The following is a 72,089-nucleotide window of genomic DNA, read 5'->3' on the forward strand; positions in this document are numbered from 1 at the left end:
ACGACCCAACCATGAACCCTGAAAAATCTCAGTGCTTTAAGTCCGCCCTTATATCTTTAAAGAGTTTTGTAGTTGTTTTCATATAAATTTTACATATGTAAGCAATCTAACAGCTAGCTATTTAGGGAATTGTGCCATTATTTTGAATGGAGGAGTTTTAAATTTTATTTCTTTCTAGATTTTGTTAACAGTGGGTAGAAATACTGATGAAAGGCACATCATTATGTGACTGATGTCATTGTGGATTAGTTTAACTCTTCTGAATATCTATTTGGGAAAAAAAAAACTTTTTAAAAGTAATTTACCACCAAGGGAGTTTGTGACAGAGACAAAAGTCTCTTTTGTGCCAGTATAAAGCTGTACCCTTTGTGGAAATAAAATTTGGGGATGAGAAATCATTAGGGAGACTCTTCCGTCCAGGTCTTCCTACGGCCTCTCCCGTCTTGGGACTTTTTTTGCCTCCCCACAATGCTGTTTCACCCTTCCCTGGATTCTCCCACGTTGGAGAGCCGGAGAGCCTTCCTTCTGAGTCTTTCAGGCAATGCTAGCTCCAGGACAACATCCAGCTTTGGAGTGGAGTCGGGATTCGGGTCTCATTTCCCAATCCGAAAAGATACAGAATATAACATTTTACCCCCACGCCCCACACTTAGACGGGACTGTAATGCTTTCTGGAATGAAAAGGAAGGGCTGGAGTTTAGCAGGCCTTCATGGGGCCCAGCAGGATTCTCCACTGCAGAGGGAGCTCCCAAAGGTGAGGAGGCGGCCTTCCAGGCCCCTGGTGATCCCAGACCTTCTGGAGTCATCCCAGCTGGCCCTCCCACTGGAGACCACCCCAGACTCTGGCCTGATGGAGGGCCCAAGCCGGGCCACCTGCCCCAAATCGCTTTACTCCATTCTGTGCTGCGGCCCCACTTCTTTTATTCCTTTTTGAACCTGGACCTTCTGTCTTAGAATCAACACTGCATGGTGGTTCTTTCTCAGCTGCACCTCCCAGGCCAGCTCCAAGAAAAGAAGGCCTGGAGGACCCTGCTGGGAATTCGCCTCAGAGCCAGCCTCAGCGAGAAGGCAGCCTCACTTTAGGAGGCCCTGGAGGAGGGAAGGGTTTGGGGGATGAATGCTTCCTCACCACACCTGGAGGGCAGAGTCTGGAGGAGGCCCTGCGGCCTGGGCTCCAGCTGGCCCAACCCCAGCTTCTCCCCTGGAGCCGGGAAGTGCGGAGAAAAAAAGATAAGTGACCCCACTGATGCTACAGCAGTGACATGGGAGGTCCCTGGGTAGGCGGTGGGGAGCAGCTTCATCTGGAAGGGATGGGAATGCCGGGAAGCAAAGCAGGAGGGAGGGCAAGCCAGGCACAAGCACTGCCAGTGCAAAGGCAGAGTGACAGGAGATGGAGGGATGGGTGTGAGAGAAGGCCAGGTGGGTGGGTGGGAGGGAGCAGGAGGCTGTGAAGAGAGGTGGGACAAAGAGAAGTTCCCCAGAGAGCCGGCTGTCTGGCTCACCCAGGCCTGCCAGGTTCCTGTAGTTCCCCAGCATCGCGTTCCTAACCCGGGCAGGCAGCCCCACTCCACGGCCGCAGCTCCGCACCTCCGCGATTCCTGAAGAGCCCAAAGGCCAGCTCTGCCCCGACCACCCCTCCCGGAGGATCCCGGCCCTTCCGGGGTCCGAGGCCCCTTCGGTTCCCGTGTCTAAGGCGGGATCCTGGGGCCAAAGCTGCCCACAAGGTAGAGCAAGAACTAATTATCCCCATTTCGCTGACAAGGAAACTGATCCAGGAGGGGCTGGTCAGCACAAGCTGGGCCACCGCACCGGGGACTATCGGAGCCGAGCTCCCGCCCCCAGCGACCGCCGCAGGGTTCCTTCTGCGGGAGATCACCCATTCTCCACCGCGGCTCCACGTCCCCGAAAGGTACCCCGCCGGGCTTTGGGGCCTCTCCTTTGCGCCGGGGCGGCTTCTGGGGAGAGCCTTGGGCCGGGGCTTCGCTCTTTGGTCCCGTCAGCCCTCGCTGGCGCGCTGAAACAGGACTCCAGACATTTCCTGCCTAGACATTCTGGGAAGCAGCCCCCGGGGCTCTCCTCCTCCTCTCTCTCCCTCCCGTCTCCTGGCCGTCTGCTGCCCCCTTCGGGCCGGGGCGGGGGCCGTCCAGTCCGTCCTCCTGACACGCCCCCTTTCTTAAATCAGCAAACACTGACTAAGCGCCTCAGAGGGAGTGGGGGTGGGGGGGCAGGGCCTGGAGGAGTCCAAGGCCTGGGCGAGAGCAGCCCTGCCCCCAGGGGGGCCCAGGCTCGCGGGGACGAGGCGCCAACCACTCCACCCACACAGACGAGGCAGGACCCAAGAAGGAAGGACCCGGGAGGGGCTCTGGGCCTCTGGGCGGCTCTGTGTGACCCTGGGCAAGTTTCTTGCCCCCACCTGCCTCAGTTTCCTCCTTTGTAAAATGAGGGTGATAAAAACAAGGGCTTCCCAGGTGTTTACTATTGTGGTCGTTATTATTGTTTATTATCACATTATTTACATTATAATATATATTATATTATTACAATTATAGATATTGTTATTACCTGCTAGGGCCATCCTTCCTTCAGGGCAACAAATGACCTGGGATAGCAGGCTGGAAAATGCTCACGTGGGCACATACATTTACATGCACACAGGGAAACACGCGTGTACATACATACATATAGTCTTTAAGTCTGACTTTCCATCTTAGCAGCAATTCTGTGTGTTGGTTCAAGGCACAAGGACAGAAAGGGCTAGGTCATGGGGTTTCAGTGACTTGCCCAGGGTCACCCAGCTAAGCCGTGCCCGAGGCCAGATTGGGAGCCAGGACCCCACCCCACCCCCATCTCTGGGCCTAAACCTCTGTCCCCTGAGCGCCCCCAGGCTCCCCTGACGTGGGAGAGGAGTTGTGGCTAAGGTGGCCAGGAAGGGGAGAGTCTCCTCACAGGGAGCTCCAGCCCAGCTCCTTTCTGTTCAGGCTTTTAGGCGACAGAAGCAGATTTCCCTCCCCTGGGGATGGCCCAGCACTAGCCATGGGCACCGTCACAGGGCCTCAGAGCCTCCCTTGGACCCCCTGGCTCCGGCTTGGGCCGGCAGAGGAAGGCCCTTCCTCCGTCCCCAGTTCGGACGCCAGAGAGAAGCAAGTGTCCTCCTGGCCCCCCGCGAGGAGCCGGGGGCAGGCCTGGCCTCCTGTTCTCACTCCCCCGGCCGGAAGGGGGCAGACTTGACAAGGTGCTGGCAAAGAAAAGCGAGTCATTTGGAGAAAACGCGGAGGGGAAGGTAAAGGGATTCTGGCCATACAAGCAAAATGTCGTCTCTGAGACCTTCCAGGTCCAGTCCCAGGCGTGTATAATAATCCCGCCGCCAGATCCTCCTCCTCCTCCCTCTGTCCGGTGACTGCACCGTCTGGAGCACGAGCTTGTCCACAGACACCCCTAAGACCCCTCCCCCCCATAGCCCAGAAAACCCCGCGGGGCTCTCAGGGGCTTCCCAGGCTGGGCCCATGGGGATACTCTGGAAGCTCCCCAGGCCTTCCCCCCCCCACCCCCCAGGGTCCCGCTAAACTCTCCTCAAGGCTTTTGAAAACAGGGCAGGAAAACTAGAAACCTCCCCGGGGTGGGCAGCCTGGGTCCACGCCCCAGCAACACGGAGGGTCACCCGCCAAATACTACTTAGAGAATGACACACTCTCAGCCCACACCCCTCCCAACCATCAGGCCCCGCCGCCTCTCGGGGGGGCCCTCCAGGGAGCATCCTACTGTCCATCCATTGCCATCCTGCCCCGGCCGCCCGGCCTCACCTCCCCATGCCCATCGGAGGCAGGAAGAGCGAGACAGCTCTGTCCGAGGGCCCCCCTTCCTGGGAGTTCCCAGACTCAGAGCGTGGCAGCCCCCCAAGCTCCCTCCTCTGACTGCGGGACGCCCTTCAAACCCCGGGTCCCAAGGGTCTCAGTTTCCCCACACCCCAAGGGGCGAGGAAGAGGCTCCACACTTGCCCGCCTAGACTTTGAAACTCCCAGAGGCTGCGGCGCGGCCGGGCGTGTTTACATTTCCCAGAAGGCTCCTCCCCTATTTCCTCCTGCTCTCGTTCACACCCACTGGGCCCGCAGCGACTTCTGGGAAATGTAGGCCAGTGCTTGGCTCCCCGGTGCTCCAGGGTGCCTCACGTGTTTCCGCCCCTTTCACACCCGGGCCGGGGCCGGCTTTCTGCTCACCTTTCCGTTTTTGCCACCAAGTTCTGGGTCGGCCCCCCACCCCGCTGGCTTCCTCCATCCCAGAGAGCCCCGGGGACGAAGGGCTTTTGTTTGCTTCTTTGTTTTTCAGGAGAATCCATCAGCTCCCAACTGGTGGGCGTGTGGGCAGTGCTCCGCCCCAGGGGACCCCCACCTCCTGGGAGGGCCGAGAGGGAGCTTGCCCGGAACCGCCAGCATTTCCGTAGCCCGTTAGATCACTTTACAAGTATTTTCTCTTTCCACCATCCCAACAACAGATAAGCCCCGCGGGCCCCTGGGGGGAGAGAAAAGAAGCCCGTCACTGCAGAGCAAGCAGAGGAGACATCCTCTCCCTTCCACATCCAGGCCCCTTTCTGACTGTCCTGAGTACTTTTAAGAGTGACCAGGCAACCGCCTTTCCTTTGGCAATCAGCATTTCAAGGGTTAAGAGGATGACATGCCAGGAAAATGGCAGTCCGAAGAGTCCAGTGAGGAGGCCACGGAGTCTCGGAGATACAGCAAAGCTAGAAAACTGTGCCAAAGACGGTGGCTCTGGCCTTGCACATTCCTGAATTATGCCTAAAACGGAGAAAGTGTTCATTGGAGAAATCCTCCCATGATTCAGGGAGAGCCCGAACCAAAACAGGGGCAAGGACTGTGGGCCAAGAAGCCAATGACTCAGGCACAGGTGGTGGTGAACTCCAGGCACCCCGGCATAGGCTTCCTATAAAGTAAGGATTCTTTTTGTAAGCCAATGGACAAGGCTGAGGTAATACCCAGCAATGTTCCCTGCTGGCTGCTCTTTCTCTAATAAAGGCCGCTCCCTGTCAATGTCTTCTCTAGCACTCCTGGTTCCCCCCAAAACCCGCTTCACACAGTCAGGTTTCAGGAATGTACAAGGCTGGAGCCAGAGTCTTCCTAACAATTTTCTGGAGAGTTTTCTTCCCATAAGTCACTTACACTAGCTTTAGGCTTATGGGCTTCATTCTCTTAATCCTTGAAATGCTGATTGCAAGTTGTGTGGAGTAGAATTCTGGGGTGGGGCTTCATCCCCCATGAATCACTCTAATGAGCAGACAGGAGACTTGATAATGGCAGAGGCCCCATTCCACAGAATGAGGGAACACTGCCTGGGGAGGGGCAGTATCCTGGGGGGGGTGGAGGGGGGGAGGAGAGAGAGAGTGGCTCCATAGTCAAAGAGGCCTCAGAAGTAGGGGGTCCAGATGCTCAGATTTACTCAGAATTTATAGTTATAACAATGCTATCTCCTCTTTCCCGTCATCTGAGTGTTTATGTGTGTGTAAATGGAATAAGCTCATCCTCATTCATCTTTTAGACTCTAGCCAACAGAAGTAATGTCACCCCACCCAACTTAGAATTAAATGGGGAGGGGGGAGGTCTGTTACCCACACGTGACAATAAGTGACAAATCAAGAACAAGGAACTGCCCTTTGGGCAGTCCAAAACAGCGTTGAGGCTGCCATTTGTCCACTTGAAATTGGAGGTGGATGCAAGAAGTGACGAAAGCTGCTACTTTTTAAATATGACGGTAACTTCCTGTGGAGGCGGTTGGCACTTTGAACTTGGTGTTGAAGGATCTTTGGTGAGACCTCAGACGGCCTCCCTCTGAAATGTCACGTGGATAAGTCAGGCTGACTCTCTCTCTCCTTCCTTGGCGTTTCTGGAGGCTCCAGCCTCAGGGAGGCCTCTCTTATTGGAGGAAGCCTCGTGGCTAGAAGCCTTGTTAAACTCACCTCTGTGCCCCTCTGCTGGGGCCTCTGAATCCCTACCTGGTTTGGGCCTCTGGTCTGGGCCAGAGTTTCTCTCTCTCTCTCAATTTCCCTACCTTCAACCTTCCTAATTGTAAATAAACTTCCATAAAAGTCATCCTGACTTGGGTCTATTTTGATTTGAAATCGCATTAATCTGATTTCTGGTGACCATACCTTAAATATCTAGTTTCCCCTCTTACATATGTTATATTTCTTTATCTTGTCCTCTCCTTCTTCCTCAATCTTTCCCATCCTTTATCCTCTCAGTGCTTTTGTATCCTGTTCTTCTTCCTCTATCCTCCTTAATCTTTCCTAACGCTTCTGAGTGTTTATCTTGGAATATTCCTTAGGTTTGCAATTTCTCAGTTGAGTCAAATTTTGTTATAATATTCCTTAGGTAGCAACATTCAGGCTGTAACATCTCTTAGTCAAGGTTATAACGTGTAAGTTTTGAGATTTCTCTCATGGAATTTTGGACACCCAAATATCTTCCTAAAAGAAACGGGGTGGGGGGTATCTCTTAGTCACTTTTGAAAATGTATATCAATATATATATGTATATATCAATATCTATATATCTATATATATACACACACACACACACACACACACACACACACACACATACACATATATATGTATAAAGCTGCTTGGGGAGGGGGATTCCTCTACTCTGTGTGGGATGAGATTCAGTGTGTCATTCTCAGAGTGGTATTTGGCTTGTAACCCCAATTCTCAAGACCCCTTAGTGTTACTATTCCTTAGACTAAAACTGCCTGCTCCCCAAACCCTATAAAATGTCTAGTTTTCCTAACCTATTTTCAAAAACCATGAGAAGAGTTTATCTGTACCCCGGAAAGAAAGCCAAACTATAAGATAAACTGAAGGAGAGAAAGTACAGTGAGCTTCAAAAGTATCGTTATGGTCCTCTCCCTGGGAATCCCACGATAATCATGGGTTTTTCTGGATAATGGACGACTTTAGGGGTACTTAATGTTGAAAATCACACACTCAAGACCATAAACATTATAACCGCCCCTTATGTGGGATTGGACAGAGAGGAGGAGGAGAATCTTGTGTCCGGATTATTATAAAAGTCTGTGATTGTACCCAGAAGAAGAGAGGACATTTTTGCCTTGAGCAAGCCCCTTGTGTGGGCAGAATCTCTTTTCCTCCCCTTCCCCTCCCCTCTACTATCCACTATTTTCTCCAAATAAAGCAGCTTTTCTCTACCAGCATCTTATCAAGTCTCCTGTCTGCTCATTAGAGTGAATGGGGGGGGGGTATGAGCCCCCCAACCCGAATTTCACTCCACACATCTTCAAAAGGAGAGATTGATATCTCCTAGCAGAAGGCACCTAACTTCACTAATTTTCTACAGGAAGTTGCCATTCTATGACTACTAATACTAAATCAATGTATACTGGGTAATAATGCACAATTTCATCCCACACACAAGTCAATTGAGAAAGAAAAGGAAAGGTGTTTATCTGGCTGCTTTTAAAGAAGTACTAAACAAAAAGGGGCTTGGATAGGTGAAGGGTCTCTCCACTTCAGGGAGAAAATGTCTCTGCTGTTTGTTATGAGAAGACAGGTTTCTTTTCTCTCTTCCCTGAAAGGCCTAGCTGAATTAATCTATATAGGAGAGTTACAAGGATAATTGATCCAAAATTATCACTACTATTATTAATACTGATATGAACTGTGAAGATGGGATTGATTCTCCCCTTGCCTACTTTTAAATTTAATCAACCAAAACTTGAACACCCTTACTTGGCACTAGGTGGGGGAACTCACAAGCCATTTAGAGTTCTACCCTTTCAACTCAAATAGTCAGAAACTTGTGAATCCTTTATGAGTTTACACCCTCATAGGACATGAGGTGGAACCTACAAATACTGGCCTCCTGTGCAGTGCTAAGCAAATTTAAAGACTGCAACTGGTCCCCGTAAAGTGGAGAAAGTGACATAAAGAAACATCCATAAAAAGGACCTAATCTTCCTGTCAGGAAGTCTTTGAAGTCTTCTGCCTGAATCTGTAGTATGGGGAAGCTTGGACTGGGACTGAGGCTTTTGGACTGCTTCTGACGGTTTCATCTTGAATTTTCAGGTTGGAGGATCTTCTTCAGGATTTCGCCTTGGGACTTCAGTCTTCAGCTTCACTTGGACCTGAGACTCTGGCAACTTGAACTGCTCTTGGATCTTCTCCCTTTGGACTTTGGATTGGGTGAGTGAAAAAAGGTGACCCTCCTGTCCTGGCTTCTGGAGAGATTAGCCCCAGAGAGGCCTCCCTCTTGGAGGAGGTCATGTGGGTGAAACCCTTCAACATGAAATCCTCCAGCTGAGGGGTTAATGAGCCCTGCGTGTGTTGAGCCAGGGCCCTGGAGTAATATTTAGTGTATTAGGTTAGATACCTTCTCTACCCTCCTTTTGCATTTCTCTACTTTCACTCTTTCCCTCTTTTTGTAAATAAAGCTGCTAAAAATCATTTTGACTTGAGCTGTATTATTTTTTTAAATCGGCAATCACATTCTCTTATATTTAGTCCAACCATAAATTAAATCTCTATAGAACCATAATTGTGAATAATGCACTACTGATTTTTTCCCTCCACACAAATCCCCCATTTTGTCTTTTCAAAGTTGTATTATTCACAATGGTCAGGGGTCTCTGTTCCATAGAAATCACTTTCAGGATTTACCTCTTTCAGTTAAGTTGGGTTAAATTTAAATTAATATCCAATAACTCCAAATATTATATTTTGTAAGATTTATTAATAATCACTTGAAGTAGAAGAAATAAAAGAACAAAAGTATGAAAACCTAAGAAAAGCCATGTGAGTAAAATTTTCCTGCTTGGCATTCACCCAACCTCCAAAACTGCATTACCAGGAACAGAGAGCAAGAGACGAGGTCAGAGAAAAACTTTATCCTACTTACATAAACATATAACATGAGAAAGAAAATGGAATGCTGGGAAAGAGAGTCCTAGGGAACAACTTCTATCCACACAATCCCCCCTATGATTCCATTGGGAAATGAGCATGTAGAAATCTCCCAGATTTACATGCCTAGTTTCCCTGATGAATCATTACACATAACCAACTTATGTCTCTGAAGATCTTTAACTAGAGGTACATACAATATTGCACTTTCTAAGGGGAAATTATAATAATTTGGGGATAAGAGGGAAGTAAAAGAGAAAGAGAACAAAACCAGTGATTGCTAGGCGCATTGACAAAAAGCAAATTAGGGGGCATATGCCCTTTGGCATAAGAATTTGCATTCAAAATAAAGGCATTCAACCCCACACAGTTCAATTCACTACATCCCAAAGTTCATTCTGAATCTTTTGGTGCAGTGTGTGGTTTCTGCAGGCTTTTTTATAGTACCTTCTCCAGATAGTTCACTTTCTTGATTCAGGGAGGTAGCAAGTTTCTTATCCTAAAATTACTCTCAAACGAAAATTTTTTATAAATCTAGAATTTTATGACAGTACTACAATCCCCTCTGAGGAGGGTGTTGACAAACACACAGATTACCCCACGATACATGGCTGAGTTATGAGGTATAGGAATCATTTGTCAAAATAAAAAACATCAAAAAAATCAAAAGAAAAGAAAAAAGTAACTTCTGGGTGAAACATAAAATATCAAAGTCTCATGTGTAAAAATTCTAAGTAAGGAAGAATAAACCCATAATAGGTCCTTGAATCAGGGCCAGATTAAACTGATTTATGTCCCACAAGCCTATAGTAGCAATTATGCACTTACCCAATCAGCAGCAGGACTACAGAAAATTGCCATATTATGAAAGAGAGAAAGGGACTAGACTTTGAAGCAGAAAAGAAATATCATTCCATGTTCTGATTTTACCTTTGTTCTCAGGGATAGGGGAACCAAAATGAAAGACAAACTGAGGTACTTGGTAGAAGTCTGGATCTGGCACCCTGCATTTAACTTTGCAAACAGCTGCTTCATCGAACCCCAAAATAAGTTCCAAGTCTCCTGTCTTGTCACAGAATCTCATCAATCCCACCAGGATTGATTTGTCTCCTTGACCTTGTGCTCCTAGGCACTGTGCAGGTTAACTTTGTGCTCCTTGGCACTGTGCAGTGGCTCTTTTGTGATTCCTTCTCCTGGAATCAGACACAATCATTAATCAAAGTCCCATAATATTTAACAATCAGTAGTAGGTTTCCATAGTCTCAAGCTTTTGGGTATGCATTTACATTAGAGCTAATGGACATTTTAAACTTATCCTAGTGCAAAATAAAAAAAAAAACCATTAATACTGGTAACATGTGCTTCAAGTACAAAAAATGAGAGAAAAAAGAAAATTCAAATATTCTATTGCACATACAAGGAAAAACAATAATACATTTTTTTGAATATAAAAAAATATATAGTTCACCTTCTATGAAAAGGAATCACCCAAGTAGGGAAATAATACAAAGCTTTCCCACCAAAAAATGAGATCAATTTGCTTTTTAACTTGGCCATAATCCACAGTGTAAGTGTACATGATTTTCACCAATTAACAGATTTTTTAAAGAGTAGTACAGCAGCTAATGTACATTCAAAAAAGCCCCCCAAATCATAAGAGTACATCAACTTCTCCAAAGGTTGCTAATAAAAGTTTAGTCCAACTAGTTTATGGACTTTTATAATGGTATTTTCTCCAGTCCTGGTATAGGACGGTACAAATAAAGACAATGCAACAGAATATATAGCTAATAGCCAAAAAACACAGTAAAAGAAAGTGACATAGTGTAACAGAATATTATAGATTAAATAAATATGTAAACTTAAAAGCAAAATTAAATCAGCAAATATACTAAGCATGACAGGATACTGTCACTCATTATCTATAGAAGGTGCTCTCTTTATATGTGAGCAATGGATCCAAGAGTCCTTCTGTCCAATTTTGATAGGTGTTGGAGTGCTTAACAGGACTTGGAATGGACCTTCCCAAGCAGGCTGAGTTGCCCCAGTGTGCTGGAAGTTCTTTATGTACACCTTGTCACCTGGGTGTAAGTCATGGAGCAAGAAATCTATCAGTCCTGCTTGGATAGCAGCTCCAGATTCATGGAGTTCTCGCAATTTGATTTGCAAATCCTGTATATATGAGGCAATAGAAGTATCTCCCCCAAGTAATGATGTGTGTGCAGGAGAAAAAGGCTTAGCTTGGATAGGAGGGTATCCAGGCAGCATCTCAAATGGTGAGATGTGTAGATCTCCCCTAGGCCTGCTACAAAGGTAAAATAGGGCCAGAGAGAGAATTTCAGGCCATTTTAAATGAGTCTCAGGGTTGAAAGATATCCAGCATCTTCCGATAATCTGATAAGGATGGCTTAGTTGATAAAGAAAGAGGTGGGAGATAATCTTTACTGTCAGCTCATAGCCGCTTCTCCAAAGTGCGATTGAGTCACAAGTTTATTATATATAAAATTCAAGCTCCCTTTCACCCAAAAGCACAGAGAAAAATTTATGGCTGCACAGAAAATGCAATTACACACAGAAGCTTCAGAAGCTTCAAGGTGAAGATAAAGTACAAAGTTGATTTCTAGCTGCCTCATTATTGGTAAGCTAAGTCTGGGAATATTTTGCTAGGTCAATAAGCCCCTGAGTTTTTGGCCTTGGTTGTCTCAAACTACTTTTGAAAACAAGTAGTTACATTCCTGACCAATGGGGAGAATGTTAACCTCTTGACTTCTGGTTTGCTAAGAACTTAAAGTTTTCCAATAAGACTATAATGCTTTTCCAATAAGAAAAAGGTATGGACAGAAAAGGAGTCAAAAGAGGAGTCAAGATTTTTATCTTAGATAGCCCATCCTGTTTGGTTCTGACTAGGAGAGTAGCTTTCGATGGAGTCCAGATAAAAATATCTATTTGAGACTCTGTTTCTCTTATTGGCCTCCCACATCTCAGGGCACAATTTTCCAATCATAGTTTTAAGATCTCGAGTCATTCTCTCAATTTTGCCTGAGCTCTGGGGATGATACGACACATGGAATTTGGGAGTTATCCCAAAATAAGAATATATCTGAGACAAAACCAAATTGGTAAAATGGGTCTCCTTGTCTGAATCAGTTTGTGCTGGCAGGCAAAAGCGAGGAATAATGTCTTTTAAGAGAACCTTGGTAACAAAAGAGGCTGTTGCTCGAGTACTAGGAAACACTTCAGGCCATCTGGTCAGCTGATCCACTATGACCAGACAAAATTTATACTGTCCAGCTTTTGGCATGGTGATAAAATCAATTTGTAGGTATTCAAAAGGTGTGTGTAAGCCAGAGAATGCCCATCAAAAACTTTGCCATGAAAGGAGTGCTGATTAAATGCTTGGCAGGTAGGGCAAGCTGTATACACTTTAGAGGCTATGATAGTTATGCCAGGGGCTATCCTTAATCTTTTAACAGAATCTACAATGCCCTGGGTGCTAAAGTGACCATTTTTGTTAATGGATTGGCAAATGGTGATAAAAACATCTAGGGAATAGAGGTTTTCCTTCTGGTAATACCCAGACTCAATTTATCAATTTTGCTTTAAATGTATGCTTCCATTTTTCTATTTCCTTGTCATTATAAGAAATGGACAAATTTAAGTCATCACTAGTTGCCAATGTTAAAATTAACTCAGGCCCTTCTAAGGCCACTAGCTTTGAAGCAGTATCTGCCCAGTAATTCCCCCTAGAAACAGGGTCAGTGCCACCTATATGGGCAGGGCAATGAACTACAGCTAAGGCTTCAGGAAGCTGAAAGGCAAAAAGAACTTCATTAATAAGTTTTGCATTTGCTATACATTTTCCAGCTGATGTTAAATATCCCCTTTGAAGCCATAGCATGCCCTGACATATTCCAAATGCCTAACTAGATGTAAATTGTTGCCTTCTTATCTTTGGAAATTATACAGGTATGTTTTAGAGCTATCAGTTCTGCACCTTGAGCATTTATATTTGAGGGCAGTAAAGCCATCCCTCATGAAAGAAGAACCATCAGTGAATAAGACTAAGTCTGAATTGTCTAAAGGAGTATCCAGTATATTATCTCTAGGTTTTTCAGCCATGGACACTAAAGATTCACTACTGTGCAAAGGTTCTTCTGAAACTGGTAAATAAGGAAGCAAGGTTGTAGGATTTAGAACTGTACAGCGTTTCAAGGTAATATTTTCATTACCTAACAAGGTTACCTCGTATCTTGCAAATCTCTAATCAGAAAATACCTGTTCTGTGTTTTAGAAACAATGCTTCAACTTCACGTGGGCACATTATGGTTAAAGGGCATCCCAATACTAAATCAGCACATTTTGTTACTAGCAAGGCTGTGGCAGCTAAGCCTCTAAAACATGGTGGTGCGCCTGAATCTACTGGGTCCAATCAGGCCAATTAATAAGCAACCAGGCACGGAGCAGGTCCCAAAGTTTGAGTTAAAACACCTGAAGCCTCTGTTCATAAAATGTAAAGGTTAGATTTAGTGGTTGGACTTAAATTATATGAAATAATGTGGGTACCGAAGTTATTATATCTCAAGTCAGAAGTTTATTTACCAAATTAGAAGGGAAACAATAAAGTAGAGAAATGTGAGAGAGGTTAGAGAAAATACCTATTCTAGACCTTAGCCAGGAGGGCTGGTAGTGAGTAACTACAAGGACTCCTCCAAGATGAAAGCTAATCTCTTAGGAAACTAGGAAAGGAGTCAGCCCTTTTCACTCACCCAACAAAGTAGCCCAGGAGTCAGAATCTAAGTCAGTGATTCCCAAAGTGGGCGCTACCACCCCCTGGTGGGTGCTGCAGTGATCCAGGGGGGCAGTGATGGCCACAATTTTTTTTGTATTACATTCTATTCTGAATGTTCAATAAATAGTTTCATAATTTCCAGGGAGTACTAAGTAATGTTTTTTCTGGAAAGGGGGCGGTAGGCCAAAAAAGTTTGGGAACCACTGATTCTAAGTTGAAGCCATGATTCACAATGAAGTCTCCAGTGAAGTTCCCTTGAAGACTATCTCCAGGAGACAATTTCCATGAGACTCAAATTCATGAGATTGCCACAACCCAAGGATTTTGTGGCTTTTATGGTGGTTTCCTGTTCCTGCCCTTCTTCACAGGGGCCAATCACAGCTTCCAAATTGTCCAGCCCTGGCCTGAAGCAGTGTCAGTGGGATTGACTTGTCACCTCTAAAGGTGTTAACTCTCCTCACATATTTCTGAGTTTGGATTCACTTGCACACTTCCCTCTACTTAAGGTTAAGTATGGGTGTCTTCCTTTTGGATGTGTAAACTCCTGTTTTAAGAATTACTTTAGGGTTGAGTATGGGTGTATTGCTTTTGTTGATTAATTTAAAAGTAGACAAAGGAGGGGGCAGCTGGGTAGCTCAGTGGATTGAGAGCCAGGCCTAGAGATGGGAGGTCCTGGGTTCAAATCTGGTCTCAGACACTTCCCACCCTGGGCAAGTCACTTGACCCCCATTGCCTACCCTTACCACTCTTCTGCTTTGGAGTCAATACACAGTATTGACTCCAAGAGGGAAGGCAAGGGCCCAAAAAATAAAAAAATAAATGAACAAGCAAATAAATAAATAAGTAAAAGTAGACAAAGGAAAGTTAATCCTGTCCTCACAATCTTGTTAACCAAAGTTTTTCCAACTAGGCAAAGAGAATAAAGGATTCCTTTTTCACAAGTGTAAACTCAGAACAAAGAGAACCAAGAACTTCCTTTCACAGTACATACAAGGTAAATGACTTGTTGTAATCTGGGATGCCTAGATCTAGGGCAGACAGGATATCCTGCTTTAAGTTAGAAAGAGCTGACAAGTGTTCTGCCTCTAATTTAAGTGGTTCAGGGACTGACTTTTTTGTCAGTGTTTTAAGGGGTTTAGTGACTTCTCCATAGCAAGGGACCCACTGCCTACAAAACTTTGTTGCTCCAAGAATTGCCCTCAACTGTTTCTTAGTGGAGGGTGCAATCAATTTCTGAATATATTCAATGCCCTTAAGGAAAATGGAACAGGGCATAAGCAGTTCAAATAAATCCTAAATATTTCACTTTGGGGAGACATCACTGAACCTTTGCCTTTGAGAGCTTGTGGCCTCTCTTATGTAGCTCTAAAAGGAAATGTTTGCTATCTTCCTGGCATACTGTGGCATTTAGTGAGGCCAAGAGCAAATCATCTATAAAGTACATCAAACAGCTCTCCTTAAACTTAATATTTGTTAAATCTTGTGTTAAAATCTGTGAGAAGAATGTGGGACTATCCACATACCATTGGGGCAAACAACACCAGTTACATTGGAACTTTTCCAGGTGAAGGCAAATATATTCCCGGAATTCTCAAAAATAGGGATTGAGAAGAATGCCGAACACGAATCTATCATGGTGAAATATGTGGCTGTGCCCGGAATACAGTAGATAATTGTGGTTGTGCTTGGAACCACAGGATGTCTCTTCATGACATGATTATTTACAACCCTTAAATCTTGGACAAATCTATAGACAGTTTTTCCATTTGCATTTAATTTTGGCTTTTCTACATGTTGGATGGGTGTATCATATTCATATTTGCATGGGATTATTGTTCCTTGTTCAATTAATGAATCTATCACTAGAATAATTCTCTCAATTGCTGCTTTTGATAGAGGATACTGAGGAATGGAAGGAGGTGGTGCACCTTTTGTTTTGATCAGGAACAGCTGATTTAAATAGGCCAACATCAGAAGTGTTATGAAATAAATAGGAAATATGATATGTTGTGGAATAGATAGGATATAGGAGGTTAAGGAATGAATGGGGAATATATGAAGGGCTGCTGATCAATCAGGCTAATCACAGAGGCTAGGTACTGAAGGGTTTCTTCAGTCTCCTGCTCTTTTTTCTAAGCTCCCTTGGAGGAGGAGTCAAGAGGCCCCTCCCTGCCAGTGAAAACTGAAACCTTACAGGAAGTGACAGCTGGCCACTTCCTGCCCAAGATGAATGCCTGGATTTGCCCTCAAGAAATAAAATAATTCCTTTCCTTCTTCAGCCTTGCCACTAATGCTCAGTAAAATGATTCACAGAAGCTCTTTGTATAAAGCCAAAGGGGTTTATTTATTGTCAGGGGTAAGCTGAGGGAAAAGGGGTTGAGGTCGGCTAGGGGAGAAGCTAGTACTGGGGAAGGGGTCACTGGAAAGGGAATCAGGCAGATGGAACCAGCTCCCTCAGCCAAGGATAATTTCTCTGCCCTGATGTAAAGGTTCAGCAGATTGTTAGATGAAGTGTTGATTTGGTTTAGGTTATTCCTGCCTGTCTATAAATCTAATTCCCACAATTTCCACCGACCAAATCACCCTTTCTCCCAGGGCCCAATGGGGAAATCCAGGGAATAGTAGGATGTCAATGGAGAGGTCAAGGGAGAGATCCAAGGAAATCAGGCAAAGCCCCAAAGCCCCAAAAGCAAAAGGCCCTTTAATTGGTACTCCAGGGATATTTATACCCCCAGCCTCCAACGGTTTTTCTGTGAGGGCAGGGTCAACATACTATTCCTTCCAACTGCCAGGGCTACTACAGTTGGTTTGCAAAAGCAAGAGCTTTTGCTGCAACCCTGCATTACAGAAGATGATGTGGCCCAGAGAGACTCAAGTATATCAGCTGGGATTTCAAAGGGGGGAGGTTCCTTCATCTCCTGTCTAAAAGAAGTACAGGGAGCAAATTTAAGGATTCCTTAGGCAATTCTAGTGACATAGAGCCATCTGGAGAGCAAGTTATTGTGGCTCTAAGCTTGCATAAAAGATCTCTCCCTAGCAAATTTATTGGGGAGCTAGGTATTAGAAGGAAAGAATGTTCTACTGATAGGGGTCCCACAGACACCATTAGAGGGGAAAACTTTGGGACCTTTAGGGGTGGCCCTGAAACCCCAACTACATTTAGTTAGCCAATGGAATCATAATCAGAATCAGGTGTACTCATCAATACCATTCTGGAGGCTCCAGTGTCTAAGGCAATAATAATACATATTTCCAAATTTCAGGGTTACATGATATTAATCACTAGTGTGATAATTAGATTAAGTCTATACTGCTCATCTTTAATCACCAAAGGTGAGAATACCTCCAATTCTGGGAGGTTCATAACCCACGTGTGCTAGAGTTTGGTGACGAATCAGAATCAACTGACTGCTCCCTAGGCAGTTCTATGAGAAGCATCTATTGTGACTGGACATGCAAACTAGGGGGAAGGCACAGGAAGTGATGCATAAGTGACCCCTTTAAAAGGAAGTCTTCTGCTGGAGACATTGAATCTTATCTCCTGCATAATGTATCCAGTAGACAGTCAAGTATGAGCTCAAGGTGAAGCCTTTCCTGTAATCATTCCCTCTATACCCCTTAATTCCAGAAAGAATGTTGTTCACTACTGATCATTTCTTATTTCTTATTTTTTATTTTTGATGATAATGATGTGTAAAGACAATATCCAACATTTTAAAAACATTTTGAGTACTGGATTTTCTCCCCCATGCCCAAGAGATATTAAGCAACCTTATATAGATTTTGCATGTGCAATCCTATAAAACATTTTTCCATATTGATCTTTCTGTGGAACTAAACTAAAACTAATAACATAAATTTAAGAGTGAAAAACCTTTTCTTTGATCTGTATTCAGATTCCATCACTTCTTTCTCTGGAAACAGATGAAATTATTTTATTGAGTTTTTTGGGATTGTTTTGGATCCTTATATTGTTGAGAATATCTCAATTCATAGTTGTTCTGCATACAATATTGCTGTCACAATGTGCCATGTTCTCCTGGTTCTGTTAAATTCAGTCTGCATCAGTTGCCAAGTCTTTCAAGATATTTCTAACCTCCTTCTTCTCACTGATTATAAAACAATACTTTTCCATTACAATTTTATGTCACGATTTATTCAGCCATTTACCAAGTGATGAGTTTCCTCTTTCCAATTTTTTGACATCCCCAAAAGAACAGTTTTAAGATTTCTTTTTAAATACTTATTAAGTCCTTTTCCTTTTTTAATGCCCTTTGGACATAGTTCAAAACTGCACTCTCCACAATTTTTGAATCAGTTCACAACTCCCCCAGTAGTTCATTAGTATCTCAATTTTCCCACATCTCCTCGAACTTTTGTCGTATTCTTTTCTGTCATAATAACCACTCTAATAGATGTGGGTTGGTCCCTCGGACTTATTATCATTTGCACTTCTCCAAATGAGAGTGATCACCCTCCTTCTGAGGAAAATACAGAAGTTTGAGCACAGTCATGGGGTTTTGTTGCACTATGAATCCTCTGACATGAAATGAGAGATGATCTCTGGCTGAAAGCCTTCCTACAGGGGATCCATCTGGAACTGATCTGTTCAGAAGACATTTTCTCCTTCTGAAAAAGCTCTGGATTCTCCACATCAATGTCTTTCTTCATTCATGACAGAAATAAAGTTTCTATTCAAAAGGAATTCTTGCTTGGGAATAAGAGATGATTGTTGCCTGAAGGCCTTACCCACATTGATCATATCCCTAAAATTTTTCCCTAGTGTTGATCCTCTTATGTTAAATAATCTAAAGGTGATGAGCATAAGCTCAGCCTCACTCATTAAGTTTCTCTCCAGTGGGGATTTTCTGACATGACTGTGGAACTTTATGCAAAAGCCTATCCTAATTGATTACATTCATAAAGTTTTTCTTCAGTGTGGATTCTCTGATGTGCAACAAGATAGCTTCTGTGAGTAAAAGCCTTTCCACATTGTATACATTCATAAGGTTTGTCTCCTGTGTGGATTCTCTGATGTTTATCAAGATGGCTCCTCCATGTGAAAACCTTTCCACATTGTTTACATTCATAAGGTTTCTCTCCAGTGTGGATTCTCTGATGCTTAGCAATACTGCCCCTCTGAGTGAAAGCCTTTCCACATTGTTTACATTCATAAGGTTTCTCTACAGAATGGATTCTCTTATATTTATCAAGATGGCTCCTCTGTGTGAAAGCCTTTCCACATTGTTTACATTCACAAGGTTTGTCTCCTGTGTGGATTCTCTGATGTGCAACAAGATCACACCTCCATGTGAAAGCCTTTCCACATTGTTTACATTCATAAGGTTTCTCTCCAGTGTGGATTCTCTGGTGTGCAGCAAGAGAGCCTCTCCTTGTGAAAGCCTTTCCACATTGTGAACATTCATAAGGTTTCTCTCCGGTGTGGATTATCTGATGTGCAGCAAGATGGCTCCTCCCTGTGAAAGCCTTTCCACAATGTTTACATACATAAGGTTTGTCTCCAGTGTGGATTCTCTGATGTTCAGCAAGATAGCTCTTCTGTGTGAAAGCCTTTCCACAATGTTTACATTCATAAGGTTTCTCTCCAGTGTGGATTCTCTGATGTGTAGCAAGATGGCTCCTCCCTGTGAAAGCCTTTCCACAATGTTTACATACATAAGGTTTGTCTCCAGTGTGGATTCTCTGATGTTCAACAAGATGGTTCCTCTGCATGAAAGCCTTTCCACATTGTTTACATTCATAAGGTTTTTCTCCAGTATGGATTCTCTGATGTACAGCAAGATTGCCCCTCCATGTGAAAGCCCTTCCACATTGTTTACATTCATAAGGTTTCTCTCCAGTGTGGATTCTCTGATGCTTAGCAAGACTGCCCCTCTGAGTGAAAGCCTTTCCACATTGTTTACATTCATAAGGTTTCTCTACAGAGTGGATTATTTGATGTGAACCAAATTCAGAGTTCTGACTGAAAGGTCTACCTTTATTACTCACAGAAAGCATCTCTACATGTTTACATTTTGGATTTTTATTGAGGTCTAAACTCCAGGCAAAGGCCCTTCTCTCAAGATTACCTCGATACACAGGCATTTCAGGAGGTTTCTCATGTGACTGAACAAGTCCTACTTCTTCAGGAAAACATTTTCTGTATTCACTATCCTGACCAAAGTCATTTCCTGAGGCCAATTTCATATACTGATTTAGGATTGAATATTGGCTGAATTTCTCTCTAGTTTCAAATTCACAGTCACTCTTTGGATTTTTGTATACATTGATATTATAGTCACAGATTTTTTTCAAAATGAAGTCACAGAGACCCTCATTCATGCATCTTTGAAGGGCAGATCCTTCCACAAAAAGGTTCAACTTTGTAGACATCTCCTTCACTTCAAAATTGGTCTCTGCCTCTGAGGAAAACAAATGATATGAATATAGAAGGAAGGAGAGCATACACACACATATACAAATATAAAGCAGAAAATAAACTGATTTTTATTCTGTGTCCCCTGGTAGAAGGGAGTTTTTAAACTTAAGCAGAACCAGTCTTTGGATACACCATTTGGTCATAACTGCAAGATGGATGATTTTAGAAATACTTTCACCTACAATAACAATGAAACCTCACAAAAGACCTGTGACACAGGCAGGCCCAAGAGTCTCATCACACTTTGTCATAAATAAAAGAATGGAGGAGTAACCTGACCGACTTCCCTGCTATACTCTACAACTACAACTCAAACCCTGTGCCTAAGCATGCTTTGTCCAGTGGTGGACATACTTTCTCCATTGCCCTTTCTTTCCTTTAAGTCACTCGCTGATTATTTTTATAATTTTGTGAATCTCAGGTAACCTTCCAAATATTCTGTTCTCATCATTTTGTATGCATTATCACATAATTATTCTTGGTAAATTTTATATGCTAAGCTGAAAAACAACTTCACTCTTTTTAACTCTCATGCAATAATTTTCAAAGTGGAATATTCTCTACAGATGCAAGATATTATGCCATTTTGTGCTATCATACCAAATATTTATCTTATTTTCCTGACCTACCGTATATTATGTCTCATACTCTATACTGAGTCTATCATCCATCTTCCAGGAAATAAACAGCATGATTCTGTGTTGTTCTGCCAGCCTCTAGGTCTAGCATTCCCTTTACTACAACAGATAAAAGTCTTTAGGGATAATAGCCCTTATACACCTGCTTTCAACCTCACTCTGCTGGATAGGAGCTCCATGGGCTTTTTTTCCTCTAGCAACCAGAGTGATTCCCCTTGCTGAAAACAGGAGATAAAATTTTCTCTAGGAACTGGAAGCCCTGGGCATATGGAAAAAAGAAGGGATCAGGAGAGAAAAATAAAAAATTCGGTACTTTTAACAGAAAGTAGGCATGCAAGAAAGGCCCAAAGAATAGTTTCTGTTGTATTCACTGTTGGGACATCCGCAGGAGAGCAGAGATCATGGAGCCCATTTGCAATCAGAAAATTCAATCTTGATTTACCTGTTGTAATAGAAGGCAAGGCATATTCCACAATTTCCATAAACTAGACAATAAAGGCAACTGGTAGTGAAGGGGTAAGAGGTCAGAACTTGGAGTCAGAAAAACAAATTTAATCCGGACAGAGAGATTGTCAGTGAGTGTTCTTGGGCAAGTTATTTTACCTCTGTTTGCCTCAGTTAACGCAACTATGGATTGAGGACAATAAGAGTATCAAACTCACAGGGATGTTGTGAAATTAATGATAATTATGAGGTCCTTTACCCAGTACAGGATATAGAGCAGGTATTTTAAAATGCTTATTCCTTTCTTTCTATTTCTATCATCTGATCTGGAATTTGAGGAAAGAGTGAAAGAGGAATGAGGATAAACATATTGGATTAGGAGAAATAGGGACTGTGAGCTAGTTTTATACTTTCTTTTTCATTTTATTTCCATAGGGTTTATTTTTAGAAGTGAATAATCATATAAAACCACAACCTCAAAACAAACACCCAAATAAAGAAGTGAAAAATTGTATGCTTTCATCTACATTCCATCTCCAACAGCTCTTTCTCTGTAGGCATTCTTTGTCATAAGTCCCTTAGAATTTTACTGGATCACTTTATTGCTGAATAGCCAAGTTGATCATTTACAGTTGATCATTCCATAATATTACTGTTACTATGTACAATGGTCTCCTGGTTCTGCTTACTTCCCTCTGCATCAGTTCATGTGGATCTTTCCAGCTAGCTCTTCATCAATGTGGTTTTACTTAGCCTTTATACTTTTTTTTTATTTCTTCTTTTCAATATTTAGATCTCCCACTATTATGGTTTTACTATCTATTTCCTTCTTGAGCTCTGCCAGTTTCTCCTTTATGAATTTGGATGCTATACCACTTGGTGCATATATATTGAGCAGTGTTATTTCCTCATTGTTTATACTGCCTTTAATCAGGATATAATGACCTTCCCTGTCTTTTTTAATCATATCTATTTTTACTTTGGCTTTGTCAGAGATCATGATAGCCACTCCTGCCTTCTTTTTCTCATTTGATGCCCAAAAGATTTTGCTCATACCCTTAACGTTGAACTTGTGTGTGTCTACCCGCCTCATATGTGTTTCTTGTAGACAACATATGGTAGGATTTTGGTTTCCAATCCACTCTGCTATTTGCTTCTGTTTTATGAGCGAGTTCATCCCATTCACATTCAGAGTTATAATTATCAGTTGTGCAATCGCTGACATTTTTGTATCCTCCCCTAGTTCTACCCCCTTCTTCTTACACTATTTCCTTTTAAACCAGTGGTTTGCTTTAAGCTGGTATCCCTTATCCCCTCCCTTGATTAACTTCCCTTTCTACCCCCTCCCTTATTATTCCCCTCTTTTTATTTTTAAAGGCCTAATGAATTCCCTCCCCCTTCTTCTCCCCTCCCTTTTTTGACCTCCCCCCTCCCCTGCTCCCCTTGGTTTATTCCTTCTGACTTTCTCAGTAGGGTTACATAGAGTTTTATATCCCAATGGATAATATAGCTACTCTTCCCTCTCTGGGTTAATTACACTGAGAGTAAGGTTTAAATATTACCTCTTAATGTTCTCTTCCTCTCCTTCTTATAATAGTATTTGTCCCATCCCCTTCCCATGCCCTCTTTGTGTGTAATAGAATATCCTATTTTTCTTATTCACTCAAGTTTCTCTTGGTGTCCCCTACTATTCACCCCCCTCTTTCCCACCCCCCATGTCATCTTAGACCATTTAGTATTCCAACCTCTCCCTATGAATTATTCTTCTGATTGCTATGATAGTGAATACTATAATAGTGAATAGAGTTCACTACAGAGAATTATACATAGCATTTCTCCACAGAGGAATATAGATAATTAGATCTTATTGAAGCCCTTAAAGAGGCAAATTTAAAAAATATGAGTTTTCCTTCTTTCCCCTTTGTTTCTTATTTACTTTTTCATGTTTCTCTTGATTTTTGTGATTGGATATCAAACTTTCCATTTAGTCCTGGTCTTTTCTGTGCAAATACTTGGAAATCTTCTATCTTGTTGAAAGCCCATACTTTCCCCTGGAAGTATATAGTCAGTTTTGATGGGTAGTTGATCCGTGGTTGAAGGCCCAGCTCTCTTGCCTTTCTGAATATCGTATTCCAAGCCTTGCGGTCTTTTAGCATGGAGGCTGCCAGATCCTGTGTGATCCTGATTGGTGCTCCTTGATATCTGATTTGTCTCTTTCTGGCTTCTTGTAAAATTTTTCTTTTACTTGGAAGCTCTTGAATTTGGCTATTATATTCCTGGGGGTTGTCTTTTCAGGGTCTAGTGTAGGGGGTGATCTATGGATCCTTTCAATGTCTATATTGCCCCCTTGTTGTAGAACTTCAGGGCAGTTTTGCTGAATAATTTCTTTTAGTATGGAGTCCAAATCTCTATTAATTTCTGCTTTTTCAGGAAGACCAATGATTCTCAGATTGTCTCTTCTAGACCAGTTTTCTTGGTCTGTCACTTTCTCATTGAGATATTTCATGTTTCCTTCTATTTTATAAGTCTTTTGACTTTGTTTTATTTGTTCTTGCTGTCTTGAGAGATCATTGGCTTCTAATTGCTCAATGCTAACCTTTAGGGACTGGTTTTCGACTATAATCTTTTGGTTTTCCTTTTCAATCTGGTCATTTCTGGTGTTCAATTTGCTTATCAGTTCATTTGATTTCTGAGCTTCACTTTCCAATTGCAAAATTCTGCCTTTTAAACTGTTATTTTCTTGCCTGATTTCCTTTTGAGCTATTTCCCATTTCTCTAGCCAAATCTTTTCCAACTTTCTCATCATCTCGGATTTGAACTCTTCAAGAGCTTGTGACCAGTTTTCATTATTTTGGGAGGGTTTGGATGTGATTGCTTGTTTGTTCTCCTCTTCTGTTTGCTCTGTTGTCTGGATTTTCTCTGTGTAAAAGTTGTTGAGTGTTAAAGATTTCTTCTTCTTGTTAATCTTTCTCTTCTGGGCTTCCTGATTCTGGGTTGCCATTTTAAGCCCAGCACCTTCTCAGCTTTATCCTCACGCTCAGGTTCTGTCTGCACTCTTTAGGCTCCTGAGGTCTCAGGTCTGGTTATTCTCAAGGTCAAGCCTCCTGGTGGTCCCCCTTGCTTGATCCTCTCTGCTAGAAGCTCCTTTACAAGTCTCAGGGCGCTGCTTCCACAGTCGTTTACCCGTCTGCACTGGTTCCCTACTCAAGGTTTCAGAGCCTTCGTTCGCGCCTGCATCCGCCTCCACCCGCGCCTGCGCTCAGTGTCAGCACTCAAAGTCCGCACGTCTTCTTTAGCCTTTTGGGGTCTTAAGTCTTGCTGCTCTCAGGAGCAGACCCTGGAGCTGCCAATGACTCAATGGGTGCCCCAAACTTGCTCTACTTCTTTTGCGCTGGCCTTGGAAATGTAGGTGATTTGGGGGGAGGGGTGGAGAGTTGCTCAGCCCGAGATTTAGTGAGAGCTGTTTCACCCCTTTATAGCATGGAAATGCCCCAATTCCACATACCTTCCACACGGCACCCTGTTGTGGAGTCCCTCCGTTTGTCTGGATTTGTTTTTATGTCCCTTTGAGGAGTCCTGTATGTTTCGGTTAGGAGAGGTTAAGTGCTGCTTTTTACTCTGCCGCCATCTTAACCCGGAACTATAGTTCTGCTTTTTGACAAGTTTCATTTCTTTCAAAATGGTATCATGGCCTGTAGGCTGGGTGTTCGAAAAGTTGCTGATTTAGTCTCCTCAAGGCACTGCTGATGGCTTGCAGGGCTCAGTGAACTGAGAGCTACTTTGCCCTGGAGCTAGGGACTTCACCACAGGCTTAAACTGGTCAAGTGACTTTTCGGCTTCACTAAGGTTTTGTGCCAGACGTTTGGTTTTCAAGGGGTGGGCTCGCGTTGTGCTAATGAAGGCTTAAGAAGGATCCTAGGGTCTCAAAGTTGGCTTGTGCCTAGGTACGGGACCTGGCAGAAGGTAGGGGATGGATTGTATGCACTAGTCTGTGCCAGGTTTCACTTCCAGTTCCCCTTTCTTCTCAGAAATAGACCTTTTCTGCCTACTATTTAAGTTGTATTCCTCCTTCAACTCATCTTACTCTGACCCTTGTTTGTTCTGTGATTGCAGAAATTTAGAAGCACCGTTTTAAGGTTTGTTTGAGATTCTCAATGTGGCTCCAGAATTTGCTTCTGCCCTGCTGCCTTTCTCATTAATACTTCTTAAAAAGACATACTTTATAAAGACCAGACCTATCCCAAATGAGAAAGGCAGTTAGAGTCACTCCTTTGATGGCTATCTGGAAGGAAAATCTGCCTTGGTATTAACAGAGAATTTACACACAAAATCTAGGTCTAATTAGAGGCTGGACTAGATGACTTTTGAGATTAGCTTCAGGAATATAAATCTGTAACACTGTTTTAAGCTTTCACTTGAAGCTACCTAAAACAGAAGGGAGAATATTTCAGGAGTAAGAAAGGAAAGTCCCAGCTTCTCATCAGAGAATTAAAAGACTTTTTTTTTTTTTTTTTTTTTTAAGAAACATAGGCAGGAGGAGAATGCTGTGCAGAGATCAGCATGTTTGTGTTTTAAATCACTAACAAAGACTTAAAATCCTACACCTTAAGTATGGAATGAAGACATTTCTTTAATGGCAGATTCAGAGTTAACAGAGGAAATGGTCCTTACCCACAGAGAGTAGATTTTGCACATTCTCCAGCATGACCTCCCTGTACAGCTCTTTCTCAGAATGGTCCAAGAGGCACCATTCCTCCTGGGTGAAGTCCACAGTCACATCCTTGAATGTTACTGACCCCTAAACCAGCAAAATTCACAAGATTTAGAGCTGAGCCTTCAGAATTCATCCAGTCTAGGCCTTGCTAACTAACTTGAAGAAACTGAAGAACACAAGGAATTTACCCCAAATTCCTAACCCTGAATAGTGTCAGAGCCAGCCCCGGAGACCAGTCCAATGTAATACTGATAAAGGCATTTTGTGCCTAGAGTGAGAATCATGTTTGAAAACTAAAACCTGGGTAAGTGTCTTACTCTGAAATGCTTTTCCCTGTGAAATTAGGGAGAGAGTATCTGCTCTCTAAGGGAGGGAGGAGATTCTGTGGAGAAGAGAAAAGGTAATCTGAAATTCCTCCTCATTACAAGTCTCAGCATTCATATGGTAAGAAAATTGTTTTTGAAATTTGTGAGAAGGTTGCAAGTGCTACATATTTTGGGATGGAAATATTACCAGTGATTAATGAAAAAACAAAGAAAAAGTTATTCTCTACCTAATTTCCTAAAAGGCTGAAACACTCTTATCTAGATAAAAGCTTAAAGAGGGTTCCATAAAGTTATATGGGATCAGACTCTAATTCTAGCTAATTCAAGCCTAGACTCATGTTATACTGAGAGTTTGGCAAAACACTGGGTAGAATGTGCGTTAGTCAAAATATCCTGCCTTTGCTTAATGATGAATGTCATTTGAGACTGGAATATATTCGGTCATTTTATATTTAGTTATGCAGAAAGAAGAGTAAGTGTGATGAGGAAAGGAAGGGTTGTTCATCTTTTACAAATATAACCTTTGAATTAACAGGGGTTGGGAACAGAGCTAATTCATAAGAAAGACATTGAGAGTAAAATGATTACAATTCTCAAGAGGCAGAACATCTTCATTTTAAATTTATAAATTAACTGGTCTTTCAATGTGGTCAGTTGACTCTCTCCATAATTTAAAGGGAAAAAGATAGTTCTTTCCTCTAGCATTAGTATTTTGTCTGTCTGTCTGTCTGTCTGTCTGTCTCTCTATCACTCATACTTATATCTCTCTCTGTCATTTTATGTATTTATCTCCCTGGTGACCTCACCACTCAATCCATCCTTGGACATCAAGGTCTCAGATTCATAAATAACCACTGAGGAGGGGAAATTAGGAGACTTCCACTCCTCCCTCATTACTTCATCACAGAAGAAGCAGGTCCTTGTCCATACAAAGAAGGTGTCAGACCAAGCTTTCCCCATCCCTGTTGCTGGCCTAGCACATTCTCAAAATGGGTCAAAGTTCACCATGGCTTGGGGGAAGCTGGGTGGCTCAATGGATGGAGAACCAAGCCTAGAGACAGGAGGTCCTAGGTTCAAATCTGGTTTCAGACACTTCCCAGCTGTGTGACCCTGGGCAAGTCACTTGACCTCCATTACCTAGCCCTTACCACTCTTCTGCCTTGGAAGCAATACACAGTATTGATTCCAAGACAGAAGGTAAAGGTTAAAAAAAAAAAAAGTTCACCATGGCTTGCCAGGACTATCCTTAATCCATTTATCTTAACAAAAGAAGGGAGGCTAAGCGTGCTCCTTGGGCAATCATCCACTCAAATCCTAACATTAAGAGAAGAGGCAGACTGAGGAATAACTGACAGGTCAGTGGCCAAACCAAACAATAACAGGCTACTTGGCAGGAATCTTCTACTTCTCCATATTGCTCCCCGGGAAACCCAGGCTATACTTGGTATTGGATGCTCTTCCGTTTCACCCCTTCCTGATCCATTCCCTACTTTTCAGCCTGGAATACTCAAGGCACACCTAGGGGAGGAATAGTTTGAGAAAAGGCTGAGAGTTTCCAAGCACTTAAGGACACAATTCCCCACCTGAAACCCTACAGGGGCCGTTCCACTATCCTCTGCACCCCTTCCAGGGAGGCTATTCCACTCCCCTGCAATGGCTTTTTCCAACCCTATGGCTATACTATGTAGACACCTTCTTGTCTCGAAAGGAATGGGTCTGAGTTGCAATTCTCTGGGCCAGAACCAGCACTCCTCACACAATAAAACTCTCTCCCACAACAGTAGCAGGGCAGAGAGCAGCCCCTGGAGCCAGGTCTGGGAGGGAGAACTGCTCCTGACCTATCTGAAGGGCATTCAAAGAGTTCAGAAAGGAAACATGAGGCTCAGGGAAAGGACAGCCACCACCACTAGCAGAGGCAGTAAAAAGCCCTCATTCAGGAATACGTAGAACCAGAAGGCGGAAGGAAAGCAGAGAAATCCAGACTCAAAGGGAAGAACGCAGAGAGGCCTCAGTTCCAAGGAGAGCAGAGAGTTTCTTATTTTTAACTCATCTACTCTGGGTGGGTCCTAATAGTCCTCACGGCCCCACCTGGCCTGCCTCTGCAGTCCCAAGATCACAGCTGTCCTCCAATGGCACCCAAGGGCAGGACCTCAGGACCCTGACTGCCTATCCACCACAAGCTCTGCCCTCTATTATTTGGAATGCCACTGCCAGCAGAATGAGCCCTCTTCACCCTAGACTCCTCCCAGGCATCTACACCACCCCAGGGCTTGATATGCTACCTGGACAGCCACCTATAAGGCTGGTCACCCTGGAAGATCCCCCTTTACTTTCCTTCCCTCTCCCCTTATTCCCTTCCATACTCTTAAGTATCCAGTAACACTGGGCTCTTTCTTGTTCCTCACAGGAAACTCTCCATATCCTGATCTTGCATTTTTCCCAGCATCCTCTACCTCTTCCCCAGACTTCACTGCTGTCCCCTCTAATCTCTGCCTCCTGAGTTCAATGGATTCCTTCAGGTCTGGACTAAAATCTTATTTTTCTGTCAATTCCAGGAGGGGAGAAGGAGGGGAAGAAGGGAGGGAGACAATGGAAATCATATAAATTTGGAAAACATATGTGTGAATTTATTAAAATAAAGTTAAAACAAAAAAAAAAAATCTCATCTTCTGCAAGAAGCCTTTATGGATCCATCTTCTTCATGTGATTTCCTACAATTTGCTTGATACATATTGAAAGGAAAATTGTTGTGCTGCCTTTATATTACTGATCATGAAACAAGTGATCGCATATAATCCTTTAGATAAGTAACTGCAATTACAATTTTTAAGAGTTAGACTCAGTGATTCTAGTAACTTTGTAAAAGATATCAATTATAATAGCAGAATATTGGCCATAGTATTGGAAGGGGTGTAGATTGATGTATTAGAACAGTGGTTCCCAAACTTTTTTGGCCTCCCGCCCCCTTTCCAGAAAAAATATTACTTAGCCCCCTGGAAATTAATTTTTTTTAAATTTTAATAGGAAAGATAAATGCACCTGTGACCATCACTGCCCCACCATGGATCACTACAGCACCCACCAGGGGGCGGTAGTGCCCACTTTGGGAATCACTGTATTAGAATATTAAAGTAATTGATGCTATTGAAGACTTCTGTTAGAAGAATAAAAGCTTTAGGTCTGTGTATTTAGGGAAGCTGAAACCCCTGCAGAAGGAGCTGGAGTCATTGGTAATGGTGACTGTCTAGCTGGCCTGATGAGATCACACAAACACTATCCAGGCATCTTCAGGTACTGTTAGATCCTTTCAAGATGTATGCCAACTAGAAGCTCCTTAAAGCACTGTGGCCCAGAAACGTTACTATGACCTAAGTAGTATGATGGTTCTGGAGGATTAAATACATTTTCTTACCTGAACCTTGTACGGAATGTGGGACTTTGTATCAAATGTTCCAAACTTTTGTTACCAAATACCACTGCGTGTTTCTAAACATCCTAAGTGCTTCTGCTAAATATCTGTGAAAAAGATACTGTTGTATATCTCTTTGGGACCTTTGCTCCAAGATGGGAGAGGTGACGTCTCCAGCTTTCATTTAATCACAATTAAAGTTTTAGATCTTCAGCTCATAATTCTGGCCCAGACATTTCTTTATTTCTCAGTTTGTCAATATGATGTGACTAAGGAAAGGAGTCAGAATTCTGAGATCCCTTAGGAAAAAGTTCTGGGGATTCTCAGGAGCTTTTCTTTTAGGGGGACTCACTGTTTTCTGACTCCTCATTAAAGAGCTCACTCTGAGGTATGCCCCATCTCTTAAGGGGTGATTTTTTTTCATAGGCTATTTTGGGTCAACTCCTGTCTAGCCAGTGTATATTGTTGTTACTATCCTTTTCTTTATAATTTTTAGTGAGCCACATGCAGGGTCACAGAAAGAAGCCCACAAGGGTAGTCTTGTATATATCCACCAGAGCTAAATTTGGTGAACTTATGTCTTCACCAGAGTTGGGTGGACTTTGCCTATACCTGGGTGCTTTCTATTGTTATATAGATACCATTATGGGATAATGGGGTGCCCAGGTCCTCTGATGGTAGGAGGAGCTGAAGCTGAGTGAGTGTGGGAATCCCTAAGTGAACACTAAAGACCCCAAAGGAATATTTGTGATTAAACTAGTACACCTAGCTCCACTACAAGTGTCCCAGGAATAAGTGATCAAATAAGAGACTGTGAGTTAGATCACACAGCTCCTTGACTGCTTATCCTGGCTCTAAAACTGACGGATAACGCTAGTGACTGCAGCTTAACTTTAGTTTGAGTGATCCCTCTTCCCTCAGATACCCAAGGATATGTTTGATAATCCTTAGGGTAATGATGACATCCACCTAAGTAAGTTTCAAGATTTAATAACAACAAACCTAGGGAAAGGGAAACAGGGCCTGAAGGAAAGAGGTGTAAGGGAAAGCTTGACTAAAGCTAATGATGACCAGGTGATGTCAACTGAAGTTAGTCAGGTTGAGATTAACAGCTGGAGAGGTTTGTCTCTCTCTTGGTTGCAACCTGGCCAGACCAGGATGCTTAGCCTGAACCAGGTTGTTTGATGGTATTTATATTGCTTCTTCCTTGATGATGATTGATTAGAATGTATAGTACAGATTCACCCAGAAGTTGAGGATGTGGTAGTGATTAGAACAGGTATCCTGGATTGATTTGGCCTACCCCAATTTCCAACCAACCTCCCACCAAAATTCCCTTCTCCAAATAGAGAGGGCTTTTGGTTTCAAATTCTGGTCTTTATAGTCTGCCTGCCAGCAACTGCCTCTCCCTTGCTGGCTTATGGAAAGCTTGGTTAGTTCCAAGTTCTAAACTGCTAAGTGTCAATCATTCTGCTCTCCATTTTGCATAGCAGAAATGATATTACATTATTCCTTCTCAGAAGAGAAAATTTGTGTAGGTTTACTGGACCAAATGTGTTCAGTATTTGTTATTCGTGAACTCTAGGGAGAATATGCCTTTGAGGGAAGTCTCAAGTTGTTCATTTGATAAAATTGCCTTAGTACCTCAAAAGAAGTCTGTAAAATTCACATTATACTTAAGTAAAGTAGATGTTCCAAAAGATTACCTCTTCTAAAGAAAGCAATTCAGTTAGGGAATGTCTTATAAGGAATGTCTTAATTTCAGTTATCTCCTTATGAGCAGAAGTTTTAGGTCAGAGGAAGGTTTTAATGTGTACTCTGTCTCCTTAAGAGACAGAACAGACAGATCTTGACTGTCTCTTTAACAGACTGACTAGAAAAACTGTTAGGAGGGTGAGTTCTGAACTTCATTTTCTCTGGCTTCTAAGGGCGCAGGAATTTGGGGGTTTGCTCTCTGGGGTTTCTATCTTAGCCAAGAAGATCTAACAGTTTAACTGATTGATAGATTGAATTTAGATGTGGCATTGAGAAGTTTATCTCGGAGGAGTTTCTCCTCGTCACTTGAGAGAGCTGCACTGTCTGGGTTTCTGTGGCAGGCAGTTCCATCACTCACAGTTGGAATACAGATAACAGAGTTAAGGAGGTTGGAGAAGATTTTATTAATTTAGCATAGTTTAGTTAGAGAATTTATTATCTTTAGTCAGTCAGAGTAGGTAGTTAGGTCTGTTTCAGCAGGCAAGAAGATTCTAGAGTTAAGGTTTATTAGAAACTTTAGTATTAGGGTTTGGTTTAGACATAATATAGATTTAAGAGATATAATCTCCCTTTCCTTTCCTCCTATACTTATCCAACTTCTTCTCCTCTGTAATAAATAGAGCTTCTGGTTTACCAAACTGATCTATAGACGTATTTCAGACTCCTGTCAACATTAATTATCAACCTCCAATACAATATTAATTACCCATTAGCAACCTCATACAACATTAATTTACTATAACAGGACTTAGATTTTGATCATATAAAAATTTAGTGTCAAATGTCTTAACAAAAGCCAACTATACAGATACATATTTAAAACAGCCTTCAAATGTTTTTAAAGTGTAAGTTAGCTTTATGATGCAGTAATGTTATAAATATATTGTATATACATTTCTAAATGTATGGGATAAAATCATGCATTATTCCCCCCGCATACATTAATTAGTATTAGTACTCATAAACTGGCAACTTCCTATACAAAATTAGTGAAAGTTAGGTGCCTTCAGAAGGGAGATACTAATGTCTACTTATGAAGAGTAGAGAAATCCCCTTCCCCAAGCAGCTTTATATGAATATAGAATTCAAGCCCCCTCCCCCTTTTTTTTCCTTCCCATGGGATCAGGCTTACATTTTCCATGGGAAAGTTTTGAAAACTTATATTGTAATCTTAACTATCTGTAAAATGTTTCAACCAAAAAAACCTTGGGCATGTCTAATTCTGACTCAAATTAGAAATTGCAAATTTAAGGAATGCTCCCATGGGTTTGAGATCGATAGGAAACTTAAGGAAGATAAGTAACAGAAGTTGTAAACACAGTCAAAATGAAATCTAGATGCCTCAATTTGACCCCTGCCCTTTTGAGAAACCCCAGTAACAGGCACACCTGTTTGGGGACCCTAGTGTGGGTGGGATCTGTGGACATAGTCACAATGTTGAGTGTCTTTATTTGTTTTTGAAGCTTCTCCCGTTGTATTAAAGGCCTCTCTCAAGAAGCCCAGCTGTTGGTGGAGTTGTGAATTGATCCAACCATTCTGGATGGCAATTTGGAAGTATGCCCAAAGGGCTTTAAAAGACTATCTTCCTTTTGATCCAGCCATAACACTGCTTGGATTATACCCCAAAGAGATAATAAGGAAAAAGACTTGTACAAAAATATTTATAGCCATGCTCTCTGTGGTGGAAAAAATTGGAAAATGAAAGAATGTCCTTCAATTGGGGAATGGCTGAACAAATTGTGGTATCTGTTGGTGATGGAATACTATTGTGCTGAAAGGAATAATGAACTGGAGGAATTCCATGTGAACTGGAATGATCTCCAGGAATGGATGCAGAGCAAAAGGAGCAGAACCAGGAGAACATTATACACAGAGACAGATACACTGTGGTACAATCGAACATAACAGACTTCTCTCCTAGCAGCAATGCAAAGATCCAGAACAATTCTTAGGGACTTATGAGAAAGAAAACTATCCACATTCAGAGGAAGAACTGTGGGAGGAGAAACAGAGGAAAAACAACTGCTTGAATACATGGGCTGATGAGGATATTATTGAAGATGTAGATGCTAAACGATAACTCTAGTCCAACTATCAATAATGTGGAATTAGGTCTTAATCAATGATACATATAAAACCCAATGGAATTGTGCGTCAGCTAAAGGGGGGATGGGGGAGAGGGAAAGAACATGAAACATGTAAGTATGGGAAAATATTCAAAATTTAAAATTTAAAAAAAAAAGGAAAAAAAAAAGAGAAATAAAATTTTGAAAAGAGAGAAAAAAAAGAAGCCCAGCTCTTAGTTTGATCCTTTCTTTGTATTTGTTATAGTTGACAACTCCCTGATACCTCTGAGGCTGGCAGCAGACCTCTTTGCAGCCTGCTTGCAGTTTGACTATGCAGTCTTGCCATACCAATTTCTCCAGAGGATATGGAGTTGTCATCTCACCTGGTAGCACTCTCAGGAGTTTAGTGACAGAAGCTGCCAGAGTAAGGGGACTCTGCGTGGGTTAATAGTGCACAGTTCTGCAAGGAGGCCTAACTTCTAGCACTTTCCTTAAAGAGTGATTTTTCTGACTATTTGATAGTTCTGTTTTTTTTTTTTAGTTTAACAACACTTTTCCTTGATGGTAAAAAAAAATTTAGTGCTTAATTGCCTCTTCCTTTTATAAAGATGCTAATAAATTTCTAATATTACAGGTTGTTGAATTAACGCATTTAATTCAGCAGGCAGTGATTCTAGTTTGTCTCTCATCTGGTTTACTCACTAAAGGTACTTGCTTCTTGACCTCAAAATAAACTGTTCCCTCCCTGTGCTGATAACAGGCTTTGATTGTTATCTAGATTTATAGCCTTATAAGCAGATTTTACTAAGTGTTGACTTAATTTAGAAAAGTACTTTCAAAGTTACAAAAAGAGATCCAGCCTTATTTTAATTAACCAGGATGGAAACCAATCATGGTATGATTAACAATTTAAACCCTTTTAAGGGCTGGAGATAACACTATGATTCTTTGAAGATTATGTCTGAGGATTTATTCAATTAAATATTAAGGATAAAAGCCTCCCTCTCAATACTAAACAAAAGACTTCTTTGGGTAGGTCTAACCCACTACACCAGTGATGGGCAAACTACAGCCCGCAGGCCAGATGTGGCCCCCTGAAATAATCCCTTTAGGTTCAAGGTAAATGATTCTAATGGGACAAGGAAAGACTTAAAAGTTTCTGAATGTTAAGTGTGCTCTAAAGCAAAGAAGGAGATCTACCAAATTCCATTTACAATACAAATATGGTACTGATCCCAAAGCCAAGTAGATCAAAAACTGAGAAAGAAAACTACAGACCAATCTCCCTAATGAACATAGATGCAAAAATCTTGAATAGAATACTAACAAAAAAACTCCAACAAGTAATCACGAGGGTTATAAATTATGATCAGATGGGATTTATACCAGGAATGCAAGGATGGTTCAACATTAGGAAAACCATTCACATAATTGACCATATCAACAAGCAAACCAACAAAAATGACATGATTATCTCAATAGATGCTGAAAAAGCCTTTGACAAAATACAACATCCATTCCTATTGAAAACACTGAAAAGTATAGGAATATAATGACCTTTGCTAAAAATAATAAAGAGTATATACCTAAAACCATCAACAAGCATCATATGCAATGGGGATAAATTAGAAGCCTTTCCAATAAGATCAGGCATGAAACAAGGATGCCCATTATCATCTCTATTATTCAACATAGTACTAGAAACACTAGCAGAAGCAATTAGAGAAGAAAAAGAAATTGAAGGTATCAAAATAGGCAATGAGGAGACTAAGCTATCACTCTTTACAGACGATATGATGGTATACTTAAAAAATCCTAGAGAATCAACTAAGAAGCTTGTAGAAATAATCAACAACTTTAGCAAAGTTGCAGGATACAACATAAATGCACATAAATCATCAGCATTTCTATACATCTCCAACACATCACAGCAGCAAGAGGTAGAAAGAGAAACACCATTTAAAATCACCCTAGACAATATAAAATACTTAGGAATCTATCTACCAAAACAAACACAGGAATTATATGAACACAACTAAAAAACACTTTCCAAACAATTAAAACTAGATCTAGATCTAAACAATTGGAAAAACATTGATTGCTCATGGGTAGGACAAACTAACATAATAAAAATGACCATTCTACCCAAATTAATTTACCTATTTAGTGCCATACCTATCAAATTACCAAAAAACTTTTCTACTGAATTAGAAAAAACTATTAAAAAGTTCATTTGGAAGAATAAAAGATCAAGAATATCAAGGGAAATAATGAAAAAAAAACATGAAGGAAGGTAGCCTAGCAGTACCAGATATTAAACTATACTATAAAGTCATCAAAACAATATGGTACTGGCTAAGAGACAGAAGGGAGGATCAGTGGAATAGATTTGGGGTAAGTGACATCAGCAAGACTGTCCATGATAAACCCAAAGAGCCCAACTTTTGGCACAAAAATCCACCTTTTGACAAAAACTGTTGGGAAAATTGGAAAACAATATGGGAGAGATTAGGTTTAGATCAACATCTCACACCCTACACAAGATAAATTCAGAATGGGTGAATGACTTGAATATAAAGAAGGAAACTATAAGAAAATTAGGTGAACATAAAATAGTGTGCCTGTCAGATCTATGGGAAAGGGAAAATTTTAAAACCAAGCAAGAGTTAGAAAAAATTACAAAATGTAAAATAAATAATTTTGATTATATTAAATTAAAAAGGTTTTGTACAAACAAAAAAAAATGCAACCAAAATCAGAAGGGAAACAACAAACTGGGAAAAAACCTTTATAACAAAAAATTCTGACACAGGTCTAATTAAGCAAATATACAAGGAGTTAAATCAGTTGTATAAAAAATCAAGCCATTCCCCAATTGATAAATGGGCAAGGGACATGAATAGGCAATTTTCAGATAAAGAAATCAAAACTATCAAAAAGCACATGAGAAAGTGTTCTAAATCTCTAATAATTAAGAGAAATGCAAATCAAAACAACTCTGAGGTATCACCTCACACCTAGCAGATTGGCTAAAATGAAAGAAGGGGAGAGTAATGAATGTTGGAGGGGATGTGGCAAAATTGGGTCATTAATGCATTACTGGTAGAGTTGTGAATTGATCCAACCATTCTGGATGGCAATTTAGAACTATGCCCAAAGAGTGCTAAAAGAATGCCTGCCCTTTGATCCAGCCATGGATGCTGGGTTTGTACCCGAAAGAGATCATAGATAAACAGACTTGCACAAAAATATTTATAGCTGCACTTTTTGTGGTGGCAAAAAACTGGAAAACCAAGGGATGCCCTTCAATTGGGGAATGGCTGAACAAATTGTGGTATATGCTGGTGATGGAATACTATTGTGCTCAAAGGAATAATAAACTGGAGGAATTCCATGTGAACTGGAATGACCTCCAGGAACTGATGCAGAGTGAAAGGAGCAGAGCCAGGAGAACATTGTACACAGAGACTGATATACTATGGTAAAATTGAATGCAATGGACTTCTGTACCAGCAGCAATGCAATGACCCAGGACAATTCTGAGGCATTTATGGTAAAGATGCTACCCACATTCAGAGGAAGAACTGCAGGAGTGGAAACACAGAAGAAAAACAACCTCTTGAACACATGGGTTGATGTGGACATAGTTGGGGATGTGACACTAAACAACCACACAATTGCAACTATCAGTAATATGTAAATAAGTCTTGATTGGTCACACATGTTAAAACCAGTGGAAATGCGCATTGGATATGGGGGGGGTGAAGGGGGGGGTTGAAGGGGAAAGTAAAAATAAGAATCATGTAACCATGGAAAATTTTTCTAAAAAAATAAAATGTTAAAAATTAAAAAAAAATGTTAAGTGTGCTCTAAGTTCCTGGTAGTTTAATAATATTTGAAAAGCAGACCTTTTCCCCTCACCAAGAATTCCCATTTTTTTCTTCTGCTAAAAACATAGCTTTTTCTATCTGTTCCCTAACCTGATCTCACCCCAAACTTCTTCTGAAGCCTCCCTGACCTGTCAAAACCCCAGAACCTGGAGGTCAGGAGCAGAGACTGTCCCTGGGCCATCCCCGGAATGGTGGGACTAACGACCATCCCCCTCTGATGGAATCACACTCAGGGGTGGATGAATAAATGATTGCACTTGGGCCTGTCTGGAACCTGGGCTGGCTCATCCAGGCTGGGGCTACAAAGGTCCTGGAAAACCCCTGAACACAGTTGGGGATTGTGGGTGACTTTTGAGGTCACACTGACAGCAAGCAGTGATGGTGCCCCTGGAGACTTGGGAAAGACAGAGGTCTTAGTTCTTGGGGGAGCTTGGCCAGGGCTGGGGATGGACTGCACTCACCTGGGAAGGGGGCCTTGAGGTCCAGGGTGCCATTCTCTCTGGCTCCAGGGTCTCTGCTTGGGTCAGACGGTGGTCCTTCAGCAGGGTGGGAGCCCCAAGGTGGGGGAAGACTTCCTCTTTGTACACCTGAGGGGAATTAGAGAGGGGGAGGGCTCAGAGAAGCTCCCAGGCCCTTCCTCTGGCCTCAGGGGAGACTATCCTCTACAGGGGAGGACAGGGAGCCTCAAGCTTGGAAAGGACCTTGGACTGACCAGGAAGATGCCTCCCCACTCCCTTAGGCACCATCCTTGGCTTCATTCAATTCAGAAGCGGCACTGGGTACAAAGGGTAGATTGAGGGAGATTCCCAGGAGGAGACTTTACTGGCTAATTTGGGGGAGGGGGAGGGCAGGAGATGCTGGAGAGGTGGACAGGCATTAGGTGAGGGTTGGGGGCAAACGTGTTGGCATTTGTTCTGTGCCAGAGATCAGAACTCCTTCCATGGCCTGTGGGCACGAGCATCCCCCCCACTCCACCCAGGCTCATGTTGGCTGCTTCTCCCCTTGGACCTCTGGGGAAGGGCAGGACAAGCCCCGCCCCCTTCCAATGACTGCACCCCCTCCCCCAGCTGCCTTCTGACACCAGTGCGGAAGAGGGAGCTGGGGCAGGGGAGCGCAATTTTCTCCACTTGGGGAGGGCAAAGCCCCGCCATGGCTCCTGGATCAGACAGAGCTGCCCCTGTCTACATGGGCACTTCCGTGTTTGTTCCTTTCGCCTAGTCCCTTAAAGCAATAGCCAGACGCAGAGACACAAACATCACCTTTTCCCCACCGCACAAATCTACACCCCGACACACCGCCCGTACCCATCCCCTCTTGTTACACCTGGGGAGCATCTTCCCTCTTCCTCCAGCCTCTCAGCTGTCTCAGACTATTACCAGGATCTGGTCCACTAGGAGCTTCCCGCTCCCCAGGAGTTAGCAGAAGGTCTCCTCTGCCAGAGCAGGGAGCCCCAGCTGCACCTGTGCAATGACTTTCCCCTCCCCTTCTCAAGAAGGAAATGCCAGAGAACCAAACAAGTGAGCGCGCCTCACGATATTCCCAGCATGCCTTGGCGCACAGTGGGAGCGCCAAGTCTTGGGTGAAGTCAGGACCCAGGCATTCTGGGAAATGGAGTCTTCCAGAAGGGGCGGGCCAAAACTTGCAGGAAGTCAGGACCCAGGCATTCTGGGAAATGGAGTCTTCTGGAAGGGGAGGGCAAAGGCTTACAGGAAGTCAGGTCAGGCTTTCTGGGAAATGGAGTCCTCCTTCCCAGATGCCTAGGTTTGGAGCTCTGGTGGGGGAGGGGCCATACACAAATTGTTCCTCATCCTGGGGAGCTGCAGCCTTTTTCCCCCTCCCCCATTTCCCCTCTTAGTCCTGCCCAGCTGCTGCTTCTTCGGACTGGAAGCTGCCTCAGGCTAGAGCCAGGCACACAGCAGGTGTCTAATAAGTGTTGATTGATCCCCCAATGGCTCTGTGATCCCCAAGGCCTGGGGAGGTGTTGCTAGGATCCTCTCTTCTGACAGAGAAGGAAACTGAGGCAGGGGGCAGCAGCTGACAGTCTGGGGCCCAGGTCCAAGGCCCCCCTCCCACAGCTTCCCCTCCTCCAGGGATCTCTCTGAGCCTCCTGCTGCTCCTTCTGCTTTGGGGGTGTCCCCGGTTCTCCCCAAAGGAAGGGCCAACCCCATCCCCAGTTGGGGGAACCTGGTGACTCCGAGGCTGCCCTCCTGGGCCTGGAACTCCCACAATCTGGGCTCAAACATGGCCTCAGACACTGCCCAGCTGAAGGCACCTGGCCAAGGCCCTTCCCCACCCTTTACTTCAGTTTCCCCCATTGTGACATCCAGAGAATCAGAGCCTGAGCCTGGGGCTGTGGGGAAGGTGGTCCAGAGTGGTTCTGGGGGCAAAGAGAGCTGATTCCTCACTCTGGGCCCTGAAGCCTGAGGCCTTTGGGCCAGCTCAGGAGTGTCTCCTTCAGCACCACCCCCAGCCCAGAAGGACCAAAGACCATTCAGAGACCTGAGGGAGGCCCAGGAACTCCCTCCTGCTCCTGAGGAGGCCCCAGAAGGCAGCAGCAGCCTCTGAGCCCAGACTCTGAGCCCTGATGGACAGAGGACAGTCTGTGTGTGTGTCCATGTGTCTGTCTGCAGAGCTGCTGGGCTCAGGCTGTTCAGGCCTGTCTGACTCTCCCCCACTTTGGAGCTTTCTGGGCAGAGATTTGCCATGACCTTCTGCAGCTCATTTGACAGGGGAGGAAACTGAGGCAAGCAGGGTCAAGTGACTTGTCCAGTCCTGCAGGGGGTGATCTCAGGCCTCCCTGACTCCAGCCTGAGCTCCAGCAGGCACTGAGGAGCTAAAGGCCCTGGAAGGGAGGTTCTCCCTGGACAATTCTTCCTTTTCTGGCCTCAGGGCTGGGGCTGCTGCTCTGAATTCCTCTCTGCTGTGTCTGGGGGGCTCAGGAGGAGACAATATACACAGGCCTGGGATGGGGGTGTCAGGGGCCCCCAGGCCCTTCCCTGGACTCTAGACTCTCCTTCCAGGCTTGAGGTCTGTCCAGGCTGAGCTGGGAGGGAGACCTAAAGGGAGGCCCAGAGGGGGAGGCCTCCAGGGAGGTGCCTGGCCCTGCCCTCAGGGGAGGCAGCAGGGAGGGCCCAGCTGGGAGATGAAGTAACTGAACAGGAGAAGGCCTGGCCTCCATCTCTGCCCCCTTCTCTTGGGCCTCAGGGGCCTCCCCCATCCTCTCCCAGGGACTAGGAGGCTAAAGGGGCTTGGGGATGCCCATGGGCTGAGCCCCCACAACCCCTGACTCATGGGGGAGAAGAAGGTCAGACAGCTGTGACCCAATGGGGAAGGAGCAGGGCAGAGAGCTGGGCCTGGTAGGGGAGGCCTGCCGGGCATCACTGGCACACACTGGCCAAGAAGTCAGATGGGGAAGATGAGGCCTGAGGGATAGAGAGGCCAGGACCTGGGAGGAGGGAGCAGCCCTGGCTGGAGCCTGCCTGACCCCCGCAGGGGCCCAGCTGGCTTCCAGCAGCCACACACATCTCAGCTCCAAGGGGAGGCCCAGGGATGTGAGGCCCAAGAATTCCTGCTTCCAGCCAGCACCCTGGGAGGGTCCTCCTAGGCCTGCCAGTCCCCAGGAGCCCAGGAAGAGCCCTTTCCTGCAGGAACCCCCCAGGCCCAGCCTCCAGAAGCCTGGCTCCTGCCCTCCCCCAGCAGGAAGGCCTTTCCCCCTCAGGCCTCCTCTCAGGCCTTCAGACTCCCCATTCCAGGCCAGGTCTCCCATGGCAGTGGGCTGCCCCCAGCAGGGGCTTCCTGGTCTCCCTGCCTCAGCACAAGCCCTGCCTTCTCCCAGCTCTCCCCCTGCCATGTTCCACTTCTTGTTTAAGCCTCCCCTTTTGTGTCAGAGTCAGGGCTGATTCTGGGTTTCAGAAGACCCAGAAGGGCTTGGATGTGTCCCAGGACACATTTGAACCCAGCAGAACTCTGCTCTCCAGGCCAGACTCTCTCCTCGGAGCCATCTGACTGCCCTGGACTCAGCTGCTTTGCAGATTTTCCCCCTGTGAGGTGAGTACTGGCACCCCCTCCCCCCAAACACCCCCAATTCCTAAAGAGGCCGCACGGGTCAAGGATTACACGAGGAATTCTCATGCAGGGCTGGCGGCTGAACACACAGAGGATCCTCAACCTCTAAGACTGGGAGGTGTTTCCAGCAGCCTTCAGATAAGGGTCTGAGCTCGAGGGCCTGCGTCCGGCCCACATCTCAAACCCCCTGGATACTCAGCCACCCTAAGGGAGATATAATGGCCTTTGGACAGTAGGGAATTATTGAGGGTTTTTTGCACCCCACCCAATGGAGCTTAGTGAGTCTTGTAAATGAATTCATTTGTGGAATCACCAGACCTTTGGGTAGAGAGAGCTTTTCCCCAGAAGGGATTGTTGTTATATTTGTATCTAAAGGGCTAGAGAGCCCTAATTGGGTCTCATCCTCCAAAAGGAACCAAAATGAAAACTATTGAGAAAGCCACAGCTTAGATAATCCTGTTAGGTTCAAGGAACATGATTCCAATTGGACAAGGAAAGACGTAAAGTTTCTGTATGTTAGCTGCACTCTAAGTTCCTGATAGTTTAATAACATTTGGAAAGCAGACCTTCTAGCCCTCCCCTGGGATTCCCGTCCTTTTTCTTCTGCTTAATATATACCTTTTCCTGTCTGTGCCTTAACCTGATCTCACCCCAAACTCCTTCCAAAGCCTCCCTGGCAGGCCTGACCGAGCTGTCCAAACCCCACAACCTGGAGGTCAGGAGCAGAGACTGTCCCTGGGCCTTCCCTGGAATGGTGGGACACACAGCCAATCCCCCTCTGATGGAGGGTGTCACCCTGGAGGGTGGATGAGTAAATGACCGCACTTGGGCCTGTCTGGAACCTGGGCTGGCTCACCAGGCGGGGCTACAGAGGCCCCAGAGAAACCCCAGAACACAGCTGGGGGCTGTGGTGACCTTTGAGGTCACGCTGACGGCCGGCAGTGATGGCACCCCTGGAGGCGACGTGGCATTGTGCAGAGATGGCGGGACACTGTGCCCCTGACCCAGGCAAACTCCAAGCAGGGAAGTTCCTTTGCTCCCTTAAGTCCTTGTGACTCCTAACCCAAGACATCTGATAACTCCTATAACACCCAGAGAGGAATATCCTCCTTTAGATGGACAGAGAGACACACCTAGATATCATCAGGTTGTATCTCAGACCTCCATCTGTCCTCTGAATTAGGAGGGTCACCCCAATGTCTTCAGGCAGACCACAACCCCCACCCAATGCCTGAGTGGTCACCACACCAGAGTCACGCTCTCACTGTTGTAAAGATATAAAAACCCCTGAACTGAAGCATTCGGGGAGCAACCCCCTAGGATTGTTCCACTCATGCCCTAACTGGGGGAGACAGCTTTTCCATCCATGCTGTCCCCCCCCAAGGAACAGCTCCCCATTTAGCTCTTCCACCTTGATATCCCACCTTGCTGTTCTCCTGGCCAGTCTCAACATTACTTTCCAAATTAATAAATTTCTCTTTTTACTTTTAAGCTAAGTTTGGAGTCTTGCCTTCTTGCAAAAGGTATCCTTCCTGAACCCCAGGGGTTCACCATTGTACCCCACAACAACTGGTTGTAACCCCATAACAGAGGCTTGGGAAAGACAGAAGTGTTAGTTCTTGGGGGAGCTGGGCCAGGGAGGGGATGGGCTACACTTACCTGGGATGGGGGCTTCTGCTTCCTGAGAGCCATTCCCTCTAACTCCAGAGTCTGCTTGGGCCAGACTGTGGTCCTTCAGGGGGTCGGTGCCCCAAGGCGGGGAGACTTCCTCTTTGTACACCTGTGGGGAATCAGAGAGGGGGAGGGCTTAGAGGAGCTCCCAGGGCCCTTCCCGTGGCCTCAGAGGAGACTCTCCCCATAGGAGGGGACAGGGAACCTCAGGCTTGGACAGGACCTTGGACTGGACAGAAAGAAGCCTCCCCACCCCCTCTGCTGCTCTCTTTGGCTTCATTCCATTCAGAAACTGCCCCAAATCAAAGCTCCTTCTAATGGCATGTGGGCATGTGCATCCCCCCACTGTCCCCTGAGCAGCCTCATCTTGGCTGCTTCTCTCCTTGGCCTGTTCTGACCTGAATGTCCCTTTTGGAGAAGGGCCCTGAGCAGCCCCCCCATCCTGTGACTGCAGCCCCCTCCCCAAGCTGCCTCCTGGCTGGGTGGGGGTGGGTGGCCTTCTTTCCTCTGGGGGCCAGCAAAGCCCGACCATGACTCCTGGTCCAGGCAGAGCTGCCACTGCATTGTCTTCCTGGTGTTCATTAAAGACTTGTTCTTCCTATCTACTTGGGTGGTTTTCTGTTTTTCAAGGCTGACAAATAGTTGGTGGAAGCTTTGAATGGTCGAGGCTGATAAATCTAAGATGGTTCATCTAATTTTCGGTCCCGTGGAGGAAAGTTCTTAATAGCACGAAACACTATAACTTGGGCTCGTTGTTTTCTTGGTAATGGTTGTAAATGTTTGTGAAAAAGCTTCTCACGAAGAAATGCTACAGATGAAACTGGTTGGTGATGTGAGTGGTGCCATGGGCATCTTCTGGGAAGGGCAGGTGTCGCTCTAGTAATGGGAAAGCGGAGAAGGTGCTTGCTGCAGTCCCATGAAAGAAACCTCAGTTGCATATCTGGTAGGTTTTAGACCCGGCTGTGCGTCATCGCCAACGTAGACCTGCCATGAATTCTCCTAAGCCGGGGAGCCCTTCTCCCATCCTGCCGTCCTGCCCCTCTTTTCTGTTAGGGCAAGTTTTCTATCATCACGAAAGGTCAGAAGTCCGAGATAGGCTAACGCTGAATTAGATGGCAAGTGAAGACGCAGATATGTAGAATTTTAGCCACTGAAACAAGCAGGCGGGTGAATACCGAGTTTTACTTTCTCTGGAGCCGGGTACCATTTTTCATCCTGTCCTTCAGAACTGCCTTCTATGACTGTAATATTGAAAGTAGCAAAGCCACTGACTGCTGACCATTGGATGATATTGTGGTATGTACAATGTTCTCCTGGGTCTCTGCCCTTCGGTTTGCATCAGTTCCTTTAAATATTTCCAGGTTTTTCTGAAATCTTCCTGCTCTTCGTTTCTTTCATCGGGCACTGGGAAGATGAGGAAATAAGTATTTATATTTATTAGGGTTATTTAGGCATTTGCAATAATGTCTGACACTTCATGACCCTCCTCTTGGGGGGGCTCTTTTTTTAACCATCTCTTTTTTTATTCCAAATTTTATAAAACCAAATAAAGCATTTACATATACCAAGAAAAAGAAGATTGTCCTTCAATGAAATCACAAATCATTTCTATGTTTAACTTAGTTTTCATCATATCTACATAACAAATCCCATCCACAAGTGTCCCAGGCCTTTACTATACCCTCCTGGCATCACACAACATATTACCTGGGAGACCAACAGGGTTAGATAAATTAAGTCCTCATGTTTTCAGTTTTTAATTCACATTCAGTTTATTCTTCCACTATTGATTATGTACCTGTGTATAATGTTCTCTAGGTTTTACTCATTTCACTGTTCATTATTTTCTGTAATTCCTTCCATGATTTTAAAAATTAGTCTTCTTCTCGCTTCTTATGATGCAATAGTATTGCATTATAATGATATACCACAATTTGTTCAGCTATTCTCCAATTGATGGACACGCCCCTCAGTTTTGAATTCTTTGCCATCACAAAGGGAGCTGCTACAAATATTTGGGGACAGCTGGGTTCTTTCCCTTTTCCCCTGATCTCCTTGGGAAATAGGCCCAACAATGGTCTTTCTGTGTCTGAGTAAATGCAATTCTGTAACAACTCTTGGTGTAATTCCAAATTGCTTTCCAAAATGGATGGGTCAGTCCCTGCTCCACCAACAGGGTATGAGTTTCACCATTTTTCCACATCCCCTTCAATAGTGGTCATTTTGCCATTCTGTCATTTTAGCCACTCTGATGGGTATGAGATGATATCTGAGAATTCTTTTGGTTTGCATTTCTCTAACCCGTATGTTGGAGACTAAATGTCCTACAGACCCTGCCAAGTAGCTGATCACAATCAAAAGAACATAGAAACAATAGCTAGTTGGTTAGAACAGGATTACCTTTCATATAAGACATATGAGTTGTTTAGATTCAGAATGATGAGAAAATTCTTCTCATTAATCTTTAGACATTCTCTAGATCCTTGGTTGGGGTCTCTGAACAGCAAGTTCAGGGGGTTCAGTTTCCCAGTCACACAGGACTAGATTCCAACAATGCTCCATTTCCACACTCACTGCCTTTCTTAGCTCTTGGGCAGAAAAGAGCAGGTTGTCCCAGGTTATTAGTAGTGTGCCATTAGCACCCCATTTACTTTGCAGTTATAACCTCCCCAGAGGCAAAGTGGCAACACCTGCCAAAACAAATGACTCCTTCCTCTGGAACTAACCAAGATAAAGAGCCTTCTTGAGAGCCCCCACCCACTCTTACTTTAATGTGATTATTACTCTTATTTTTATCTTTACCTTATTTTTATATTATATTCTTCTTATTTTTATTTTCTTACTATACCATCTACTCTGTTCGGATATTCTCTTATAATGAAACTTGTTTTCTGCATGGGAATCCCTTTGAGGCATCAATCACTTCCTTGGACAAGACCCAATTAGCATTGCTCACATCAAATAGTGATTTAGAGCATTTTTTCCTGTATCTAGATATGACTTTGATTTCTTTCTCTGGAAATTGTCCACTCATATCTTTTGCCTATTTCTCAATTGGGAAATGCCTCTTATTCTGACAAATTTGACAAAGTTCTCTACATATTCTGGATAGGAGACCTCTATCTCATAACCCATTTATAAATATTTTTTCCAAATTTTCTGCTTTCTCCTAATCTTTTTTTTTTAGATTTAAATATTTTATTTTTTTAGAAAAAATTTCCATGGTTACATGATTCATGTTTTTACCTTTCGCTTCATCCCCCCTCCCATATCCGACACACATTTCCACTGGTTTTAATATGTGTGATCAATCAAGACCTATTTCCATATTATTGATAGTTGCATTGGTGTGGTCGTTTCGAGTCTACATCATGACTGCATCAACCCATGTGTTCAAGAGGTTGTTTTTCTTCTGTGTTTCCACTCCTGTAGTTCTTTCTTCCTCTGAATGTGGGTAGCGTTCTTTTTTTTTTTTTTTTTTTTTAAACCCCCTTATACTTCGGTGTATTGTCTCATAGGTGGAAGATTGGTAAGGGTGGGCAATGGGGGTCAAGTGACTTGCCCAGGGTCACACAGCTGGGAAGTGGCTGAGGCCGGGTTTGAACCTAGGACCTCCTGTCTCTAGGCCTGACTCTCACTCCACTGAGCTACCCAGCTGCCCCGGTAGCGTTCTTTTCCATAAATCCCTCAGAATTATCTTGGATCATTGCATTGCTGCTAGTACAAACATGCATTACATTCTATTTTACCACAATGTATCAGTCTCTGTGTACAGCGTTCTCCTGGTTCTGCTCCTTTCACTCTGCATCAATTCCTGGAGGTCTTTCCAGTTCACATGGAATTCCTCCAGTTTATTATTCCTTTGAGCACAATAGTATTCCACCACCAGCATATACCACAATTGTTCAGCCATTCCCCAATTGAAGGGCATACCCTCGTTTTCCAGTTTTTGCCACCACAAAAAGCTCAGCTATAAATATTTTTTTACAAGTCTTTTTATCTATGATCTCTTTGGGGTACAAACCCAGCAATGTTATGGATGGCTCTAAGGGCAGGCAGTCTTTTAGCACTCTTTGGGCATAGTTCTAAATTGCCATCCAGAATAGTTGGATCATTTTACAACTCCACCAGCAGTGCATTAATGTCCCAATTTTGCCACATCCCCTCTAACATTTATTACTCTCCCCTGCTATCATTTTAGCCAATCTGCTACGTGTGAGGTGGTACCTCAGAGTTGTTTTGATTTGCATTTCTTTAATTATTAGAGATTTAGAACACTTTCTCATGTGCTTTTTGATAGTTTTGATTTCTTTATCTGAAAATTGCCTATTTATGTCCCTTGCCCATTTATCAATTGGGGAATGGCTTGAATTTTTATATAATTGATTTAGCTCCTTGTATATTTGAGTAATTAGACCTTTGTCAGAGTTTTTTGTTATAAAGATTTTTCCCCAGTTTGTTGGTTCCCTTTTGATTTTGGTTGCATTGCTTTTGTTTCTACAAAACCTTTTTAATTTAATATAATCAAAATTATTTATTTTACATTTTGTAATTTTTTCTAACTCTTTGTTTTAAAATTTTCCCTTTCCCATAGATCTGACAAATATACTATTCTGTGTTCACTTAATTTACTTATAGTTTCCTTCTTTATATTCAAGTCATTCACCCATTCTGAATTTATCTTGGTGTGGGGTATGAGATGTTGATCTAAACCTAATCTCTCCCATATTGTTTTCTAATTTTTCCAACAGTTTTTGTCAAATAGTGGATTTTTATCCCCAAAGTTGGGCTCTTTGGGTTTATCATACACTGTTTTGCTGACAACACTTACCCCAAGTCTATTCCACTGGTCCTCCCTTCTGTCTCTTAGCCAGTACCGTATCGTTTTGATGACTGCTACTTTATAGTATAGTTTAACATCTGGTACTGCTAGGCCACCTTCCTTCACGTTTTTTTTTTCATTATTTCCCTTGATATTCTTGATCTTTTGTTCTTCCAAATGAACTTTAAATTTTTTCTTATTCAGTAAAAAAGTTTTTTGGTAGTTTTATAGGTATGGCACTAAATAAGTAAATTAGTTTGGGTAGAATGGTCATTTTTAAGATGTTAGCTCATCCTACTCATGAGCAATCAATGTTTTTATAATTGTTAGGATCTAGTTTTAATTGTTTGGAAAGTGTTTTGTAGTTGTGTTCATATAATTCCTGTGTTTGTTTTGGTAGATAAATTCCTAATTATTTTACATTGTCTAGGGTGATTTTAAATGATGTTTCTCTTTCTGCCTCTTGCTGCTGTGATGTGTTGGAAATATATGGAAATGCTGATGATTTATGTGCATTTATTTTGTATCCTGCATGATTATTTCTACTAGCTTTTTAGTTGATTCTCTAGGATTTTTTAAGTAGACCATCATATCATCTGCAAAGAGTGATAGCTTAGTCTCCTCATTGCCTATTTTAATACCTTCAATTTCTTTTTCTTCTCTAATTGCTACTGCTAGTGTTTCTAGTACAATGTTAAATAATAGAAGTGATAATGGGCATCCTTGTTTCACGCCTGATCTTATTGGGAAGGCTTCTAATTTATCTCCATTGCATATGATGCTTGTTGATGATTTTAGATATATACTGTTTATTATTTTTAGGAAAGGTCCTTCTATTACTATACTTTCTAGTGTTTTCTCCTAATCTTTCTGCTCTTTATTTCTTAAAATACAATAGTATGCCATCACAATCTTATACCACAACTAGAACAAGCATTTATTAAATGCCTGCTATGTACCAGGTGTTGTGCTCAGGGCTAGATAAATATTATCTCATTGGGTCTTCACCACAACCCTGAGAAATAGGTACCATTATTATCTTTTCCTCAGAAGAGTAAACTGAAGCAGGCAGAGGTTAATGACTTTTCCAGGGTCACACAGTTAGGAAACTGAATCTGAACTGAGGCCTTTATGACTCCAAGTCCATTGGTCTTTCCACTGTAACCTGGCTTCCTCTAGGAGGTGATGTAGGCCTGGATTTGGATGGTATCTGAGAGTCTAATTCTTGAGACCAAAGCTCGTACTATGTGCCAGGCACTGATCTAAACACTTGGGATACAAGAGATATAAAGACAGACCGTGCCCTCAGGTAGCATACGATCTAACGGAGAAGCAAACTAACCCACAAATACCTGTAAAGAATGTTCTACATAGGATTGATGGGAAATAATTCTTGAGGGGAGCCACTAGAAGATGTAAGGTTGAAACTTGGATACGTGGCATTTAGTGAACCACAACCCTTCTCGGCCCCTTCCTAGAACGAGCTGCACAACAGCACCCCAGCTTAGCTACACACCCAAACTAGAGATACCCTGTTATCTGACTTAGCAGCTTGAGCAATCATCCCTGAAGGTTTATATAACCACTGTAACCCTCCCCACAGGTGTGGCTCTTACTTTGGAGCAGTCCTAGTGTGCTAGTAATAAAGTGTCTCATGTGAACTTGCATTGCCTCTGTGTCTCAATTCTCGGGGTCTGTGATTTCGGACCCTAACATTTGGGGGTTCGTCTGGGATCGTGCCCCCTTGAGTGGACAACCAAGAGACAGAGACACTCTTTTCCAGGTGAGTTACTATTGGGGTGAGTGTGGTGTGTGTGTGTGTCTTTATGGGAGGACGATAAACGCCTCAGGACATACGATTAAGTGGTTGGGAGATTCCGTGCTCAGTGGATTATACAGAGACGACCTATTACCGAGTCTGAGGGAGTCCCCGTGTGGGAGTCCCATTAATCTCCTCACCTGTGTGTGAATGTAGACCAACTAAGTATGCAGTTCCTGAGTCCCATGAGGGGCCAGGCCGAAATGGTTGAGGAGTGATTGTGATTGCGACTGTCTCCCCAACATTCTCCCCTGGAAAAATAAGAAACGTTGGCCAAAACAGAGTGAAAATTAGGGTGGAGGTTAGAGGTCTCCTGGAGAAGGAATAATCAGAGACCTTCCAATAGGAATAATCAGAGACCTTCCAATAGAAATAGGAAGGGGGTTAGAGGTCCCCTGGGGGTAAAGGTAAAGGGGGGGTTGGAGTCCCCCAAGACAGCGGATACGCTGCAGACTGGGTCTCTTTGGAAATACGACTCCCAGTCAGAAATCTGTCAGGTTTAAACCGTCCTTAGTGATCTCCTCTACTCGTCTCTTTGTGTGTACTGTCTGTGTCTGTGTCTTTGGTGTCATTTCTGTCCTCACCATGGGCCAGGATGAGTCAACTCCTCTGGACCTGATCCTCACCCACTTTCCTGACTTCAAGGTGAGGTCTCACAACCTCTCCCTCGGAGTTCAGCGGGGAAAACTGCACACATCCTGCAATTCTGAGTGGCCCACTTTTGGCCTTGGGTGGCTGTGGGGCAGCATTTTTAAAAAGGACCCGGTGGCTCCCATCCATGCTTGAGTCTCAGACCCTGGCCCAGACAATCACCCAGACCAACTTCCATATATTCTAACCTGGCAGGATTTAGTTTCGGATCTACATTCATGGCTCCACACTTATGTACTGGCAGTGAACCCAGCCATGGTCCTCCCTATACAGACCTCTGAGGAACAACAGCCTCAGAAACCTGTTCTCCAGGAATCCCCTGAGCCTCCCTTTGACCCACCCCTCCCACCTCCTCCCTATGCCCCTATTTATCCCCCTCTGCCCCTGCAAAACAAAGGCCAGGCCCTCCTGGAACTCCTCCCTCCACCATAGCCCACCACACCAGAGGTCAAAATCAAGCTCCAGGGAATGCTGACCTACCCCCTATTCCCACCCAGCCATTTAGTCCCAACTCTTCCACAGTGTGGACTGTGGGACCCATGGTCCCAGGCGGACCCCTGGTCCATCAATATTGGCCCTTTTCTTCCACAGACCTCTATAACTGGAAGAATCAGAGTCCATCCTTCTCGGATGGACCCCGAAAACTTATTGGCCTGGTAGAATCCATTATGGTTACCCACAATCCCACTTGGGAGGACTGCCAACAACTCCTCAGGACCCTTTCCACAACTGAGGAGCGAGAACGTATTCTTGCAGAAAGTCGGAAGAATATCCCTGGTGTTGACAGTAGGCCCACCACCCAGCCTCATCTCATTGACGAGGCCTTTCCTGCCACTCGCCTGGATTGGGACTTCACCCGCGGAGAAGGTAGGGAGAGTCTCCGAGTTTATTGCCAGACTCTTTTAGCGGGTCTCTGGGCTGCTGCTCACAAGCCTGTCAATTTGGCTAAAATTGAGACAGTTAAGCCAGGCCCCAAGGAGAGCCCTGCAGCTCTTCTGGAACACCTCCAAGAGGCCTTCCGCCTCTATACCCCTATGGATCCTCAGGCAGAGACAAGCTGCGAGGCCAGCTGTCCTCCTGGCTTTCGTTAACCAAGCAGCGCCAGATATTAGGTGCAAGATACAAAGGGTAGAGAATTTTACTGCTCAACCCTTAGGAGACCTTGTCAGAGTCACCAAAAAGGTTTTCAATTCACGGGAAACCCCAGAAGAGTAGGCGGAGAGGCTGCGCTGAGAGGACCAGGAAAGATAGGATAAACTCTGCTCAGAAGAGGGCAAAGAAAACCGGAGAACTCAATGGGAAGTGGCTCGCATCCTTGCCGCTGGCCTGACCTTGCTGCCCTGAAACCCTCAGGTCCAGGTACAAGGCCCTTGCACCCGCAGGCCCAATTTTTGCTTCTACTACAAACAGGAAGGACACTGGAAAAGGGAATGCCCACTTCTCAGGGATACCCACCCCAGGCCCCATTGTAATCCACGGTACAGTGCCGCCCTGACCCTAGGAGGAGACAGTGATTGAGGACGACGGGGCTCAGGCCCCCTCCCTGAGTCCTGGGTAACGGCAAATGTTGAGGGGAAGAAGGTGAGATTTTTGGTTAACACAGGGGCACAACACTCGGTGTTGAAGCAGCCTGTGGGGAAACTGTCATCCAAAACCTCCTGGGTCCAGGGGGCCACAGGGACTAAGCAATACTTTTGGACCACAGGCCAGTCAGTTGACCTGGGTAAACATCAAGTCACCCACTCCTTTCTGGTCATCCCCGAAAGTCTGGCCCCACTCTTTGGAAGAGACCTCCTCCATAAAGTGGGGGCACAGATCCACTCCCAAGAAGATGGTATCACCATCACCAACAGGTTGGGGTCCCCACTCCACATTCTAACCCTGTCCCTGCACGACAAATATCGCCTCCACGAGACCCCCAGATCCCGTGAGATCTCCAACCACATGAAGCCATGGATGGTCGAACTCCCCAAAGTTTGGGCAGAACTCTCAGGGGTGGGGACAACAGCACACCGGCCTCCAGTTATAGTTACCCTGAAACCAGGAGTGACACCGATAAGTGTCAAGCAATATCTGATGTCTATCGAGGCACACAAGGGAATAACTCCCCACATTAATAGGCTCCTGGCTCAGGGAAACCTGGTCCCTTGCCACTTGCCCTGGGACACCCCACTCCTTCCTGTCCGCAAACTTGGATACGTGGCAGTTAGTGAACCACAACCCCTCTGGGCCCCTTCCTGGAACAAGCTGCAGCACCGCAGCTTAGCTACACACCCGAACCAGAGATACCCTGTTATCTGACTTAGCAGCTTGAGCAAGCATCCCCGAAGGCCTATATAACCGCTGTAACCCACCCCCCAGGCGCGGCTCTTACTTTGGAGCAGCCCTAGTGTGCTAGTAATAAAGTGTCTCATGTGAACTTGCATTGCCTCCATGTCTCCATTCTCAGGGTCTGTGATTTCAGACCCTAACAAAGAGAGAAGGTCTGGGAAAGGCTCTGGAACTGGAGTGAAAGCAGAAGGCAGAGAAGCCAGTAGACAGAGTAGAGGCAGGAGGGAGAGCATCCCAGGCAGAAAAGAGTCACAGAAAAGGCTCTGAAGGGGAGGTCAGTGGCTCAATGGACAGAGTGCCCAACCTGGAGATGGGAGGTCCTGGGTTCAAATCTATCCTTCCAGTTGACTTCTCCTTTTCACTCTTCTGCCTTGGAAACCATACTTTGTATTGATTCTAAGAGAAGGTAAGGATAGTAAATGGAAGGTACATATCAAGAACACCTGTGCTGGGGGCCATCAAAGCCCACTATGTCTGACATGGTCACAGGGGGACCTCGAGGCAGTGCATGGCAGCCTCAGGAAGGATGGTAACCCTTTACTCAGATACCCCTGTGTGACTCTTCTCTTGCTAACACTCCCTATTTAGTGATTAATATCCCCGTTCAGCCCCAGGGAAATTCAGAATCCTTACAAGTCCCCTACAAACTCCTAGGAAAAGCCCCACCTTTATACCTTATAATGCAGAAATTCCCCTAAAGTCTCCCTATAACAAACCAGCAAATAGTGGGTTAATGTTTAAGATTTTAAACTCCAACAAAACTGCACCTGGATTTTCCACTCCCATACACAGAAGCTTATGTGATGAGAAACCAGAAACATCAAGTCTCCCTGCCCCCCGCCATCTTTGATACAATGAATGCTAAATGAGAAATTGTCTCCTGTACTTTCCCAACCACTACAGCCCAAGAGATGTGTCAAACACACCTTGAAAAATATGGAAAGTTACTGGAGACTGAAAAGTACAACTTAATACATTGTCTCCAAGAAAGGATGTATGATGAGAATGGATTTCCATGCCAACATTATGTGTGATCTCAAAGCGTATAAAATAAACCTTACTCAAGGCAGAGCAGAGCAGTATTCATGATGCCTGCCTGGCTGAAGTTCCAGACTGTCTCTCATTCATCACGCGCAGATGCTTGTCACACCACCTCAAGCCCCTGGATGTGGGGGGCCGGCCTCCCCCGCACTGGGAGTGGATGCTCACCGAAAGCTTGGGGAAAGGCTAAGGAGACGGAGCTCTCAGAAACTCCTTCTGTCATAGAGCTTCTGCTGCTCTGAGATTGGCTTCCTTCAGCCAGCCCTGCAGGGGGATTCCTCATGTACTCTGTGGCCTGGCGTGCCTTTAGAAACTTGGGGTGTCCAGGGAAGTCTGTTCCCCCATATTATTATAATTAATCTTGGAGACATATTAAATTCATAATTATTTATGAGAGAGAAATGAGCAGCCTACATGGAAGGTCTCTGATTTAAGCTGTAGGGGCAGAATCTTAAGCTTTGCCATGTAGTAGTGAGCCTGTAAAAACAGCCTCAGACTAAACCCTCCTTCCCCCTCCTTCTCCTTCCCTTGCCCCATATTTCCCCTCACACAAGCCACTTGCTGCCCATCCAGTATTTCCCCTCGTCCCCTCCCTCCTCTGCTGGGTTCTGGCCTTGGGTCCCAGGACCATTGCCTGCCTCCTGCTTTCCCTGACAGTCCTCTCTGACTCACCCCTCCCTTTTGTCCTGACCTTGGGGTGTCTGGGTCCTCCTCTTCTGGTCTATAGACAAGGATGGCCAGCTGTCTCCAGGCCAGCCTGTTGCTTCTCTCCCCTCCCCTCAGCCATAGTCTCAGCAATATCGAACCCCATATAAGCTGGCTGTTGCCTTTCCTTGAAGCCTAACCTTTTTGGAAGCTATTCAGGGAGTGACACAGTTTGAGGAACTCCTTATTCAGCCCCTCCCTGGAGCACCCCAAGATACCCCTAACTGGTGAATGCATGATGAGGAGATGGTCCAATCAGTCCTCAGAAAAATACATCCTCTCATTCCATGCAGTCTCTGGATTAAATGAAGCAAAAGATGGCGCCAGGGAAGCTGAAGAATCTTCTTCCTGTGCAGTCCAAGGTCCATTCCAAGCCTGAGGCTCCCTGTTCCCCTCTTGTGGGGAGAGTTTCCTCTGAGCCCTCCCCCTCTCTTATTCCCCACAGGTGTACAAAGAGGAAGTCTCCCCACCTTGGGGCTCCCACCCCTGAAGGACCAATGTCTGGCCCAAGCAGAGACTCTGGAGCCAGAAAAAATAGCCCCCAGGACCCAGAGACCCTCATCCTAGGTTTGTATAGTCCATCCCCAGCCCTGGCCAAGCTCCCCACAGCTGGAATCCAGCAGAACTAAGACCTCTATCTTTTCCAAGCCTCCAGGGGCGCCGTCACTGCTTGCTGTCAGTGTGACCTCAAAGGACACCCACAATCCCCAATTGTGTTCTGGGGGTTTTCCAGGGCCTCTGTAGCCCCTGCCTGGTGAGCCAGCCCAGGTTCAAGACAGACAGGCCCAAGTGCAGTCATTTATTCATCTACCCTCTGTCAGCAAGATTGACTGTGTGTCCCACCATTCCAGGAATGGCCCAACGACAGTCCCTGATCCTGATCTCTAGGACCTGGGGTTTGGACATGCCAGTCAGGCCTGCCATGGAGGCTTTAGAAGAAGTTTGGGATGAGATCAGGTAAGGACACAGAGAGGAAAAGGTATGTTTTGAGCAGAAGAAAAAGGATGGGAATTCTGGGAGAGGGTTAAAAGGTCTGCTTTTCAAATATTAAACTATCAGGAACTTAGAGTGCAGCTAACATACAGAAACTTTACGTCTTTCCTTGTCCAATTGGAATCATGTACCTTGAACCTAACAGGATTATCTAACCTGTTGCTTTCTCAATATTTTTCATTTTGGTTCCTTTTGGAGGATGAGATGCAATTAGGTTCTAGTCCTATAGATACAAATATAAGTAACAATGCCTTTTAGGGAATAGATTCCTCTAACCCCAGGTGCAGTGATTTCACAAATGAATTAACTTACAAGAGACTAATTATACTCCAGTTAAAACAAAAACATGGGTGGTGTGCAAAAAAACTTCAATAATTCCCTGTGGTATATAGAAAACTGCATATCCATTGAATTGCCCATACTAGGACATACTTGGCTGTTGACTACATTGAAATGGAAAGATATTACACAAACTTTCCATACATTTAGGAAGGAGCTATTTTAGGTATTTCCTCTTATACATGAGTAGCATGAACAGATAGTCCAATGACCAATTCACTTGGTTGTGTGGGATACAGAATGACCTCATATCAGACTGAAAACAGTCACATCTTACAAGCTGCATTATGCTCCTACATTTCTTTGGCCACTTGCTCTGGTTATAGAAATTTTCCATCAAAGAAAAAGCACAAGAGTATATAACCACAGTAACACGGGTCCTTTAGACATCAGCCTTAGTGCAGACTATTGACTATAGTGCAACACTATTTGACTTGAGGGAAGAGTCAGAGGGGTCAATAGGGTAGCAATAATTCTACTTTACAGCCAGACTCAGAAATGATCAGATGGAAAACATTCCTATTTAAAAGTAAATGACAAAGTAGGGATCCTGAATCAAAAAGGGACCCTACTTTCACTTGTGCTGAGAATCATCCCCTTGACTTCTGCCAGATAAAGATCTCACCCTGTGAGTGTTTGGGATCACATTCCTTCTGAGTCACTGGTGGCTTTTCTCTGGAAAAGTAGGTAGATTACTGACTTTATGATCAATGATCTGTGTCATTTAAAATCACTTGGGATACTTGGAACTACATTTCCCGTGATCCCCAATGGGTTTCCTATTTTGGATTACGTATTGAAGGTGAGGGACTGTTTTAAAATAGGGGGAAGTGACTTGGAACTTCCTCTTTAGCTACCTGAGCGCATGGAGAGAGAAAAAAGGTAAATGGCTGAGGTGAGGTTGGAATAGGTTTCTTACAGGCGCGTGGTCAGTTTATCTCTATCAGCATGGCTTTTATTAAAATACTATTCTTCCTTTTGATCACGGCCCTCATCATTTTTAATCATAACAGATCCATCAGACAATTATACCTGAACTTAAGACTCAAAATATTAGTTGCAGTCCCAAAACCTTTTACCTCAAATGGCAAATCTTACCAATCACAACTTGGAGCAAAAAAATTTCCCAGGATCCACACTGTTCTGTAATTTCTAACCACAGGTATACAAATGATAAACAAAGTCTCCAAGCCATAAAGATAGGTTTATTGAGAGGGGGTCAGTCTCATAACAAATCCAGACCTCTGGTCAAGACCAGAAGGACCCTGAGCACTTTGGGAGACCTTCTTTTATACCCCAAAGAATTAGACAAGTTTTTATACTAGTATAAAAATAATTCAGGTTAGTGATAAAAACAGAGATGTGGATTGGTTGAAGTAATCAGGAAATACTTCTTATGGGCATGTGAAAGGGAATTTTTACTGTCTTTGTTTAACTTAATCAAGAACTTGGAGTGCTCCACCATTTTAACTTAATCATTCAGGAAATTTGAAAAACCTTTTACTAGAAAAAGCTCACACTCTCAGAGAAAGGAACAGGACAGGAAGTAAATCCCATATGCACTGGCCAGTGCTAGAAAAATTAAGGAACTATGATTGGTTCCTGAGATGTGATGTGGAGAATTGTTGGGTGGAGAAAAGTGCTTATAAAGTGAGACCCAACAGGAAGTCTAGGCATTCAATTCTTTTTTTAAACTAATTTTTAATTTTTAGAAAAATTATCATGGTTACATGATTCATGTTCTTACTTTCCCCTTCACCCCCCAACCTCCCATAGCCGATGCGCATTTCCCTGGGCATTCAATTCTGATTTGATTCTGGTGGACATTCTGATTCCAACTGGCACCCTTACTGAAGGAGACGCTTGTGGGCTGGTAATATTCTGATTCATTCTGACTTGCATTCGGATTTCAGATTCAGATTCTGATTGCTGCACTGGTGACTTGGGCTGAAGAAGGATGTTTACTCTGGTGAGACTTGCCTCCTTGGCATTAGAGACTACCTTTTGAGAGGTTGAGCCTCTTTGGGATGGAGACTCCTCTTTGGATGGCATGGTCCTGGAGCAACTCTGTGAGCTGGATCTCTTCGGATAGGACTTTGGGCGTTTAGCTAGTCAACTCCCTATCTCCTTCCTACATTTCTCTTTTTACTATCTCTACCTTGCTATAATAAAGCTACTAAAGTTACTAGGAGCCTCTTGACTTAAGAGTTAATTTTTATAAATCTTGACCACAATTGTTTTTTAACTCTTAAATTTAGTCAAACCAATTTTAACTATTACAGGCAGAAGAAGTCATTTGACAATGACTTAAGAATCACTTGATAGATCTGGGGGAGCAGATGGTCCTGGGCTAATGATGTATAAGATAAGAGTGGGTGAGGTTGAGTGGTACCTGGTTCTGAACTAAAGGTCAGGCATCATGATGTATAATGGATTATAAATTAGGGGGTCTAATAGAGCAACTTTGAAGGGTGGGGCTGACACTAAGGCCTATACTACAGCAGTTATTTACTTAATTCAAAACCTTAATACTTATACCAGAATATTCACAAAAAACCTACTGACATCATGACTTATGCCAACTATCTTCAAATTACAATTATGATTATCTCAAGACTACTGATAACATTAAAATCAAATAAGGGGACAGGAGGATTTTTCTTTCACTACACACAGAGAAGAGATTTCATTCTGTTGTTTTATTTGATTTTCTTTAAGTTAGAACTCATCCTGGTATAAAGATCAATTCTTAGACATCATTGCTGTACCATAGTCAAATATATCATCAGTGATCCCATTTCCTTATTTAGAAATCCCATAACCCAAACAAGATCTGGTTTGGCAAGGCTGATTGCTTTGCTCACTCAATTGACTTCTTAAAGTCCCATAAGTTTACAGACAAAATGTTTTACCCTTTAACCTTTCCATAAAAGTAATCACCCACTCTTTATTTTCTTTCTTCTTTCTTTCCATATTTTAGTCCTCATAGAATCTTTTGTGTTCATTCAAATCCCTGTAGACAAAAAGTCCTCATCATTGTAGTATTTTTTGCACAGTATTAAATTTTGCTGTCACCTATTCTTTATAGACTGTCCCACAAACAGTCCTCATTAAACACCCCAAATTTAATGCTGGAAGACTGGGAGACAGCAAAACACCTTTCCTAGTGAAATGGAGACATTGAATCTCCAGCATAATGTGCCCAGAGTATAGTCAAGGATGAGCTCAAAATGAAGCCTTTCCAGTAATCATTTCCTGTACACCCCTTCGTTCCAGAAAGAATATTGTTCACTCCTGATCATACTATCTCAAATACTTCATAGAGTCTACAGGGATTTGAATGAACACAAAAGATTTGATCAGGCCTTTGGATGGGGACCAAAATCAATTCAGAACTAAACTACCACTCTTTGCAGATGATATGATGGTATACTTTGAGAATCCTAGAAAATCAACTAAAAAGGTATTAGAAATAATTGATAATTTTAGCAAAGATGCAGGTTACAAAATAACCCCACATAAAAGATCAGCATTTTTATTTATTTTCAACAAAAATTAGCAGCAAGAGTTAGAAAGAGAAACTCCATTTACAATCACTAGACCAATGATGGGCAAACTATAGTCTACAGGCCAGATTGGGGAGAGGGGGTGCTGAAATGTTCTAAGGCAATTTTTTTTAAGTTTCATTGTATTATATCCTGCTCATTGTATTCGTCAGATTAGGAATAATGTCGCCCAGGCCCAATAGAACATTTTTCCTTTCCTTTGGCCCCCTCTTTAAAAAGTTTGCCCATCACTGCTCTAGACAATGTAAAATATTTTAGAATTCTTTGCCAAGATAAACCCAGGAATTATATGAACACAACTATAAAACACTTCTCACACAAATAAAACTAGGTCTAAACAATTGGAAAACTATTGTTTATGGGTAGGATGAGCTAATATAATAAAAATGGCAATCCTGGGGCAGCTGGATGGCTCAGTGGATTGAGAGCCAAGCCTAGAGACAGGAGGTCCTAGGTTTGAATATGGCCTCGGACACTTCCTAGCTGTGTGACCCTGGGCAAGTCACTTAACCCCCATTGCCTAGCCTTGTAACAAATTTAAAAAATTAATATAGGAGTATATATATTAAAAGATATTAGGGTTTAAAAAAATGGCAATCCTGCCCAAATTAATTTGCTTATTAAGTACTATGCCTATCAAATTACCAAAAACCTTTTAAAGAATTTGAAAAAAATATAATCACGTTCATCTGGGAGAACAAAAGATCAAGAATATCAAGGGAACTAATTAAAAAAATGTGAAGGATGGGGGCCTAGCAGTACCAGATCTTACACTGTACTAAAAAACAATGATCATCAAAACAATATGGTACTGGCTAAGAGAGAGAAGAGTGAATCAATGGGATAGACTAGGGGTAAATGACCTCAGAAAGCTAGAGTTCAATAAACCCAAAGATCCTAGATTTTGGGACAAGAATTCACTATTTGATAAACATTGCTGGGAAAATTGGAAAACAGTATGGGAAAAATTAGGTTTAATTTCTCATACCTTATACCAAGATAAGTTCACAATGGGTATATGACTTAAACATGAAGAGTGATATTGTATGTAAATTAGAGGAACATGAAATAGTATAACTGTCAGATCTATGGGAAAGGAAGGAAATTTAAGACCAAACAAGAGATAGGGAACATTACAAAATGTAAAATGAATAATTCTGATTATATTAAAATTTAAAATCTGTTATCAGTTCTCAAGTCCTTCCAGGTTTTTCTGAGCTCCTCTTTCTCCTCATTAATGACAAAATAATAGGATTCAGGACAATCATATGCTACCATTTGCTCATCCATTTCCCAATTGATGAGTTTCATCTTGATTAAGTATTTTGTATTTTATATATATATATATATATATATGCCTTTTTCCTTTGTTTTTTAAAGCCCTTTGGACATAGTTTCAAATTGCCTTCTCCAGAAGGTTGAATTAGTTCACAACAGCCCCAAAAGTTCATTCCTTTCTCAATCTTCTCACATTTCCTCCAAGTTTTGTCACTTTCTTTTTCTGTCATAATAACCAATCTAATAGATGTGGGCTGGTCCCTCAGACTTGTTATCATTTGCACTTCTCCAAATGAGAGTGATCACCCTGCTCCTGAGGAAAACACAGAAACTTGAGCACAGTCATTAGGTTTTGTTGCACTATGAATCCTCTGACATGAAATGAGAGATGATCTCTGGATGAAAGTCTTCCTACAAGGCATCTATCTGGAACTGATATGTTCAGAAGACATTTTCTCCTACTGTAAAAGCTCTGGATTCTCCATTTTAATGTCTTTCTTCACTCATGACAGGAATAAGATTTCTAACCAAAAGGAATTCTCGCTTTGGAATAAGAGATGATTGTTGCCTGAAGGACTTGCCACACTGATCATATTCCTAAAGTTTCTCTCTACTTTGTCTGATGTTAAATGAGCCAATAGTGGCAACTATAAGCACAACTTCATTCATGAGGTTTCTCTCCAGTGGGAATTTTCTGACATGAAGCAACTGGAGCATAAAAAGAAAGGCTATCCGAATATATTACATTCATAAGGTTTCTCTCCAGTGTGGATTCTCTAATGTATAACAAGATGACTCTTCTCTGTGAAAGCCTTTCCACATTGTTTATATTCATAAGTTTTCTCTCCAGTATGGATTCTCTGATGTGCAGCAAGACTCGTCCTGTAAATGAAAGCCTTTTCACATTGTGTACATTCATAAGGTTTCTCCCCAGTGTGGATTCTCTGATGCTTGGCAAGATTCCTACTCTCTGTGAAAGCCTTTCCACACTGTGTACATTCATCAAGTTTGTTATCTGGTTAGAATGCAAAGAATGAAATCTTTAAGGTTTCAGTATTAGAATCAGAGGAGGAGGAAGTGGTTCATAGTAAATCAAAACAGGGCTTTAAAAATCCAAATGAAAAACTCACTAGCAGCGGACCCTCCTCCACCTAAAAACCTCTTTTCAACAGAGGAAAGAGAGATAAAAGCAGAGGAGACTCTGCTGCTTGAAGCTCCAGCTCCACAGCCACAGCCCCCAAATATAGGTTTTAAAGGAGCCCTAAAAAATGCTCAGAAGGATGGAGATATATCATTCTGTTTCCCAGTTATTTTTAGAGCAGATGAATTGGATAATGAAGAAATAGCTCCCACATGGGACCCGCCTCTTTCCTACAAAGTGTTAAAAGAAATTAAGACAGCTTGTGCTTCATATGGTCCTACTTCTCCATACACTTTAACCTTGGTGGAGACTTTGTTTCTGCCTATTTTTCTTGATGGCCTTTAGAGACATAAACAGCAGTTCTCAGCTCTTCAAGATCCATCTCAGACCATCTTAGGCAATGTGTTTTAAAGTAATCCTGGACCACTCTGTAAGTATTGTTGACAAAATGTCACCTTATTTGCCTAAAATCCCTTTCAGTAGAAAGGTCAAGATCCAAGTATCTACCTCCCAGTTTAATGCATGAATTGGGAGGGTGTTTCATCTTCTGATTGTTTAAAGCAATTGAATTTGGTCCATGCAGCTGGCCTTTTGGAGCATTCTCACATTGCTTTTAGAATGGCCTTCCTAGCATGATATAATTGCAAATAATCCTCAGGGCCATTGAGGATCATGAGGTGGCCAGTGTACTGCATTGTGCCCTCAGATTTTATTAACATGAGAGATAATCTTATTCCTCTCATGTTCCATTAGAAAGGGCTGCAGCAATTTTTCAACATCTTTATAAGATAGATCATATTGAAAAGAATATCGGCCATCTTTTTTAATACCATTATAGGTTCTTCTTCATAACTAGGAACATCTTGTTTCAATTTTTTTATATCTTGGGGTATGAAAGGAGTATGATGTTTTAAGTTTAATACATTCCCATTGCCTCCTATTGTGGGCACTGAAATGGTCTTCATAGGATTTGGTCAGTGGTTATGTTTTCTTAGGAATTGTCAGTTGGGTACCTAGGAGGTACAGATAGAAACCTGTATTGTAGGAGGACGAGGGTTTCATTGGGCTGGGGTTGGTTGAGGGGTGGGAGAAGGAACAGGACAGGATGGGAGAAGAAGGGGAGGTTTAGCCAGAAATTGCACAATATGAGAGGAAGTTTTCCACCTGAGACATAGGAAGGGAGTCTTTCATCTCTATTTCAGGAGAAATAAGATTTTCCTCTCAGTAGTTCAGGAACAGGCTTGCAAAATTCAGACATTTTTTGGATGGAATCCTCCTTTGCCATTGGACCATGCAAGGAGTATTGGAAACTGTCCTATTGAATTTGTACCTCGGCCTACACTATAGCTTTTATTTTACATATGATAACCTTTTGTGTCTTAATATTTATGATTTGGAAAAGAAAATTTCCTAGCAACATAATGAGGAGACATTCCAAAAACTTAAAGGTTCCCAATGGAGCACAAGCCAGACGGCTTTCTTGCAGAGTAGCATTTATGCTGCCTGACACTGTAAATAGAAAGTTAAAGGGGGAAAAGAAAATAATTTTCAATGTATTATTTTCATCTATTTATTGTACAGTATATTTTTATTATTACTGGGGTAGGGGTAAAGGGATTTTATATTATTTTATATATTATATGATTTTATTCAAAAAACCACCTTTTTTTTTTTTTAATTTTTATTGTTGCTGCCCTCTGCTGGTAAAGGCAGCCACTGAAGCTTAGCAGAAAAAAAAAGAGTGCTCAATACTGGCTTCTAGTGTTCAAGAGGCAGCACTACAGCAGGGAGGGGGAAAAACCCTAGTGGAAGTAAGGGGGCGGGGTTACGGTAGTTCCTTGTGCCAAGAGACCAAAATGGAGAATCTGGCTACAAGTTAAAGTGAGTTTTGCATTTGAGTTTTTCTTCCTGAAAACAAATTTGCTCCAAAGGAAGAGATGGGAGCCAGGCAAAAAGGTTAGGGTAGGCAGGGAGTTTTTTTTTTTTGTTTTTTGTTTTTTTTTTAAGCAGGCTGGGGTGGGTGGAAAAAAAGGGGACCAGATTTTTTTTCTGGACCCCACCACCCACCTCCGGCTGGGTTTTTACCCAGTAGGTGTGAGATTTTAGGGATGAGGATTTCCCTTAGATAGAATGGGGAAAGGGCTTAGCTAGGAGGGAGGACCAGAACTCCCTGCTAAGGCAGAGGAGCCTGGCAGAGAAAAGGAGTTAACCTGCTGCCCGGGAAAGGAAAGGGATCCCTCCAATCCCCCCATCCCCAGGTTTGGACTGGGGTAGGGAGTTTAAAACTTACCACCAGGCAGCAAGGCCTCAGGAGCAGGCTTAAGGTAGTGGGGGAGAAATGGCTGTGGGTGGGAGAGCACAGCTCTTGTGATTGGGGCATGGCTCCACCACTAGGGAAGCTCAGTATATTTACTGAGGGTCTGAATAAAAAATTCTTGAGAATTCCTATCCCTTCATAGTTGTGAAATATTGTAGGACTAACAATTAATATCTAAAATACTCCAAGTATTATTTAGATGATATTTAATAACAATAACTGGAAGCAAAAGAAAAAATACTCAGTAAAAGAGAAAAGCTTCCCAAACCACACACCCAGAGCCATCAGAGCAGAGAGCTCCTAAGGGTGGGGTTTCCAGCAAATTTAATTCCCAAAACGTCAGGATGCTGAGAGGGCTTACCTTAAAAGGATGCTTGGTAATGTAGTTCAAGTGTATCAAATTTCTATTTACATAGACTTCTCTTTGGAAGGCACAGTCTTGGAGCAACTCTGTCTCTTTGGAGTTAGATGTTCTGGGGATACCCTTGGCTGAAGAGATTCCTGCAGATTTTTACCTGGAGACTGGAACCTTGCCTTGGTGGTGAGCTGGATCTCTTCAGAGAGCACTTAGGGCATTTAGCTAGTCAACTCCCTATCTCCTTCCTACATTTCTCTTTTTACTATCTCTACCTTGCTATAATAAAGCTACTAAAGTTACTAGCAGCCTCTTGACGTAAGAGTTAATTTTTATAAATCTTGACCACAATTGTTTTTTAACTCTTAAATTTAGTCAAACCAATTTTAACTATTACAGGCAGAAGAAGTCATTTGACAATGACTTAAGAATCACTTGATAGATCTGGAGGGAGCAGATAGTCCTGAGTTAATGATGCATAAGATAAGAGTAGGTGGGGTTGAGTGGTACCTAGTTCTGAACTAAAGGTCAGGCATCATGGCTTATAATGGATCACAAGTTAGGGTGCCTAATAGAGCAACTTTGAAGGGTGGGGCTAACACTAAGGCCTATACTAAAAAAGTTATTTACTTAATTTAAAACCTTAATACTTATATCAGAATATTCACAAAAAACCTACTGACATCTTGACCTACGCCAACTATCTTAGAATTACGATTATGATTATCTCAAAACTACTGATAACATTAAAATCTAATCCTCAAATAAGGGGACAGGAGGATTTTTCTCTCACAACCCGCAGAAAAGAGATTTCGTTCTGTTGTTTTATTTGATTTTTTTCCTTTAAGTTAGATCTCATCCTGTATCAATTCTTAGAAATCATTGCTGTACCATAGTCAAATTAACACATCACCAATGATCTTGTTTCTTTATTTAGAAATTTCATAACCCAAACAAGATCTGGTCTGGCAAGGCTGATTGCTTCGCCCACTCAATTGACTTCTTAAAGTCTTATAAGTTTATATAAGACAAAATGTTTTCCCCTTTAACCTTTCCATAAAAGTAACCACCTACTCTTTATTTTCTTTATTCTTTCTTTCCATATTTTAGTCCTCATAGAATCTCAATACTCTACACTGGATCTAACTGAGAGGATTTTACCCCAGACTATCGCAATTTACCTACTAGGGAGTTTTCAGGGATATGGACTTGACCCCCTTTAGTTCCTCTAATATTTTCCTTTTTGTAGTGAGAAACACATAGTTCTTGAATTCCAATGAAAAGAATTACAAAATAGTGAAGAGAGTCAGAAAAAACTAATACTAGCTGGTTGTTTCCAAGTTCATACACTTTTTCCTTTTCCTTAAGCCAGAAAAGGCTTAAGAAATCTACAGATAGTTTAACTTTTTAGTAGCACTCTCTCAAACCTGTATTAATATTTCAAGAGATGTGGACTTGCACACCTCAGAATCCTCCCCTTATTACATCATTAGAGAGGTGAGACTTTTGCTCAGTCCCAGAAATCAGCCAACTACATCATGAGCCTGAGTCCTTGGATAGAATGGACTGAACAGTATGGATCCTGTTCCCTCTATCCCTTCCACATCTTTCCCATTCCCTCTTATTTGTATGTTTGGGAAGACCTATATGTGCCAGCAAAAAAACAGGAAACTAATGAAGGCCAATTAACTAGGCAATGGCTAAAACAACTGTAATAAATGAATGCTGACAAATAATGAGAAAAATAATAAGCATTAGGATTTTAGATGAAAAGTACTAATCATTGCAGTGTTTTTTGCACATTATGAAATTTGTTTAATGAGGGCTTCTCTGTGGGACAGTTTATGAAAACTGGGCTTCAAAAAATGCCTTTCCTAGTGAAATGGAGATATTGAATCTCCAGCAGAATGTGCCCAGAGTATAGTCAATGATGAGATCAAGATGAAGCCTTTCCTGTAATCATTTCCTATACATCCCTTCATTCCAGAAAGAATATTGTTCACTTGTGATCATACAATTATAAATACTTTATAGAGTTTAGAGGGATTTGAATGAACACAGAAGATTTGATCAGGCCTTTGGATGGAGACAAGTCAATCCAGAATTAAACTATCTTTCTTTGCAGATGATATGATGGTATACTTTGAGAATCCTAGAAAATCAACTGAAAAGCTAGTAGAAATAATAATTTTAGCAAAGCTGCAGGATACAAAATAACCTCACATAAATGATCAGCATTTTTATGTATTTCCAACAAAAGTCAGCAGCAAGAGTTAGAAAGAGAAACTCCATTTACAATTGCTCTAGACCAGTGATTCCCAATGTGGGCAACACTGCCCCCTGGTGGGTGCTGCAGCGATCCAGGGTGGGCGGTGATGGCCAAAGGTGCATTTATCTTTCCTATTAATTGCTATTAAAATTTAAAAAAAAAATTAATTTCCAGGGTGCTAAGTAATATTTTTTTCTGGAAAGGGGGAGGTAGACCAAAAAAGTTTGGGAACCACTGCTCTAGACAATATAAAATATTTGAGGATCTTTTTGCCAAGACAAACTCAGGAATTATAAGAACACAACAACAAAACACCTTTCACACAAATAAAACTAGGTCTAAAAAATTGGAAAAACATTAATTTTTCATGGGGAGTTAACATAATAAAAATGACAATCTTACCCAATTTAATTTCCTTATACAGTACTATACCTATCAAACTACCAAAAACCTTTTTTAAAGAATTAGAAAAAATTATAATAAAGTTCATCTGGATGAACAAAAGATCAAGGATATCAAGGGAACTGATAAAAAAAATGTAAAGGATGGGGGCCTAGCAGTACCAGATCTTAAAGTGTACTAAAAAAACTGGTCATCAAAACAATATGGTATTGGCTAACACACAAAGGGTGGAGCAGTGGAATAGACTAGGGGTAAATGACCTCAGCAAGCTTGATTTTGACAAACCCAGAGATTCCAGATTTGAGGACAAGAACTCACTATTTGACAAAAACTGCTTGGAAAATTGGAAAACAGCATGGGAAAAATTAGGTTTAGATTAATTGCTCATATCTTATACCAAGATAATTTCACAATGGGTATATATGACTTAAACATGAAGAGTGATATTATAAGTAAATTAGAGGAATGTGAAACTGTGTACCTGTCAGATCTGTGGGAAAGGAAGGAAATTAAAGACCAAACAAGAGACAGGGAACATTACAAAATATAAAATGAATAATTTGGATTATATTAAAATATCTGCATCAGTTCTCAAGTCTTTCCAAGTTTTTCTGAGTTCCTCCTCTTCATTAATGATAAAATAATAGGATTCCAGCAAAATCATATGCTACCACTGCTTGGCCATTTCCAAATTGACGAGTTTCCTATTAATTTCCAATATTTTTGTCAGCCCCAAAAGAGCACCTTTAAGTATTTTGTATTTTTAACATGTATAGGTTTTTTTCCTTTTTGTTTTTTAATGGTCTTTGGACATAGTTCAAAATTGCCGTCTCCAGACTATTTGAATTAGCTCACAACCCCAAAAATTCATTACTTTTTCTTTTTGAACTATTTTCCACTTTCCTTGCCAGATCTCTTCCATCTTTCTCATGATCTCAGATTTGAACTCTTCAAGAGCTTGTGATCAATTTTCATTTTTTGGGAAGGTTTGGATGTCTTTAATTGTTTGTCCTCCTCTGCTTTCTCGGTTTTTTTCTGTGCAAAAGTTATCAAGTGTTAGAGCTTTTTTCTTGGCCTTTTTGGTGGCTATTTCTTGGGCCTTGCTTGTCATCATTATTCTTTCTCAGACAGAAGTCTGAGTGAGGCAGGCAGACTCTGTGTATAGAACTGAGGAGCAATTTTTGCCTGAGGCTACTTTGAGAGTATCCTGGCTTCCACTGCCTTCTAGGCCTCTGTTGTCTGCAGCCCCTCTCAGCTTCACTCCTGATCCCAAGGTCTGAGCTCCCTAGCCTCTTGGGGTCTCTAGTCTAGCTATTCTCAGGGTCAAGCCGCTGGTAGTCCTAGTAGCTGCCCAGAGCCCAGAAATTGGCCCACGCTTGCTCCTCCACCTGTGGTTCTCCCCTGAGTCTCAGCGAGCTGAGCTGCTTCCACTGTCCATTGCTTCTCTCATTTCCACTTACTTGCCCAAGGTCTGAGCTCTCTAGCCTCCTGGGGTCTCAAGTCTTGCTGCTCTCAGAGGCAAGCTCCTGGTGGTCCCAGGCAGCTGCCAAGAAACTAGATTCTCCACCCCACCCCCCTCCTGCTCACTCTAACTCTGGTGTGCAGCCTCTGACTCTGGTACTGTGGGTGGGGTGGGGGAGTGTTGATCAGCTCACATTTTGATGAGAGCTATTCCCCCCCCCCCTTATAGTGTGGAAATGCCTAAATCCCACATATCTTCCATACTGCACCCTTTTGTGGGGTCCCTTCTTTCATCTGGATTTTTTTTTTTTTTGTCCTTTGAAGGTATGCTATATGGGTTGGTGGTGAGGAGAGTTATGTGCCTTGTTCTACTCTACAGCCACGTTAACCCGGATGTCCTCATTACTTTTTCAATCTTCTTACATCTCCTCCAAGTTTTGTCACTTTCCTTTTCTGTCATAATAACCAATCTAATTAATGTGGACTGGTCCCTCAGACTTGTTATCATTTGCACTTCTCCAAATGAGAGTGATCACCTTCCTCCTGAGGAAAACACAGAAACTTGAGCAGTCATTAGGTTTTGTTGCGCTATGAATCCTCTGACATGAAATAAGAGATGATCTCTGGATGAAAGCCTTCTTACAGGGGATCCATCTGGAACTGATCTGTTCAGAAGACATTTTCTCCTACTAAAAAAGTTCTGGACTCTCCATTTCAATGTCTTTTTTCATTTATGATAGAAATAAGATTTCTATCCAAAAGGAATTCTTGCTTGGGAATAAGAGATGACTGTTGCCTGAAGCCCTTACCACAATTATCATATTCCTAAAGTTTTTCTCTAGTGTGGATTCTCTTATGTTAAATAAGCTAAGAGTGGAAACTATAAGCTAAGCCTCAGGTTTCTCTCCAGTGGGGGTTTTCTGACATGAAGCAACTGTGGAGCATTAAGAGAAAGGCTATCTGATTTTATTACATTCAGAAGGTTTCTCTCCAGTGTGGATCCTCTGATGTACAACAAGACTTGCCCTGTGTGTGAAAGCCTTTCCACACTGTGTACATTCATAAGGTTTTTCTCCAGTGTGGGTTCTCTGATGTGCAGCAAGAGAACTATTCTCTGTGAAAGCCTTTCCACACTGTGCACACTCATAAGGTTTCTCTCCAGTATGAATTCTCTGATGCTTAGCAAGAGAGCTACCCTCTGTGAAAGCCTTTTCACATTGTTTACATTTATAAGGTTTCTCTCCAGTGTGGATTCTCTGATGTATAACAAGATGACACCTCTGTGTGAAAGCCTTTCCACACTGTGTACATTCATAAGGTTTCTCTCCAGTGTGGATTCTCTGATGCTTAGCAAGAGAGCCACTCTCTGTGAAAGCCTTTTGACACTGTGTACATTCATAAGGTTTCTCTCCAGTGTGGATTCTCTGGTGTCTAACAAGAGGACCCCTATGTGTGAAAGCCTTTCCACATTCTTTACATTGATGAGGTCTCTCTCCAGAGTGGATTACTTCATATGAACCAAACTCAGAGTTCTGACTGAAAGGTCTTCCACCTTTATTGCTTACAGAAAGCATCTCTACATCTTTACTTTTAGGATGTCTTGTGAGCTCTAAACTTGAGTCATAAATGATTCTCCCTATGTTATCTTGATACATGGGCATTTCAGGAGGCTTCTCATGTGACTGATTAAATTCTTCTTTTTCAGGAAAGCAATTGCTGTATTCACTATCCAGATCACAGTCATTTCCTGAGGTCAATTTCATATACTGATTTAGGACTGAATATTGGCTGAATTTCTCTGCAAGTTGATCAAATTCACAGTCACTCTTTGGATTTTTATTTACCGTGATATTAGAGCTCCAGATTTCTCTCAAAAAGAAGTCACAGGGACCCTTATTCATGCCTCTTAGAGGGCCGGATCCCTCCACAAAAAGGCTCAGCTTTGTAGACATCTCCTTTGCTTCAAAATTAATCTCTGCCTCTGAAGAAAAAAATAATGATTTAAATACAAAACAAAAGGGGACATATACACACACAGACTATAAATTCTTTCCTCTAATGGAAGGAAGTAAACTGAATTTTTATTCTCTCTCCCAAGGCCAAAAAGGGTTTTCAAACTTAAATGAGCAGAACCAGACTTTGGATACACCATTTGGTCATAACTGCAAGATTGAAGATTTTAGAAATACTTTCACATACAATAGCAATGAAACCTCACAATGGATCTGTGATATAAGAAAGACCAAGAGTCTGATCAGACTTCATAACTCATGTCATATGTAAAGAATGGAGAAATGACCTAACTTCCTTGCAAGTAGACTACAACTCAAACCCTGTGCCTAAGCATGCTTTGTTCACAATACTGAACAATCTTTGTCCATTGTCCTTTCTGCCTTTCCTTTCAAAATGTCCTTGTTGAACATAGTATAGAGAGACTGAAACACTGTGGTACAATTAAACATAATGGACTTCTCTACTAGCAGCAATGCAAAGATCCAGAGCAAGGCTGAGGGACTCATGAGAAAGAAAACTAGCCACATTCAGAGGAAGAACTGTGGGAGTAGAAACACAGAAGAAAAACAACTGCTTGAACACATGGGCTGATGGGGATATAATTGGGGATGTAGACGCCAAACAATAACTTTAGTCCAACTATCAATAATATGAAATTAGGTCTTAATCAATGATACATATAAAACCCAGTGGAATTGTGCATCGGCTACGGGAGGTTGGGGTTTGGGGGAGAGGGAAAGAACATAAAACATGTAAAATATAGGAAAATATTCAAAATAAAAACAAAAAAAGGAAAAAAATAAAGTCACTCATTGATTAATCTTATAATTTTGTCAATCTCAGGTAACCTTCCAGATATTTCGTTCCCATCATTTTGGATGCACTACCACATGGTCATTCTTGTTAAATTTTGTATGCTAAGTTGAGAAAAAACTTCACTCTTTAACTGTCATGCAGCAATTTTCAAAGGGCAATATAAGTTTTCTTCTTTTCTCTACAGATGCAAAGATATTATGCCATTCACTGCTGACATACTAAATATTCATTTTATTTTACAGTCTACCATATTATTCTGTCTCCTGCTCTATACTGAGTCCATCATGCATCTCTCAGGAAATGAACAGTATAATTCAGGGTTGGTCTGCCAGACCCCAAGTCTAGCCCTCCCTTCACTACAACAGATAAAAGTCTTTTGGGATAACAGCCCTTATAAACCTGTTTTCACCTCACTCCCATGGACAGGAGATCTTTGTGCCTTTTTTCTCTGGCAGTCATGGTGATTCCCCTCAATGAAAACAGGAGATAAAATTTGCTCTTGGAAATGAAAGCCCTGGGAATAAGGAAGAATGAAGGGATCGGGAGAGAAAAATTAAAAATTTGGTCCTCTTAAGGGAAAGGGGGCATGCAAACAAGGCTTATAGGATGGTTTCTATTGTAGTCATTGTTCAGATATT

At 42.8% G+C, this 72,089-nt stretch overlaps 1 protein-coding gene and 1 long non-coding RNA gene across 2 annotated transcripts; both read right to left on the minus strand.

Annotated features, from left to right (window-relative positions):
* Positions 1-18,809: 18,809 nt before the first annotated feature.
* LOC123240718 (zinc finger protein 383-like) lies at positions 18,810-19,733 on the minus strand (the record flags this gene model as incomplete). The annotated part of the gene is made up of 2 exons (XM_044668437.1): positions 19,021-19,733; positions 18,810-18,936 (listed from the first exon to the last, which is right to left on the minus strand). Coding segments are annotated over exons 1-2 (840 nt in total), but the record flags the coding sequence as incomplete, so codon positions are not given.
* Positions 19,734-24,857: 5,124 nt separating this feature from the next.
* Positions 24,858-38,863, minus strand: LOC123239844. The gene is made up of 3 exons (XR_006505746.1): positions 38,773-38,863; positions 37,858-37,983; positions 24,858-26,034 (listed from the first exon to the last, which is right to left on the minus strand). It is a non-coding gene; the product is annotated as an uncharacterized LOC123239844 (long non-coding RNA).
* Positions 38,864-72,089: the final 33,226 nt, after the last annotated feature.

This window comes from Gracilinanus agilis, chromosome 3 (assembly GCF_016433145.1).
Source record: "Gracilinanus agilis isolate LMUSP501 chromosome 3, AgileGrace, whole genome shotgun sequence".
In the NCBI taxonomy this organism is placed as follows: domain Eukaryota; kingdom Metazoa; phylum Chordata; class Mammalia; order Didelphimorphia; family Didelphidae; genus Gracilinanus; species Gracilinanus agilis.